This window comes from Lethenteron reissneri, chromosome 37, assembly GCF_015708825.2.
Source record: "Lethenteron reissneri isolate LAM-NWPU_2019-01 chromosome 37, ASM1570882v1, whole genome shotgun sequence".
NCBI classification, from domain to species: domain Eukaryota; kingdom Metazoa; phylum Chordata; class Hyperoartia; order Petromyzontiformes; family Petromyzontidae; genus Lethenteron; species Lethenteron reissneri.
Window position 1 is genome coordinate 237,302 of NC_083815.1, and position 72,089 is coordinate 309,390.

At 51.8% G+C, this 72,089-nt stretch overlaps 2 protein-coding genes across 2 annotated transcripts; both read left to right on the plus strand.

Annotated features, from left to right (window-relative positions):
• Positions 1-8,120: 8,120 nt before the first annotated feature.
• LOC133351304 (mucin-5AC-like) lies at positions 8,121-18,529 on the plus strand. Its single transcript, XM_061566404.1, has 14 exons — positions 8,121-8,229; positions 9,017-9,348; positions 9,473-9,573; positions 10,034-10,152; positions 10,264-10,341; positions 10,526-10,799; positions 11,317-11,431; positions 11,630-11,717; positions 12,642-12,754; positions 12,881-13,109; positions 16,611-16,736; positions 17,318-17,444; positions 17,742-17,880; positions 18,524-18,529. The coding sequence occupies exons 1-14, from the start codon at positions 8,121-8,123 to the stop codon at positions 18,527-18,529; spliced, it is 1,956 nt and encodes a 651-aa protein (XP_061422388.1).
• Positions 18,530-22,438: 3,909 nt separating this feature from the next.
• Positions 22,439-55,910, plus strand: LOC133351305 (mucin-5AC-like). The gene is made up of 20 exons (XM_061566405.1): positions 22,439-22,564; positions 22,955-23,119; positions 25,315-25,409; positions 25,809-25,941; positions 26,179-26,431; positions 26,933-26,979; positions 27,932-28,032; positions 28,518-28,669; positions 29,219-29,357; positions 29,504-29,614; positions 31,961-32,146; positions 32,314-32,556; positions 48,257-48,413; positions 49,074-49,205; positions 49,426-49,582; positions 51,780-52,039; positions 52,209-53,508; positions 53,710-53,920; positions 54,563-54,733; positions 55,125-55,910. The coding sequence occupies exons 1-20, from the start codon at positions 22,456-22,458 to the stop codon at positions 55,836-55,838; spliced, it is 4,836 nt and encodes a 1,611-aa protein (XP_061422389.1). The 5' UTR covers positions 22,439-22,455; the 3' UTR covers positions 55,839-55,910.
• The last annotated feature ends 16,179 nt before the right edge of the window (positions 55,911-72,089 follow it).

A 72,089-nucleotide genomic window follows, 5' to 3' on the forward strand; every position in this document is an offset into this window, starting at 1 on the left:
CCGCGGATTCCGCGCGGGAGTCGAGAGCAAAACACGGGGGGGGTGGTGATGACACCAACGCGTGTGTGCGTACGGGTGTCTCTGTGTGTGTAAGTGTGTATGTGTGTATGTGTGTGTGCGTGCGTGTGGGTGTCTCTGTGTAAGTGTGTGTGTGTAAGTGTGTGTGTACTTGCTGTCTGTATGTGTGTGTATGGTGTGTATGTGTGTGTGCGTGTGGGTGTCTCTGTGTAAGTGTGTAACTAACTGTGTGTGTGTGTACTTGCCTGTCTGTATGTGTATATGTGTATGTGTGTGTGCGTGTGGGTGTCTCTGTGTAAGTGCGTGTAACTGGTATGTGTGTACTTGCCTGTCTGTATGTGTGTGTATGTGTGTGTGCATGCTGCGCGTGTTTAGCTTGTAGGGATCGGCGACCCGAGTTCAGTGAGGATGTATCTGAACCGGTCCAGGGCCTCCCCTCGGTCGATTGAGCATCAAATGTGATCTTAGTGCGGTGTGTAAACCTGTCCACTGAGGAGACAAAGGCGGCCGGGCGTGGTGCTGGCCACCCACCACCTTCATATGAGCTCGCCTAGCAACTCTAGCCCCAGCAGTCTGTGACGTTGTGCATGTGTGTGTGCATGTGGTTACATATGAAAAACATGCTCTCTAAGAATAAGAACGGGATTTTACTATTGTACAACTGTAACAATACGTGTTTTGTATAATTACGCAACAATATATATTCACATTTCCCAGCATCACACTTACACCACGTGTGTAAGCTCACGTGTGCATGTGTGTGCACACGTGTATGTATAAGTACACGTGTGCATGTGTGCGCAAATCAACGGGATTATGTATGCGGCCATGCCTTTGTGTGTACTTGCTGTGTACACGCCGTGTACTTGTGCGTACGCGATGTGTATAGACATTGACTATACTCGTGTACTCTTGTACCCCTATACCCGTGGCTCAGTCGTGTCCTCGCGTGCCATGTACACATGTATCCAAGCACCCGTGTACCCGTGTATCCTGGTACCCGAGTACCCGTGTACCCATTTGACAGCTGCTCCCCCGTCGCGAACAAGAGGCGGCGAGGAATGTGCGGGGCGCGCTGCTTTATTGGCGAGGGGAGCCGCGCGCTCCCGGGCGCCATCCAGGGGGGCACGTGGCAGCTGGGGGGGGGGGGTCCCGGGGGTGTGGGGGGAGCAGGGGGGTGGGGGGGTGTAGAGTGGGGGGGTGTGGGGGGAGCAGGGGGGTGGGGGGGTGTAGAGTGGGGGGGTGGGGGGAGCAGGGGGGTGGGGGGTGTAGAATGGGGGGGGTGTGGGGGGAGCATGGGGGTGGGGGGTGTAGGAATGGGGAGGGTGTGTGGGGAGCATGGGGGTGGGGGGTGTGTAGAGTGGGGGGGGATTTAAGGAGGTGGTGGGGGTCGGGTTCCCATATCCTGCCCCCCCCCCTCTGCACCACGCGGCGCGTGTGTCCATTCACTTGGCGGCGCCGTGTGAATGGACAGCCGCTTGTCAGTACACTGCTGGATGAAGGCCTTCCCGTGCTGTTGTCGGTCATACTTCACCAAGCTGGTCAGCCACAGCTGACTGGTCTGGGGTTCCGGGTCCAAAACTGGGGCCACGCCAAGGCAGTGCCCCTTTGCACGAGTTTGGTCTGATACAAGTCTGTAGATCCTGTGTATTGGGTCCTTTCCGAGTCTCAAGATCCTATGCAGCGCCGCGGAGTCGCTCTAGGGGGCGCTGGAGTGCGCGATCCGCGGGGCCACACGAGGGGCCACACTCGACATTCTCGCGGCGGGGACCCAGGATGACGAAGACAAGTCGCTGACACGGGATGGTGGTGCACATCAAGACCCAAATTAAGAAAGACACGTTCCTTTATCTTAGCTTCACTTCAACTTGGAATTTCCACGGAGGTACTTGAAAGCTGCTTGTGTTTTGTCATGGCTTTGACAAAGTTCTCCATCAGACCCAGCTTTATGTGTAAGGGTGGTAACAAATCTTCCTTGATTCAACAAGTGGTGGCTGCTGAAACACTTTTCCTCCCAGGCTCCAATGACTGTCGGAGTGGCCAGTCGATCTTGATGTAGTGGGAGTCTCTCGCACGACAATCCCATTCGCAGAGAAAACATCAATAATTTCTGTATGCAGTCTGCAGACCAAGCAAGAAGTAACAACCTTCAAATCACCACAAAGCTGCCACTGATGTTGGTCATAGTTTATGCACCTCAAAAATTGTTTCATGTTATCATAGGTTTCCTTCATATGGACTGCATGACCAACTGTAATTGATGGTATAACATTGCCATTAAGCAGCAAAACAGCTTTAAGACTCATTTTCGATTAATCAATAAACAGTCTCCACTCATCTGGATCATTAACGATGTTGAGGGCTGCCATCACACCATCGATGTTGTTGCAAGCTACAAGATCACCATCCATGAAGAAGAATGGGACAAAATCCTTTTGACGGTCACGAAACATGGAAACCCTAACATCACCTGCCAGGAGATTCTACTACTGCAGTCTGGAGCCCAACAGCCTCTGCCTTACTCTTGGGTAGTTACAAATCCCTGACAAGGTCTTTCAATTTCACCTTGTGTTATGAGGAGTGGTTCAAAGGAAGAGGATGGTCGACAATCTTGGTCATGTGACCTTGATGGTTGAGGACTAGAAGTTTAATCCTCTTCCTTTTCCTCGTCTGACTCAAGTGAGATGATTCTGGTGCATCAGGAACCGGCAGTCCTTCTCCATGCGGTACTGGGCGTATAGCTGATGGAATGTTTGGATAATGCACAATCCACTTTTCCTTCTTTGACACACCTTTCCCAACTGGAGGCACAATGCAGAAGTCTCAATTGCCGATTTGATCTGTTGGCTCTCTCCAAATCATTGGCACTGCAAAATGCATAGATTTCCTTTTCCTGTTCAACCATTGCCGAAGATTTGTTGCACAAGTGTTGCAACATATGCCTACATCTTGTCCTGATCTCCAATTTTTCAGCCAAAATAAAGGTGATAGGTTTTCTTAACCATAGTGATTATACTGCGCTTTTGTGATGCAAAAGTCACTTCACCGCAAACATAGCAGAGGTTATCTGCTTTGTTCAGACAAATACGAGGCATCTCTGCTCACTATGGCTAAACAGAAATGTGTCCCTTTGCAAAATCAAAAACTGTCAAATAAGAGAGCACGACACTGTATGATTTCTAGAGCTGATATAGGGCAATTGTTCAGCAGAGGGATGTAAGCATAGTTATGATTGCATCATCCATGACTTCTCGGAATAGCATGATGCAATTCATATCATGTACGATGCAATACCAGGTTCAGATTGCATAATTCATTGTTTTGCTCAAGAAGCAAGTGCTGTCCAAACCCAGTCATAGATTTATTCATAGATCCAGTCAAAGATGTATTTTAGCCATTTCTGGTTTAAATTGAGATCCCTTCTCTTTATAACTCACTTATCCGCCATTCCCAAGTCAATGATCGTGTATACTGACCCAGTAGCATAGCTTGAAAACTAGAGCCAATCAACAATTTTAAGCATAATTTTCATTCTCAGTGACCCAGAATTAGTAAAGTTTGACTACATTTATTTCGTAATCATTGTGGCTGTAGCCCCGTGTGATGCTTCCCCTATCTGGCGTTCCCCGTGAGAAACACGACGCCAATCGTGACACATCCCGTCCGTCACACGGCGATCGGTGTCTCGGCAGCAGAGTCCGGCTTGCCCGATGCAATGCTGAGGTAATAGCCTCTGTTGGACACGTGTCCTAGTTGGACAATATCACGATATAGTTTACGGTGTTTATGGGTGTCTCATCATTAACAGAAGAAAGAGTTACAGCCGATTTATGGCCGCCCTTCGGCAGAGCCAAAGCGTCGCCACGTCGCGCAGCGAGGGCTCCTCCTGCCCCCGCCTCCACCCAGGCGCATGGTAGCAACGGCGGCGATGAGGGCACCGACGAGTCCCTTGCAAGGGTCACGCCGATGATTCACAGTCGTCTCCATGGCCATCGATGACACGGCCACAGTGGTGGCGATTGAGTTGGTGCAGCCAAGGCTGGTTTGTAATCTTGCATGCAGCGTTCCGTAAATTATTTTGTTTGTCATCATGTACGGAAAGTGTTGTCATTGGGAGAGTGATCCATTGTGGGAACACGGAGCGTGATGAACCAGAGCTCGCCTGGAGGGGGCTGTGGCGGGGTGGGGGGCAATTGGGGGGGTCGGGGGAGACAAAGACGGCCGTGTAAGGTCCTGGCCACACCACTCTTCGTGTGCCCTTCGGGTCTTTACGAGGTGCTGGCTAACAGCGCTCCCCTCTGTACATAAGAATCTATGTGGATATGTGTGTAAGTCTGCGTGTGTATGCGTGTGTGGGGAGCGGTGGCGCAGTGGCTAGGGCACTACAAACCCGGCGACCCGAATTCGATTCCCGCTCAAACCTAATTTCTGAGACCGGTCCTGAACCTCCCCTAGGTCGACTCAGCCTTAAATGAGTAGCTGACGGCCGGGCGTGGTGTTGGCCACCCACCTCCTCGTCGGAGCTCGCTGACGGCACTTGCCCCGCAGTCTGTCTCGAGGCTGTACGGGCGAGCTTTGTTTTTGGGTGTGAATGTACGCGTGCGAATGCGGTAATTGCTGACGTGCGCGCCTCTGTTTGCGCGACTTCATTCCTAATCGCGCCCTTATCGACCCGAGGTAAACACTACAATGTGTAAAGACAAACTCCGCCTCAGCGATAAGCGCGTCAAAGCCAACCTTGACATGGGAACCGGCGGTGGGAGGTGAGGGGAGGGGCCCACTCCCCCAACCTCCGCACACACACAAAGACAAAGCTCCCCCGTGTAGCCTTCACAGGTTTTCGTGGTTTAGCGCTGTTATGGATCACCTATTAAGGGCGGAACGGCACACGAGGGGGTGAGTCGCCAATATCACGTCCGGCCGCCATTGTCTCACGAGTGGCGCTGTTGACACATCCCACCATGAACTCATTTGAGGCTGAGTCGATCTAGGGGAGCCCCAGGACCGGTTCAGATAATCGTCACCGGTGTTGGCCGTGAGCGGGAATCGAACCCGGGTCGCCGGGTACAATACACACACGATACACATACAATGCACACACGATACAGACAATACACACACAATACATATACGATACGCACACACGTACCCACCACTTACATACACACAGCCACGCATTAACACACACGCGGTTAAAATGCGGGTTTGCTCATACATACGTACAGACGCACACTGCACACACGTTCACACACACATTGACAAGTACAAACACACATTAACAAAAACACACGTATCAGCACACACATATTGGCACGTACACAGCCCTCGCACCTAAGTAAGCGGTGTTGTGTGTGGCGATCACGGCGCGTCCATGTGAATATTTCCCACGTGGCGATGCCCCAACCCTCGCCTCGGCCCAAGCGGCGAGAGCCTCGCCCTGGTCACCGCGCGGCTGGCGACACGAGCAGTCCGTGAGGAGTCCTGGACAGATGTTTCCAGTGAATGATGCGAGACCCTTACTCCTTGGCTCTTTCGGCAAAGTCACGTAGGTAGAAAATGAAATAGATCACGACGTTTCGGGCGCAACACAAGCCACCTGACGACGGACGCTGGTGTTGCGCCCGAAAGGTCGTGATCTATTTTATTTGATTTTCTACCTACGTGACTTTACCGAAAGAACCAAAGAGTATGGATTACTGCAGTCATGAAAGCTTCAAATCAAGATGATGTGAGACCCGTCTAAAATGGGTGTCATGTCAAGCAATTCACCCTCCTTGCTCGTCTAAATACATGGCCACGGAGAGAGCTCTGCTCTGGTGGTGCCCTCAGAGGCCCGGGGTGGTCTGAGACGCCTCAACGGGAAACGCACCGTGGCCCTGTCAGTGTTAAATCACGCTGTGGTGTCAGTCACGCTGTGTGAGTCACGCTGTGTCAGTCACGCTGTGTGAGTCACGCTGTGTCAGTCACGCTGCGGTGTCAGTCACGCTGTGTCAGTCACGCTGTGTGAGTCACGCTGTGTGAGTCACGCTGTGTCAGTCACGCTGCGGTGTCAGTCACGCTGTGTCAGTCACGCTGTGTCAGTCACGCTGTGTGAGTCACGCTGTGTCAGTCACGCTGTGTCAGTCACGCTGTGTGAGTCACGCGTGCCAGTCTCCTCCATACCGCGGTGTCAGTCACGCCGTGACTCTCTCTCTCTCTCTCTATTGCGTATCACTGGAGCCTGGGGGAATAGCAGTGTATATGTGTACACATTACTTAGCCAAGACATGGCTTCAAGTTGATGTGGAGTGGTGGATTGTTTCAGTACCACCGTTGGATTATCGGAGTTCACGCAGAGATGCATAGACTTGCATAGAGACCAATATACGCAGATCGAAATTCACATACAGTACTCGCATGGAGGGCCGTGCAGACACTATTATATTCACATATAAACCCATATAATGTCATACATGCTCATATCCTCACACAGAGTTCACGGTGGTTGACTGCTATGTGGTCGATGGTGAGGAACATTGGTTCCGTCAAATCGCAAGGCTCTGAGCTTCCTTTGATGTCTCACCCATGGAGGCGTGGGGGGGGGGGGGTCCGTGAGACCGGCGCCATTCCACAGAAGGCGCGCGATCCACGGTTGGCGAGGAGGAGGAGGAGGTGGTGGATGATCAAGGCGCGGAGGTTCGTGCCGCGTGTTCAGCTGTTCCACTCACGCTCTGCCACTCACTCGCTGCCAGTCTCACCGCGTCAGCCGCCCGCAGAGTCGCGTCTTTCTCACGGCCATGGGCGCGGTCGCGAGATCCATCAAACCCGGACGGTGAACAGTGGGTGGAGGTGGGGGGGCGATCTGGACCACCGTCTTTTGCGTAAATATCAAATCGAGTCGGTGACCTGACGCTGCCTTGCGGAATAGTCCACAGCTGCACGGCACCCCGACCGACCAGCCCCCCCCCCCCTCGTTCCATCATCAGATCCCCACCCGACCCTCGCCTCTCCGACATTTGACCCCCTTGCTATGAAATCTCCGCGTCCCCATGTCCCCCTGTCCCGTATTCCTGTGTCTCCATATTTCAATGTCCCTATGTATCCGTGTCCCCGTGTCCCCTTATCACCGATTAGGGGTCACCGGCACGCAGTGCTGGAGATGCTGCAATGGGGCAGGCCAGGGGGGGGGGCGCGGGGGGGGGGGGGCAGGGCATTATTCACGGCGCAGAGTCGCCGAGCGCAAATGGAAGCACGCGGAGAAGGAGACCACTTCCTGAATCGAGGCCACGTCCACACAGTCCGACCCACCATCACCACCACCAACATCACCACCACCAACATCACCACCACCAACATCACCACCACCATCACCAACATCACCACCATCACCACCATCACCACCACCATCACCACTATCACCATCACCAGCATCACCACCACCAACATCACCATCACCACCATCATCACCATCACCACCATCACCTTCACCACCACCAATATCACCACCACCATCACCACCACCAATATCACCATCACCACCATCACCACCATCACCACCACCAACATCACCACCACCATCACCACCATCATCACCACTAACACCACCACCACCAACATCACCACCACCATCACCACCACCAACATCACCACCATCACCACTATCACCACCACCACCCCGCACTCTATCCCACAACCATCCTGATCACCCCTACACCATTATCATCTCCCCCTTCCATACCAGTTCCCCGATCATTATTATCACCACGCCCCCCCCCCCCCCCCATTATCGTCACCCGTCTCCCACCATATCCCCCCAACATCCTCATGACCCACTCCCTGTCACTTGATTCCCCATCATCATCACGACCATTATCAATCATCATCAATCAGCATGACCCCTTTTACCGCTTTCATCCACCCATCAATAATGCATGCCGACCCTCCTCCCCCTCCTCCTCCATCCTTCTCTTCAGCACCGCCACCTGTCAACCCCCCTCCCCCCTCCAACTCCTTCGTCCACCCTTCTCAAACCCCGCACCTCTCCTACCTTCATGACCACCGCTAGAACTGAATAAAAACCTCTGCCCCCAGGTCGTCCCTGTTTAGTTCTGTAGCCCCATCTCATGGCGCACAGGCACCGTGGCCCCACGCGGGCCTCGCTCCTTCAGATGCCTCTGACGATCACGCTGCTGATGATGCTGATGCCGGCCGTGCGGGGCTCAGGGAGTGCAGGTGAGAGGCGAACAGCGACTGCGAGTGCACCTGTTCGGTCACCTGGATGATCTAATTCATACCTGCGTAATCGATATCACACCTGTGTAATCATCTTCACATCTGTGTGATCATCGTCACACCTGTATGATCATCTTCACATCTGTGTGGTCAATATCACACCGGTGTGATCAATATCACACCGGCGTGACCATTGTCACATCTGCGCGGTCATCATCCCAGCTATGCGACCAACGCCGCCTGCCCCATTGGCCTCACACCCGGGAGGCATCGCGACCGCTGGGGCGCTCGGTGCCGACTCGAACACTGCCTCCAAAGAAACGCGTTGAGATTATTGTTGTTGTTGACCTGCTTGTGCACCACCGCGGGGCGAGATGAGGCGCATGCCGGCTGATCTGGGGCCAGGCCCTTGCCAATGTCCAGCCATTCAGATAGCGCAAGAGGAGAGGCGAAGTGCTTTGAGTGTCAACACCCACACCCCTCTCTCACTCGTTCATGGAATCAGCCAAATATCCCAATGTAGCAGTAGCAGGGCCCTCGTGGAAAAAGAGTCATGAAACTCAGTAAAAGCTTTTATTTGTACACAAAAGGACATTGCTGTAATTATTAATTATCGTGCCACCGGAACAGGGACCTAGCAGAGTGGATGGCGGTGGCGCTCTTCATTCCGCGCGCTCCTGTTGACACCCTGCGTCCGTGCACGCGCGCATGAACACCGCGCATTGTGCCGTCACTCCATGCCACGTGTTCATCACCGTCTCTGCGACCCCCCCCCCCCCCCCCCCAGCGTGCACGCGCGCCGCTCTCGACCTGAACCTGGTGCTGGAGGCGAACCGCGAGACGGGCACCGTGACCCTGGAGGCCATGAAGACGTTCGCGGGAGCCGCGCTCGAGTCGCTCGCCCCCGCGGGGAACTCGTCCCGCGTGGGGCTGTGGCGCTTCGACCGCGACGCGCAGCCGCTGCTGCGCCTGGGAGACGCCGCCTCCGCCGCCAGCGCGGGCTACGTGCTGGGCCTGCTGGAGGTGGCGCGGGGCGGCCGCAACACGGGCGGCGCCCTCGACTTCATCCTGCACGCCGGGTTTCCTCCCGGGCCGGACGACGGGGTCCATCGCACCAAGGTGAGTGCGGGGAGCGCCGGGGAGGGAGGGAGGGGGCGCGCATGGGAGTGCGGGGGAGCCACGGCACACAGGGACGCACGGCCGGGTCGTCTCGTGCGCCGCGTGACCGCCCGCGTGTCTCCAGGTGCTGATGCTGATGACGACCGGACCGGCGGACGAGAGCGTGAGCGGAATCTCCGAGCTGGCGAGCCAGGCCCAGGTGCTCATCGTCACCGTGGGCATCGGGTGAGCGGCCCTCTCGACTCCCATCTCTCCTGGGGTACTCGCTCCTCCTGGACATCTATTAAAATAGCGTCATAGCTCATCAGATTTCTCCAGTCTCGATAAATATAATGATCTGATTCTGATAAAGATTCTGATTTCCCCTGTCTCTCCCTGCTGGCGACCCTTGTCTATCCGTGGTCTACTTTCTCATCTGCCACTTCATTGTGTCTCGCTGTCTCCTATCCATCCTCTCTCCACTGCCTTTCCCTGTCTCTCCGATTTTCTATATTTTCTTGTCTCTCCATTGCCTCTCCTTTCTCATCACTCTCACCTGTGTCTCCGCTAACCTTTATCGCTCTCTCCTGTATCGCCCTTGTTTGGAAGTTGGACGACGCTTAATATCCCTTCTCGCCCTGATCCCCCTTTTCGCCCTGACCCCCTTCTCCCCCCATACTCCCCCCTACTCCCCTCTGCTCCCCAGGCCCCTTGTGGACGAGGAGGAGCTGCAGGCCCTTGCCTCGCTCCCCACGTTCGCGCACCTCTACCCGCTCCAGATCAGCGCGCAAGACGCCCACGCGGTCATGGGCGGCATCTGCAGCGGTGCGTGACCCCGACCCTGACCCCCACATTGACAACTGCTCCCACATCCCATCACTCAGGTGGCCCCGCGTGCTTGCGATGATGATGACGCTGAGGGTCGTGTGCGTGCAGGCACGGGCGTGATGGGCAACTTCCTCTTGAGCCAGGAAACGAGTCAGACCATCTTCGACAACGCGGACAACGGCACAGGTGCGTGATGATGATGAGGACGTGCGATGATGACGATCCGCACCTCCGATTAGCACGGTTGGCTACATGCGGTGCGTAAGAAGTTCAATATACATAGGAGCTATGATGATGACTACGAGCGATGATGATGATGATGGTGACGAATACCAGCGATGCTGCTGCTGATGATGAATCTCGCGTGCAGAGAAGACCCAGACACCGGCGCCGCCGCCGCCCGTGCACCTTGACGGCACGTGCAGCGCGTGGGGCCTGGGCCACGTGCGCACCTTCGACGGCTTCGCGCTGCGCGCGGCGGGCGCGTGCCCCTACGTGGCGGCGCGCGAGTGCGGGGACGGCGCCTCCAGCTTCAGCGTGGAGGTGCGGCGCAGCGCGGGGCGGATCAGCTCCGTGAGCGCGCAGCTCGACGGCCTCGCGCTCTCCGTCTCCCGCGACGGGAACGTGACCGCGCGCGGGGAGAGGTACGCGGACGCCGCACCCGAGCACGCGTGCACACGCCTCGCCTGCACGCACACGCGCCTCCATGCAGCGAGCCTAGCTGAGCGTACCCGGACCCGTGTGAGCGCACCTGAATGAACTTGAACTTCCCTGAACGCATCAAAGTGCTACCGAGCACGCTGTTTAAACACGCGTGAGACATGAGAACACACAAGAAGCACACGTGAGTGCAGCTGATCAATACCGGGGCGGACTTCAGCGCCCCTACGCACCTGTTGGTGCACACGTGGCCTCCCCGCGTGGTACAGGATCTGTGCGCTGATGACGCGACTGTGTTTGTCCGTGGGGTGCGCCTCCTCTGGCGTGGCCTCTTGTGTCGGAACGTTGAGTAGCACCGCGTTCATCGCGCTCCACGTGAACTCGTGCCGCCTCCTCCCCCCCGTGTGATCACGCGTGCCGCGTGCTGAGCTGTATGAACCCGTGGGTGCTGTCTGCGTGCTGAGCTCAATGCTGCCCGCTCCCTCCCGTGTGGGCGAGCAGGGTCCGCCTGCCGTTCAGCGACACCGGCGTGCAGGTGACGCGCGTGGGCGCCTACACGACCGTGCGCATGCGCAACGTGGTGGAGCTTCGTCTCAGCGTGGACCAGTCCCTCACGGTGCCTCCCCACGCCGCTTGGCCCGCTCAGCTCCCCCCCCGTCCACTCACGCGCACAGCACCCACGCAGCATTCACATCCATATCCACCACCACCACGCGCATAGTTCACGCATACTCAGCACACCGCTCCTGCTACTTTACCCGTCATAGCATGGCAGGCGCTGTCTCGGACCTCACTCCACGTGTTGCGCCCACAGATTTCCGTGGACAAGAAGTTCAAGGGGCGCATGTGTGGCCTGTGCGGGGACTACAACCAGGACCCCATGAACTCCGAGTTCAAGGACGGTGAGCGCCGTGTTCCAAAGCTAGGAGGCTGCACTGGCAACAGCCCGGCCAGCCCAGGGGCAGAGCCTTGACCTCAGAGTCCTTAGAAGAAGGGGATGCGAAGGTGCATCGCCAGGACGCGAGTGATGACGTTGATTGGGTGGCGCAGTGCGCGATGAACCCGGCGACCCCAACTGAGGCCACAGCGATCGTCCATGGTGGTTGACATCGGGACCGGTCCTCCCGCGCCCCCTTGACACAAAAAATCCCAATTCCGTGACCGATATGAAGGTGTGTGGAGAGGCATTAAACCAGCAGTGGAATGAGAACGAGCTGAGATGCATTGTACTGATTACACGTTGTCTGAACACAGCACCTCTCATATCTTTACGAGAACACAACTCTCATTCGGTGTGAACTTCGCTAAACCCACCGCGTCCGTTCACGTCTTTGGCCACGCGGCACAGAGCTCACTGCGACGCGGGGCAATGGCTCTGCACGACCGCGTGGAGTGCAGTTGCCGGCGCGCGCCACAAGATGCCGCGATTTAATCACGAACGGCGGCGTGGACAAGCGGGCCCCGAGTACCTCGTAGAGCGCCGGCGTTGAGCCCTGGCAATTTGCGATTCGCTTACGAGGCTCAGATCATGCGCGAGTTTGCTTCGCTCTGTTGATAAACGCGACGCGACTCGGACAATGGGCGCAGCGTCGCGACTTTGGTCGCGACGATTGACGTGTGCCACTTATACCGTGCCCCGTGTCCCATGTCCCGTGTCCCGTGCACAATGTCCCGTGTCCCATGTCCCGTGTCCCATGTCCCGTGTCCCGTGCACAATGTCTCATGTCCCGTGTCCCATGCCTCGTGTCCCCCATTCTCACATCTTCTGTTCCCTGTTCCGTGCTCCCATCCATTCCCCTGACTGACGCCTGCTCCCCGTGTCCCAGACATGCGCACGGTCGCCGACTTCGTAAAGGCGCAGAAGCTCGCGGACGGCAGTGCGGTTTGCACCGAGGAGACGGCGCCTCCGGGACCCCCCGCGCTCAACTGCTCCAGACACGTGAGGAGCCGCGCTCAGCTGGCGCACCTTGAGCACGTGACCTACGCACCCCCCCCCCCCCCGGAGCGGTGCCTAGACCCCCGTGCCCCCTCTCTTATCCGCACCCCCCCCCCCGTCCCTCTCTAGGTGGACACCTGCCGCGCGTTCACGCAGCTCCCCGCCTTCTCCGGGTGCGAGGACGTCGGGGTGGACGTGCACGCGCTCGTGGTCGCGTGCACGCGGGACGTGTGCGCGTGCGTGGAGACGTGGGGGCTGCCCCCCGCGGAGTGCGCCTGCGACTCCCTGGCGGAGCTCTCGCGGCAGTGCGCGCTCGCGGGGGGCCGCCCGGGGGCGTGGAGGAACTCCCAGCTGTGCCGTGAGTGCCGCTCACCCACCCACTCACCCACCCACTCACCCACCCACTCACTTACTCACCCACCCACTCACTTACTCACCCACTCACCCACCACCCACTCACCCATTCACTCACTCACCCACTCACCCACCCACTCACTTACTCACTCACCCGGCCACTCACTCGGCCATCACTCATTCTGCAATTCTTTCAGTCATACATTCATTCACCACTCACTCATATATCACTCATCAATATCACTCATCCACCATTCACTCACCCACACATAATTCATTAAATCATTCATCGCTGATCTATCACTCACTCGCCTATCATTTACTCACTTGTGAATCACTCACTCATCGGGAAAGGGGTGATAAGGAAAGGGGTGGCGAGGGGGGGGGCTGTGAATGTCAGGAAATGAATGAAATTCGCACTCACTCATTGAGGGACGGGGTTGTAGAGATAGGGCAGTGGGGGTGCGGAGGGAAGGGGAAATAAGGGGTGGACAAGGGGCTGAGGGGGACATCTCACAGGGAAGCATCGACTGAGATGATTCCCAACCTCACGGGACACACAGCACATGCCCCGTGCGTGGTAAGGATGACTCGATGCGTATGCGTTGCGTACAATTCCTTCACTGGGTCCCCGAATCCAGCCGCTGGAAGGAGGGCGACTCAGAGGCGCCAGGAGGAGGGGTCACGATTACGAGTGGGACGACAGGAGCAGCCACGCGATGAACCGGCGCCACATTACGCCCCCGCCACCCTCTGCGATCCTCTATATATGAAGGTGTAATCGGCCAAGCAATGAGTGTTCACCCGAAGAAAACCCATGTGTGCGAGGGGGCAACACTCGATATCATACAGATGGGACAGACGGAGTCCACACTTCGCTGTACCGTCTTCTCTTCGACGCCCGCGGGAAGGGGCTTTCACAGCACGTGTGCGAGACACCACGCCCTCGCTGCTGCCTCCGCAGCGCAGCGTAGCCACCACCGAATCACCGCATCCCCGGTTGAGGAGGGGGAGGGTGGTGGGTAGACGGCTGCGCTTGGAGTGAGTTCCGATGCTCGGTGGTGGCGTGTGCGCAGTGATTTTCGTTGCCCTCCGGCCCCGCGTGGAGCTGCGCGGACTTCAGCCCCGCAGCGCTTCACGCAATGCGCCAGCAGCACCCCGCCGCCTGCCACTGTTTGCTCGGAGTCTGACCCCCGGCGGTAGCGGCGGCTCAACTCTGTTTGGGTTTTGGTGTTGAACAGTCGCGTGGCTCATTGAGATTTAGACCCACGGGGTTGGACACTCGCACGGGGTCAGCGAGAGTTAGGACCATGGCTAGATACGTCTCATGGGTCTTTTAGGATTTAGAGGCAGCGTTATGTGCACACTTTGCGCGTGGTGTCAAACGACATCATAAACGTAGCTACCGGGGTCATTTTACTGGGCGCGTTTATGCAAACACAGCACAGCCATAAACCCCACGGAACGCAGAGAACATTGCCTCTCGAACCCCCCCCCCCCCCGTCACCCTCCGTGCACTCTGTCTCCTTCGCTCCGAGACCTTGACGCTGACCTCGACCCTTGCCTCGACGTCAGCTCCGGCTCAACGTCGTAATGATCGCCGCTGGGGGTAGGGGGGGCACGCTGGACAGCCCGTGTGCTTACGTAACCCCGTGACCTCCTCGTGCCGAGTGTCCTTGTGAGGAGTTGTCGTAGCCGGTCTTTGCACTTCACCCGACTTCCTCTCACTCACTTCGTTTCTTCACACACTCAAGTGAGTCAGAGCAGCCGACTGCGTACACCATTGCAGCAATACAGGATCATAAACAACACACACACACATACACATATAGGGGAAAGGTGGTAAGGGATGCAACACATTGCCAAAGGGCGAGAGAGGTAAAGGGGAGGGAGGAGGTCACAGAGTGCTGCTCTATACAAGCAAATGCAATCATCAATGGGTGTAGCCGTAATCAAGAAATGGAGATGAATAACAATCAAAATAAAGCATCATGACTACAAAGTGTTGGTCCCCTCGTAGAGAAGACGCCTTACGTGGTAATGCACGTGATGACGCTGCCGCGAGCGCGCGTGATAAGAAGTTCTTTCATTTGTTTTTGGAGGAGGGAAGGGGGTCAATGTGTGTAGAACGTGACGATGGTGAGATAAGATTCGGCCGAGGAGGGGTGAGTCGGCGGCTCTGCAGGGCTCCTCCCAGAGTGGCCGTGCTGCGGCGCAGACCTGACTCGCGCCGATCGCGCGCAGCCGCCTTGGTGAGTCGCCACCATCCCGCAGAGCCGCAGCTCTTCTTGGCCATAGCGGCGGAGGCGACAACAGCATACATGCAGCTTTGCGGCATTCCATGCGCTCGTAATATGCGTAAGGCATACAAAGTACGAGCACACGACGCAACTATAGAGGCAATGTGGGAGGGGCATTGAAGAGTTACTGGTGATGACCACTCACAACATGTTCATCATCGCCTCTCGCTGGATACATTGAAGGGGAGGTGGATCAGGGATCGTGGTTGATGCTGCGGCTGCCGTGTCTACTCTTTGGCCTGAAGCTCAGTTCTGTGGACTTTTCTTGATTGAGCGCAAGGTTATGTGGTCGATCTCAAAAGTCTCAGTCGCAAACTTGGTGCAATGAGAACGGTTATTGAGAAATTAGACTGTCTAATTATAGATTAAAGTTTCCCAAGTAAACTAACGGACAGTCTCAAAGGCTTCGCTGAAGTCCAGGGAGATGACAAGAACGTACTTGTTTGTGGTGAGCATGCCAGCAACGAGCTTTCTTTTATCTGCAAATATCGCTCTCAATAAAGTAGGCAGCAGTGCACATTGCAAAGGATGGGGATGGTACAGGGGGCATAGAACAACTAGAATGAAAAAATCCCGCCACGATCTCAGCAGCGAACACCGATTGAACAAAATAAACTGGCAATGGCCATTTTCCGAGCTCTGAGCTCGACATCACTCAGATGCTGAGGTTCCTAAACGGGTTTCACGCCCAGTGAGTCGACGGTCTCAGTGCGGTCCACACCGAGCGAGTCACGGAGCCAACCGATTAGCACGGTTGGCTAAGTGCGGTGCAAAAGAAGTTTAACATACAAAGAGGAGATACAGAGATACGTGCCACGTCCCGAAACGACACGTGGCGCCAGCAGGATCTGGAGCTAACGACAGTGGAAGAGAAGAACTACTCTCCACTCAAAAAACACTCCACACAAGAAACACTCTCCACTCAAAAAACACTCCACACAAGAAACACTCTCCACTAAAAAACAATCCAAACAAGAAACGCTCTCCACTCAAAAAAACACTCCACCCAATAAACACTCTCTACTCAAAAAAACACCGCACACAAGAAACACTCTCCACGAGGCAATTATTTCCAGGGGTCCATGGCCCGACTTTGATGATGACCGTGTATCTCCCTGTCTCCCGTTGTGTCCCCAATGTGTCCCCCATCTCCCCGTGTTTCCTCGTCTCCCTGCGTCGTCTCCCCGCGTCGTGTCCCCACGCAGCCGCCTCGTGTCCCGACGCGATGCAGCACTCGGAGTGCGGCACCAGCTGCCTGGACACGTGCTCCAACCCCACGGCCAGCGCCCTGTGCGAGGATGCCTGCCTCGACGGCTGCTTCTGCCCCCCTGGTACCCGAACTCACCTGCCCCGCTCACCTACCACACTCACCTGCCCTACCCACCTGCCACACTCACCTGCCTCACCTACCTGTCCCACTTATCTGCCACATTCACTTGCCCGACCCACCTAAACACACAGATGCTCATTATCACTCAGCATCACACACTTCAAACTCAACATCTCACACGCTCGACAAGACACCCCATCTTAATCATCATCGACATGCCAATTATTTATCCAGGAAAACCTGAGTATCAAGACATTTTCAGGAGGATCCTGCAGTGAGATGTTTGTCCAATTTCACTTAAGGGGTAACACTGAGCCTAACGTTCAAGCTATGTTTCGAACGATGCCTCCATCTCCAGGCCACGGCGTAGCCCTAGCCTATAACACCTCGTACTGCATTCCTAGTCTCTCAGAAGCCAAGCACCATGCTCTCAGGATTAATTGTTCATAGCCAATCTCCGATTGATAGAATGAGGTTTATTTCGGCACGATACACGTGAAACAGGAAGCATATCGCCCATTCTCCTGCCCCCCACCCACCTTGCAACCCCCCCACCGTCTCTTCCCCTGCCCCCTCCCCCAGGCACGGTGATGGATGATGTGGACGAGGCGCAGGGCGGGCGCTGCGTGCCGGTGGAGCAGTGCTCCTGCGTGTTCGACGGCAGGCAGTACCCCCCCGGCGGGGTGCTGGGGACCCCCTGCAGTAAATGGTACCAGCCCCTTGCCCTTGTCGTAACCACCTTGCAGTCGGGATAGGACCCCCCCCCCCCTCCTCCTCCATGTGCCTATCCCCTCTCTCTCTGCTGCGGGTTGGGGACCCGCGCGGCGCGGGCTCAGCCTGTGCCCTGGAGCACCGCGGAGCTCCGACTCCACCTCGCTTGGCCGCACCGCCTCCTCCCTGAGGCGTGGTGGGGGGGGTGGCCAGGGTGAGGAGCTACTCCGAGTGTGCCGCTCTCACCGTGGGTGTGCTGCTCTAACCCGTGCCCCCCCCCCCCCGTGTGACACAGCGAGTGCATAGGGGGCCAGTGGAACTGCTCGAGTCTGCCGTGCCCGGGGATGTGCAAGCTGGAGGGCGGCTCCCACTTCACCACCTTCGACCACCGCACCTACACCTTCCACGGGAACTGCCTCTACACCCTCTCGCAGGTGAGCGCGCTGCCCAGGGGACCAGCTGTGGGTGGTGACGAGGTGTGGGTGGAGACGAGGTGTGGGTGGAGACGAGGTGTGGGTGGTGACGAGGTGTGGGTGATGACGAGGTGTGGGTGGAGACGAGGTGTGGGTGGTGACGAGGTGGGGGTGGTGACGAGGTGGGGGTGGTGACGAGGTGTGGGTGATGACGAGGTGTGGGTGGAGACGAGGTGTGGGTGGTGACGAGGTGGGGGTGGTGACGAGGTGGGGGTGGTGACGAGGTGTGGGTGATGACGAGGTGTGGGTGGAGACGAGGTGTGGGTGGTGACGAGGTGGGGGTGGTGACGAGGTGGGGGTGGTGACGAGGTGTGGGTGATGACGAGGTGTGGGTGGAGACGAGGTGTGGGTGGTGACGAGGTGGGGGTGGTGACGAGGTGTGGGTGGTGACGAGGTGTGGGTGGTGACGAGGTGGGGGGTGGTGACGAGGTGTGGGTGGTGATGAGGTGTGGGTGGTGATGAGGTGTGGGTGGTAAGGTGGTAACTCTGTGCCGGGTTCCACATCTCCGAGTCACATTCAAGCTTTTGTTCGTTTGTGGAATCGCGTGCACTGCAGGTCAGATCTCTGTGCAGACTGTCACGATCAACACCATGCATGACTCAGAATTAGTCTATTTTTGGTGAGATCATTGTGTAGGTAAGATGCAAACGCTACTTATCCCAAATTTCGGTTGCTTTTTAACATTCCCCAACTTTATTTATTGCCGAGCAATAAATAAAGTTGGCACCGTGGCCCATAATAGAGGGTTTGTTTGGGTTAGTTCGGGTAAATATAGATGTGTCGTTAACCCACCACCACCCGACACAGCCAATGAGTAAGGTTTGTCACGTAAACAAAAGTGCCAATTAATTACTACTTCAGCACACCGGTGTATTGGAGGCATTTCTATTTACGCGATCTAACCCAAGCAATACATGTAATATGAATGATAGGGGTCACGGCAGCCTTCGTGTTAAACCGGCATTCTCCCATGACGCAACAACTTGATTTGATCACCATGATGGAGACGAAGGCGGCCGGGCGTGGTACTGGCCACCCACCCACCTCGTGTGCCGTGTCAGTGTTAATAGGTGCTCGCCAACAGCGCTGGCCTCAAGAGTATGTCGAAGGCCACACGGGGGATCTTTGTCTTTGCATCAGGACTGCGCAGGACGTGTGTGTACCGTGTGTGTACCGTGCGTGTACCGTGCGTGTACTGTGTGTGTATACCGTGCATGTACCGTGCGTGTACCGTGCGTGTACCGTGCGTGTACCGTGCGTGTACCGTGTGTGTACTGTGTGTGTACCACTGTGCTTGTGTGTATCATGTGTGCGTGTATCATGTATCGTGAATGTGTGTATCATGTGTGCGTGTATCATGTATCGTGCATGTGTGTATCATGTGTGTGTGTATGTATCATGTATCCTGCCTGTGTATCATGTGCGTGTGTATCGTGTGTGTGTCCTGTGCGTGTGTGTATCCTGCGTGTGTGTGTGTACCGTGCGTGTACCGTGTGTGTGTATGCCACCGTGCTTGTGCATCAGGACTGCGCAAGACGCGAGTTCACGATCCTCGCCGAGCTGCGGCCGTGCTCCTCCACGAGCCGCGCCACGTGCCTCACCTCCGTGTCGCTGCTGCTGGCGCACGGCGGCGAGGTGAGCATCCTCACCACTCACCAACATCACCCACCACTCACCTCGCCCTACTCACCAACATCACCCACCACTCACCTCGCCCTACTCACCAACATCACCCACCACTCACCTCGCCCTACTCACCAACATCACCCACCACTCACCTCGCCCTACTCACCAACATCACCCACTACTCACCTCGCCCTACTCACCAACATCACCCACCACTCACCTCGCTCTGCTCACCAACATCACCCACCACTCACCTCGCCCAACTCACCAACATCACCCACCACTCACCTCGCCCTACTCACCAACATCACCCACCACTCACCAACATCACCCACTACTCACCTCGCCCTGCTCACCAACATCACCCACCACTCACCTCGCCCTACTCACCAACATCACCCACCACTCACCTCGCCCTACTCACCAACATCACCCACCACTCACCTCGCCCTACTCACCAACATCACCCACCACTCACCTCGCCCTACTCACCAACATCACCCACCACTCACCTCGCCCTACTCACCAACATCACCCACCACTCACCTCGCTCTGCTCACCAACATCACCCACCACTCACCTCGCCCTACTCACCAACATCACCCACCACTCACCTCGCCCTACTCACCAACATCACCCACCACTCACCAACATCACCCACTACTCACCTCGCCCTGCTCATCAACATCACCCACCACTCACCTCGCTCTACTCACCAACATCACCCACCACTCACCTCGCCCTGCTCACCAACATCACCCACCACTCACCTCGCTCTACTCACCAACATCACCCACCACTCACCTCGCCCTACTCACCAACATCACCCACTACTCACCTCGCCCTGCTCCCCAACATCACCCACCACTCACCTCGCTCTACTCACCAACATCACCCATCACTCACCTCGCCCTACTCACCAACATCACCCACCACTCACCTCGCCCTGCTCACCAACATCACCCACCACTCACCTCGCTCTACTCACCAACATCACCCACCACTCACCTCACCCTACTCACCAACATCACCCACCACTCACCTCGCCCTACTCACCAACATCACTCACCACTCACCTCACTCTACTCACCAACATCACCCACCACTCACCTCGCTCTACTCACCAACATCACCCACCACTCACCTCGCCCTACTCACCAACATCACTCACCACTCACCTCGCTCTACTCACCAACATCACCCACCACTCACCTCGCTCTACTCACCAACATCACCCACCACTCACCTCGCCCTGCTCACCAACATCACCCACCACTCACCTCGCCCTACTCACCAACATCACTCACCACTCACCTCGCCCTATTCACCAACATCACCCACCACTCACCTCGCTCTACTCACCAACATCACCCACCACTCACCTCGCCCTATTCACCAACATCACCCATCACTCACCTCGCCCTGCTCACCAACATCACCCACCACTCACCTCGCTCTCCTCACCAACTTCACCCACCACTCACCTCGCCCTACTCACCAACATCACCCACCACTCACCTCGCTCTCCTCACCAACTTCACCCACCACTCACCTCGCCCTACTCACCAACATCACCCACCACTCACCTCGCCCTACTCACCAACATCACCCACCACTCACCTCGCTCTACTCACCAACATCACCCACCACTCACCTCGCCCTACTCACCAACATCACCCACCACTCACCTCGATCTACTCACCAACATCACCCACCACTCACCTCCTCACCTCCGTGTCCCTGAAGCTGGCGCACGGCGGTGAGGTGAGCATCCTCACCACTCACTTCGCTCGTAGATGACCCGTTGCTATCTTCTCCTCGTCCGTGTTGATCTCCGTCTATGCTCGTGGCCGTAATCCGCGCTCGTGAAATCGCGCGCGTTCAACTCCGCAGGCAGTGCGAGACGCGGAGCTGTCCCAGGTGCTGAAAATGTCCCCGCTCTGTCCATCGCGACCGAGCGGGGACGACAACGCGGCTCCTTTGAACTCAAACAACTTCCAGGCGGCGCCGTTCTCGCGCTCGACTAAATCCGACTCTGCTCTGCTAGTTACGCGATAGTTACACGCTAGTTACGCGATAGTTACGCGATAGTTAACAGCGCTGCCGTGGCTCGGGAGGAAGACTACAAAGCTGCGTGTCGCGTTCCATCCAGGTCATCAAATTCGAGGCAGACGGACGCGTCATCATGAACGAGATGCTCGCAAAGCTGCCCTACAGCAACAGCGGTTCGGCCCGCAACAACACACACACACCCCGTACAACACACACACACACCCTGTACAACACACACACACCCTGTACAACACACACACACCCTGTACAACACACACACACACACACCCTGTACAACACACACACACCCTGTACAACACACACCCTGTACAACACACACACACCCTGTAAAACACACACACCACAAACACACACACACCCCGTACAACACACACACACCCCAGCACACTACACACCCCGTACAACACACACACACCACAAACACACACACACCACAAACACACACACATACACCCCGTACAACACACACACCCAGCACACTACACACCCCGTACAACACACACACCCCGTACAACACGCACACACCACAAACACACACACACCGCACACCACACACACACCACAAACACCCCGCACACCACACACACACTCCATACAACACACACACCACAAACACACACACACACCACACACCACAAACACCCCGCACACCACACACACCCCACACATCACATGCTACATACCACGATTTTCGTGAGAGTGCTGCTATTAACACCGCCACGCAAATAAAACAAGCCGCCGCGCGTCTGTGACGCCAATAATTAACGCGCGTCCTCCCCCCCCCCCCCCCCCCCCCCGTGTGCGCAGCCGGCCTGCAGGTGTTCCGCCAGTCGTCCATGTTCGTGCAGGTGGCCACCCGCTCCGGCCTGCACCTCCAAGTGCAGCTGCAGCCCCAGATGCAGCTCTACGTGAGCGTGTCCGTCGCCTACAAGAACCGCACCTGTGGTGAGGGCCGCGGGGGTGGGTGCAGAGTGAGGGGGTAGGCTAACGAGGGATACAGGGTGGATGGAAGGAGTGGGATTGACTGGATGTGAAGGTGTGGCGCTTTGCGGGGTCCCAGGGCCTGGCGTGCATTAAACTGGAGTTTGGGGGTTATGGCCAACCTACTGCAGCCCAGGGTTCCGGAGTTGTCAATGGTGTCGAGGGTCTGTGATCTGGGGTACAGAGTTCTAGGGTCTAGGATTTTGGGTAACTCGGGTATATAGAGTTTGAAGGTTTATCTGGGGTCCAGAATCCCAGTGTCCGGGATCTGGGATCGGGGCTCCTGGGGGGTGCCACGGTCTCTGCGCTGGGCTCGCGGTACCGTCGTGACGCGCTGCCACCGCGCCGCGCCAGGACTCTGCGGGAACTACAACGACGTGCTGGCGGACGAGCTGAAGACGTCGTGCGGCCTCGTGGAGGCCACCTCCACCCCCTTCGCCAACTCGTGGAAGGCGCAGACGGGCTGCCCCGACACGGCCGAGGAGCTGCAGGACCCGTGCTCCATCAACGCGCACACCGGTGGGTCCCTCGCACCCCCCCCCCACTCCGCCCTCCAACGCCGAGTCGGCCATCGGGGTTGGTTGTGAGACCATACTGCGCTACCACGCCGGATAGTGGCGGGTCGCTACAGCGGGTGGCCCAGGACAAGGTTCAGCTGTCGCTCGCCACTAATCCGATAGCCGTGACCGGGAATTGAACTCCAGCCATTAGGTTCAGAGCGCGCTAACCACTGCGCTACTCATTATATCCCAGAATGCCGTGTGTTCGGGGACAATTATCATCGTTGTGATCAGTGTCCACGGAATCACGCTCTTGGTAAGATAAGTTACGAGCAACGATGCGCTTGACGATGATGTTCTCAGCATCTAAAAACAACGCTGTAGCCAGCAGTTGCGTGCCCAAGACATCACTGGGCTGTGCCTTTATTACAAATACAACCGCATCTCAAGGCGATATCGCACCGTGACATGCACTAAGATAGGCGGTTCTATGTGTGCATGAATATAGCATATATAGTGTGTGTATGCGCTATACACACAGTATATATAATAAAACATATTATAGAGAGGAGATGGACGTTGATGATGATATGTTATGTAAACATTATAGAGCACGTCGGCCTTGGCGACTAATATTATACATCCTAATAAAGGTTTTTTGGACAGCTTTTTTGGTTGTTTACGAGACAAACCTTACTAATCAGCCGTGTTAGGTGGTGGCGGGTTTGACGACATTACATGGGGCACGAAATATCGATGTAATGACCCAGAATGGAGGGGGGTAGGGAAAGAGACGAGCCAGGAGAGCCATGGAGATCGTTCCGGTGAGGGGGGGGGGGGTCCAGGCGGGATGTGTGTGGGGGGGGGGGGTCCAGGCGGGATGTGTGTGGGGGGGGGGGTCCAGGCGGGATGTGTGTGGGGGGGGGGGGTCTAGGCGGGATGTGTGTGGGGGGGGGGGTCCAGGCGGGATGTGTGTGGGGGGGGGGGGGGTCCAGGCGGGATGTGTGTGGGGGGGGTGATGAGACTCGTGGGTGAGGAGGACAAGGAGGGTGACAAGGCTCGGGACGAAAGAGGACCGCGAGCAAGAGAGGTATCTGTATTTTCGTTATGTTATTGATCAAAGTTAGTTGGGGTTGTTACAGGCGGCCGTGTCTGTCATTGAGTATTGAATCGAGTGAGAAGTTGGACGACCGTCTGTGATCGGTGAAAATGTTCCCGCGATATTCCCGACGAGCAAGACGGCTGATTACAGCTTAAAGGTCGTGGGAATTAGACTCCCTCCATTTCAAGATTGTGACCCCAATTCGGCAGTGACGCCCACAGCGAGCTAGTGCCACGCTACCTCGTGTGACGTCATCGGCGCTGGGCGTGGCCATGCGCTGCCACGCCCCGCGTGTGACGTCATCGGCGCTGGGCGTGGCCATGCGCTGCCACGCCCCTCGTGTGACGTCATCGGCGCTAGGCGTGGCCATGCGCTGCCACGCCCCGCGTGCGATGGGAGGGCGCGAGGCGACGCGGTATTTGGACTTCATTGCGCTCGTGTCTGGGTAGAAAGATACAATTTGGTACATGGGTAGTTTTAGGACACAAACCCACATAAAACATCAGAAAAATCAGAGATTTTTCATTACAAGGCCCCCAAATCTCAATTTTTAATGCCGTTCCAAATATTAGATTGCGTTAGATTGTTTGATAGAGCGTTAACCCGCAAATAAAATTAAAGCGAGAATCAGTGTTTTATCTTTTATTGTTTTTGACATTTTCGTATTAAAGCAGTTTTAAACAAAAAAAATACGCATTTTATGTTCAGATCTGAATAATTCGAAAACGGTCAAATATTGGAGGTTCCCTCATAGCCTATTAAGTTAATACATTTTTGTTCTTTCTAATACAAAAAAGGGAATCTTTACATTCAGCAGTTTCCGATGGTTACATCTTTAAATGTAAGAAGTCGAATCAAATCGTTAACAATTTTTGTTTGCAGAAATATACACGTGTTTGGAGCAGTTGTTAGTGTATGATCGTAGATAAAAAAATAGTAAAAATGATATCCGGTTAATTATTATATTTATTTAAAACGTTTGCCTCGCTTTATGAACCAGACTGGACCCTTTCTCATTAATCTGGAAGTGCAACATATAAACGCTGTCGAGGTGTGCATGTTTACAGTGTCCAGATCTGTAATCACCACCTCCCCCCCGTGCCCCCCCCCAGCCCAGTACGCCGAGGAGACCTGCTCCAAGCTCATGGACCCCCAGGGCCCCTTTGCCAAGTGCCATGGGGTGGTCAACCCCAACCATTTCTACAAGGTGAGTACCCCCCATCACTACCCATCACCCCTCCCATACCCCGTCCACGCGGGGCTCAAGGAACGCGGAGCGGTGACACGGCACCACTAACGCTCCGTGCATGTGTGCGTGTGTGTGCGTGTGTACACATGGCCTGGCACAAGCGTCGTGGTGACGTCACCGCTACTTAGTGGCGAATGGCGGTTGTTGTTGCGTGTGTACATGTGTGTGCGTGTGTACATGTGTGTGCCTGTGTACATGTGTGTGCCTGTGTACATGTGTGTGCCTGTGTACATGTGTGTGCCTGTGTACATGTGTGTGCCTGTGTACATGTGTGTGCCTGTGTACATGTGTGTGCGTGTGTACATGTGCGTGCGTGTGTACATGTGCGTGCGTGCGTGCGTGTACCACCTCCCACAGACGTGCCGGCACGACACGTGCGAGTGCGAGAGCCCGGAGCGCTGCGTGTGCGCCGCGCTGGGCGCGTACGCACACGAGTGCGCGGCGCGCGGACACGTGCTCATCGGGTGGAGGGGGAAGGCGGGCGTGTGCAGTGAGTGTGCACCACGCTCACACCTGTACACACACGCACCGAGACAAAGATCCCCCGCATTGCCTTAACAGACTGCTGGGAGCAACACCTGTTAGCGAGCAGCTACGTAGGCCGGCACGGCACACGACGAGGGGCGGGTGGCCAGCACCACGGCCGGGCCGCCTTCGTCTCCCCGGCACAGGCCTCCCCACCTTCGCCGTGCGTTCACACGTGCCCCCACGCCCCCCTCCGCCTCAGCCGAGGCGACGCAGCAGTGCGGCGAGGGAGAGGAGTTCCAGTACGGCGCCTACGCCTGCAACGGCACGTGCACGTCGCTGTCGCAGTTCGACGCCTCGTGCCTGGTGACGGACACGCCCGTGGAGGGTTGCGCGTGCGACGGCTACCGCACGCAGGAGGGCACCTGCGTGGACGGGCCCTCGCTCTGCCCCTGCTACATCAACGGCCAGGCCATCGCTCCGGGCATGACCATCACGCGCAACGGCGCGCAGTGGTGAGTGTGAGGGAGTGCGGCAGTCTGAGTCGATGGGGGTTCGCCTCTGAGTGCTGGAAAAATCACCTCCCTCTGGCAAGGATGAGGCTATCCATATGATACATTAATGGACCCTGAAGGGATGATGGGCGACAATGTGATACTATTTTTATCGACCCCAAAACAATGATGGACTCGGTTAATCCCCAACAAGAATTAAAATAGGGTCGTCATGCGTTAAGGTGGTGATGCTACCATATCTCGTACAATACGAGGTGCGCGTTAAAGTACACAAACCCACTTGTATTGCAATCTCCTCTTTGCGGGGCTAGTCCAGCAACGTCCCCTGGGTGCTGAGGGGCTGTTATTCCACACGCACGTCCCGGCTCCACATTTATGCTCACAACCTTCACAACATGCTCGGGACCCCCCCCCCCCACCTCCGACCTGCTGAGCCCCCACAGTGGACATCGCCGCGCGCCGAGTCGGCCCCCGTAAACACGTGCGTGTGTGCGCCCACAGCCTGTGTCGCCGTGGGGTCATCCAGTGCAAGGCCAACCTCGTGGCAGGTGGGTGAGGGACAGGCACGGGATGGTGGTGGTAATGGTGGTGGTCTTTGATGATGGTCATGATGATGATGGTGGTGGTGTTCATGATCAATTCAATGTACAACTGCACAAGACTTTTACAGAGATAGGTTTCGCATTTGTTCATATGGGTGTGTGTGTCCCTGTGAGTGTTTGTCTCTGTGTATATATGCATGCTAGTGTAATGACAGGGTGACACCTGCCGGCCTGTAAGGGCAATTACGGTTTTGGCTGCATTACATAATGCCTTATTATAAGGGGGCCGTATCTGGGGTAAAGATGAAGGGCGGAGTCAGTCGAGAAGTTCCGGGATCCAGCCCGAAGGTTCTGGAAAGGGGACGTGGCCAGAGGTGGAGCTTGGCAGCGCCGGGACAGATATAAGGGGGACCGAGCCAAAGGTTCGGGGCTGTTCTGCGGGTCCTGGCTGCGTCGCTGCTCGTCGTCATCTCTCCGTCTTCGACCACGTGGCTGTTCTGCTGCGAGACCGTCGTCCCCGTCGCCGCCGCTACGCGAGTCGAACAGCTCGCGTGATGCACGACGGAGATGGGCTGCGTGTTAGAATCGCCCATGTGTGGCTGCGTTACGAAGTGGATCGCCCCGTGCGCTCTTAATAAATACGAAGCCTTTGACTCGACGTGTCTCGGAAGTCACTCGCTACACATGTTGTAGGGAGCGTTCATGCAGCAGTTAGCGTGGTACATTACGAACCCAGTGATCCGAGTTCGATTCCCGCTCACGGCCAACATTGGTGACGAGTATCTAAACCGGTCCTGGAACTCCCCTAGGTCGACTTGGCGTTAAATAATTACCTCGTGTGGTGTGCAAAAGATGTAAGCATTGGGCCGGGCGTAGTGCTGGCTACCCACTCCTTCGTGTGCCATGCTATCCTCAGTAGGTGCTTACTAACAGAACTTCTTTGTCTGTGTGTGTGCAGAGTGCCTCCCCCCACGGGTGTTCGTCGACTGCCAGGCTGCCCTGCCTGGGGTGCAGGGGCTGGCGTGCGAGCGGACGTGCCAAAACCCCGACATGGAATGTGTGAGAGGAACACGGCCAGCCACTCACCATCCACACCACGACTACAATGTCACAACCACACTCTGGCAACAATAGCACAACCACAATATCGGCACCACGTCTTCTTGACAGAGGTGTTGAAGCCATGGCTGTACGTGCATGTACACTTGTGTGTATGTGTATACGTGTATGTCTATGCACGCACATACACGTGTGTGCGTGTTTGTGCAAGTGGGGAGGGATGCTCTAGTAGTTAGCACACTGCAACTCGAGTTAAATTCCCACTCAAGACCAATAACAGTGACGAATATTTGAACTGATCCTGGGCCTCACCTAGGCCAACTCAGCCTTAAATGAGCACTTGGTGGAGCGTATAAACATCAGCCAAGGTAGCCGGGCATAGTGCTGGCCAGACCACCCCGTTGTGGGCCGTACGCCTTCGTAGATGATCGCTAACACCACTTGCCCCAACGGTCTGTTAATGGAATCTTTGTGTTTGTGTGCAGTACACGCCCGGCTGCGTGTCGGGCTGCATGTGCCCCGAGGGCACTGTGCTGGACAGCGCCGATGGATGCGTGCGCCCTGACCAGTGCCCGTGCCAGCACAACGGCCAGAGCTACAGCCCGGGCGACAGAGTGGCTGTCGACTGCAACACGTGGTGAGCGGCCGGTCCACACCGCAGCAACAACCAGAGGCGCCCAAGAGACTGGAGATGGCTTTCTCGGGGAGTCACGGTCACATTAATAGGCCGGTATTCATCGGTTGTATGAGAGGGGGCCAATAGTGTTTGTCCCTTTTGTTTTGGTGCCTTTTCTTTATTTGTTTATTTATTAAAATTTTAGTTATGTTCATTCTCTTGGCAATTGCTATAAAAATAGATTTTGCCCTCATATATATTATAATGTACAGCTTTGTGAGATGCATTAGCATGAATGATCCTATATGAAATAAAAACCAGGGAGAGAAGCTTGGTAAGAATGGTGCGCTAAGCTGGTGACTCCGGAAGTACATTTATAAGGGGATCACACAATGCCTGGTCAACGAGAGAAAGGTAATCTGCACAGCCGCCCTCACGGCGACGTTGCTACCCACTTGTAAAGCCGACGGGCGCCCTGTGGCTCGCTGCTTGAGCCACAGGGCGCCTGTGCACAGTCGTCCTCGTGGCTCAGCAGCGCATGGCTGAAGCCGTCCGTCCGCTCGCGTGCAGCACGTGCGAGGGCGCTCGCTGGAGCTGCACGGACGACGACTGCATGGGGCTGTGCTCCTTCTACGGGGACGGACACTACACCACATACGATGGGCGGCGCTTCCTGTTCGACGGGAAGTGCGAGTACATCCTCTCGCAGGTGAGGCCCCCCCCCCGCTCCCCCTGGCCGCCCCCTCCCCCTGGCCGCCCCCTCCCCTGGCCGCTCGCCCCCCTCTTGCTCTGTGCTCGTGACGCTGTGCGGCGAGCTACGCGCCACGGGGTCGTGCCGGTTTCTGCCTCCCGCAGGACTTCTGTCCGTCCAACCCTGCGGGCGGAAGCTTCCGCGTCATCACAGAGAACATGGCGTGCGGAACCTCGGGCGTCGCCTGCTCCAAGAGCATCAAACTCCTGCTCGGGGTGGAGCACCTCACCACCACCACTCACCACCACCACTCACCACCACCACTCACCACCACCACTCACCACCACCACCACTCACCACCACCACTCACCACCACCACCACTCACCACCACTCACCACCACCACACACCACCACCACTCACCACCACCACTCACCACCACCACCACTCACCACCACCACACACCACCACCACTCACCACCACCACTCACCACCACTCACCACCACCACTCACCACCACCACTCACCACCACCACTCACCACTACCACCACTCACCACCACTCACCACCACCACACACCGCCACCACTCACCACCACCACTCACCACTCACCATCACCACTCACCACCACCACCACACTCACCACCACCACTCACCACCACCACTCCACCACCACCACCACACTCACCACCACCACTCACACCACCACCACCACTCACCACCACCACCACTCACCACCACCACCACCTCCTCACCACCACCACTCACCACCACTCACCACCACCACTCACCACCACCACTCACCACCACCACTCACCACCACCACTCACCACCACTCACCACTCACCACACTCACCACCACCACTCACTCACCACCACCACTCACCACCACCATCCACCACTCACCAACCACCACCACTCACCCACCACACCCACCACCACTCACCACCACCACTCACCACTCACCACCACCACTCACCACTCACCACCACCACTCACCACTCACCACCACCACTCACCACCACCACCACTCACCACACCACCACTCACCACCACCACTCACCACCACCACTCACCACCACCACCACCACTCACCACCACCACTCACCACTCCCACCACTACTCACCACCACTCACCACCACCACTCACCACCACCACCACCACTCACCACCACTCACCACCACCACACACCACTCACCACCACTCACCACCACTCACCACCACCACTCACCACCACTCACCACCACCACTCACCACTCACCACCACTCACCACCACTCGCCTGCGCCCACCACCACTCTCCACTACTCCTCTGTGCCCACCACCACTTACCACCACTCACTTGAGCTCCTATATTCATCTGCATTCACCTCACCTCGACTCGTCTCCTACACTCACATCCACTCGCCTGAAATCATCTACAGTAGTCACCTGCACTTCCCTAGGCTCACCTCAGAATCGGAATCTCGATTTATACTGCAGAAATCCGATGCGCCATAAAAGTATTGTTCACAGATGTCCAGTAGGGAGAGGTCAAAAGGTTACAACAAACAATGTAAAACATGATAGGGGTGCAAAGTAAAGGAAAGCAAATCACAAAAAAAATTTGAAAAATAAAAACCATTTAATTTACCAGGTAAAGCCCACTCAGCTCATGGCTTCTTGTTCAGAAGGGACCTGGCCATAAAGGATAGCTCAACGAAGTGGCTTCGGGGCCGTCCATAAATGACGTCACGCGATTTTGGACGATTTTTGACCCCCCCCCCCCTCGTCACACCGCGTAACAAAAAGTCAGACCCCCCTCAAATATGACGTCACAAAGCTCTGCCCCCCCCCAAACCATATTTCCATTTTGAAAATAAAACACGCTTCAAATCGCTTTAAACTATTGTCATTGTAGTGCGTATTTAATGTGGCGCTGCACTCTGATGTTGTAGGAGAAAACATTTATTAAAAAGGAGGCGTTGGAAAACTTGCATTTAGCATAAAATTCACTTGAAAATATTCAACGTTTAACTAAAACTGCAGATGTTCAGAATATTATATTAAAATTCTCTTATAATTATCATATATTAAAAGTAATTTTAACTATTTAAAAAATACTTGAAACTTTGTAGTAGAATGAAGCAAAATGGAGAGTACAATTATAACAATCATATATTCATTCCACAGAATGAAAAGCCCTGGTAGAATCATTAAAATCAAATGTTTAATAACAATCATTAAAAAAATGTTCAAAATGTATGCTTCTCCATTCTCCCATGGAGAAGCAAAATGCTCCTTTATGGAATAAATAAATAATAATCAAATCGTTAATAATGAAAATAAAAAAAATTACTTATTTAAAGTTGCGCATTTTGATGTGATGTAACATTTCTCAACCCCCCCTCTCCCCTCGTCACACATCGTCACAAATGTCTAACCCCCCCCCCCTCCCAGGTGCGTCACGTCATTTATGGACGGCCCCTTATCATGTGGAAATTTATAGCAGCCAAATAATCTAATCACCACCACTCACCAACACTCCCCTGCACTCTCCTATATTCACCTGCACTCGCCTGCACTCGCCTGCGTCGCAGCTGGGGTTTACGTGGTGGTGGTGTTCGCTGCCGCGTGTCCCAGGACGTGGAGATCCGCTTTGCCGATGGCGATCACAGCATCAGCTCCGTGACGAGCGGGGCGGGCCCCCACATCCCGTACAGGATGCGGAAGCTGGGGGGCACCCACATCGTGGAAGCCGCCAACGGGCTGCTGCTGCAGTGGGACGGGGGCAACAGCGTGCGCCTCATGGTCTCCTCCGACAGCCGGGTACGACGTCGCCTCTCTCGCCCATATATTGGACCATGACGCCGGTGCACGACGGCCTGCTCTGCTACGATACGTCACGGGTCCAGTAACATCCACGATGAAGCAGATGGTGCGTATTTTACGGATATCCCCGCGGCGCTCGTACGAACTCCCGCTTCTCGGCGCAGGGCCGGCTGTGCGGGCTGTGCGGAGACATGGACGGAGACTCCCTCAACGACTTCACGGTGCGAGGCCAGGTGGTGGTGGCGAGCCCCGTGGAGTTCGGGAACTCCTGGCAGGTCTCGTCCCTCGCGTGCGCGAGCACCACCGCCAACGCCGACCCGTGCTACATGAACCCGTACCGCAAGGCGTGGGCCGAGCGGGAGTGTTCGCGCATCATGGGCGACACGTTCAAGGGCTGCCACGCCAAGGTGCGACGTCTCGCCGCGGTCGCGCCCCACGGACTCTCGTGGCACTGCCCTGAACCCCCTGTCCCCAACGCCGCGACGACACCACGAGGTTTACCGCCTTGAATAGGGTAGCGGCTCAGCGGTACCCAGTAAGCACGCAACGTCGGCCCAACGTTGGCATGTGATTGTAAACGTTGATATAATGTTGGCCCAACATTGTGTGTTTACTGGGTAGAGTGAGTGGCTCGAACTATAAGTTAAAATCCTGGTTGGGGGGTTGACCCTGCCCATCATCCCTTCAGAGTCGAAAACATGAGTACCACTTTGTAGGGAAGTCAGCAGTTGTTGCCATATGGATAGACTCGCCTCTACCATCGGAATGAGCAATTTCCACCACTGGGAGATGAGCACCCTTGCCTCAATGCTCATTTGAGAAGGAAATCCCTTGATTGTTTCTTTCACAATGGCTTTTCCAGAAGGATTCTTTATTTTATTGTGAGGAGTTTGTTTCATTGTTTTGTTCTGGTCACATCAACACAGGGTAATGGAGCATTGTTGTATATGTTGGGTTAAGAAAATTTGTTATGTTGTATGCGTGCGTGGGTGAAATTATTATGTTGTACCTGTGTGTTATGAATATTCAGTGAAAATAATAATTATTAAATGAAATCTGGCCAAATGTGTAATTATCCGGAAATATGTTAATTTATGTAATTACGCACATTTTAATTATGCCAATTCGAGAGGTAATCGGATTAATTATGCGAGTGGGTGTAATTATGATAATACAAGTCGTTATGATAACCAGACCCCGCCTCGGTGACGAGGGTGGGTTATCGATCGGAATAAGGCAATTAATCGTATGCAGTTATGCAGGTGTGGTGTAAGTATGCAAGATTAACTTAGATTAACTCGGCATCGTTGTCTAGGTTCGTCTCATTCTCGCTTTAACATTCCCAGAGTTTTTATTCGTGGTTATATTTTTAGGTCCCCGGTTCACCCCGTTATCGCTTTAACATTTACTGAGTATGTATTAGTGTGTTTATTAAGGTCACCAAGTTCAAATCTCAACGCAGAAGCAGATCTTATGCATAGATTTCAGGAAAGAATCACACAACCACTTCTGTATTAATCAATTTATTACTAATTCAACCTTAACTATGATATAATATGCGAACTCTCAATCCCGGAACGTCAACACGGCATCAATACAGTATCATCAACGATTGTCTGATTTCACTTTGACAACTGCACATGGATCCCGCATAACGCGATGGTTGTTAGTGAGAGAGAGAGTCGTTAAAACATGCAAATACTATGCTAAGAAAACCTTAATGTTAATGAATGATTATACTCAATATTGTTCATAACGCGATGGTTGTTAGTGAGAGAGAGAGTCGTTGAAATATGCAAATACTATGCTAAGAAAACCTTAATGTTAATGAATGATTATACTCAATATTGTTCATAACGCGATGGTTGTTAGTGAGAGAGAGAGTCGTTGAAATATGCAAATACTATGCTAAGAAAACCTTAACGCTAATGAATGATTATACTCAATATTGTTCACGCAGTACCACACTCCTTATTGACCATACGCAACCCTTATCACGTTGTTAACACCTTGGGTCACGGGACAGTTGAATATTCTGTAGAGGATGCGAGTACGTGCGGCGATTATGACTGAAAGATACTTGAAAGATTATACGGCGATAAAAACACAATCAAAACAGTTATTATTCTTAAAGGCACCAATCTCAACGGATACATCGGCAGGTTATCTGACAACAGAACGGCTCGGAGTAAGGGCCTGCGACGGTGCTCCTTTTCCGAAGCTCGTTATCTTATACCAAGTTTACTAATTGGGGACCAGATCACCTGATAAGGATCCGGTGGGCCACCACTCCCCACGTGAGCGTGGCTCGGCGGAAGGAGGTGCCAAGAATCAGTTCGTATTGATGGATCTGTTGGGAATTTATGCGATTAAGAGTACAGCCCACTAAATATTGAAGATAAAAATTAAGAATACTCTTATAAACGACGGAGGGCCATCACTCGGTCTCGTTGTGATGCTTTCCAGCCACGGATGGCTTATGGGTTCGAGTGTTTTTGAGTGGTAAGAGTTGTCTTGAATAGTCAGTGTTCGGAGTCGATTCTTTAGGTCAAACAGACGCCTGGTGGTCGTGTGGTGAGGGGGCGGTGCGCGTCATACGTATCAGTCGATCCCCTGTCACCGTGGCGAACTGGTTCGGATGGCTGTTGATACGCTGTCGCAGTTCGGAACCCGGTCGGTAGGTGGCGCCCACAACTCGCTCGTAGCGTGCAGCTCTGGGTTGTCGTCGAACCGCGATGCTCACCACTCCGGTGGCAGCAGAGACCCCCGATTCGGCAGAGGTTGACGAGCTGAAGATGAGTCGAGCCGACCCGCTGGTCGCAGCTCGCTCCTGAGTCGACCCTCCCGGTCGAGCTCGCTCCTGGGTCGACCCGCTGGTCGCCCTCGCTCCTGAGTCGACCCTCTGGTCGCACTCCTGAGTGGACCCGCTGGTCGCACTCCTGAGTGGACCCACTCTGGTCGCACTCGTTCCTGAGTCGACCCTCCCGTCGCACTGGTTTCCAATGCTCAGGATCCTTTACTTTATGCCGAAAATTCCCCCTGGATCCCGCCCACAAGGCGGGACTTCTTTCGATTTTTGCTGTGTCAGGATCTGTCCGTAGGCAGGTGTGTCCATGTGTGTGTCCGTACGTCCGTATGTCCTTGTGTGCATTACTCACGGTATTCCGTTGTCCCACTCCCTCCATGAACCCACGAGCAAACAATCAGATGTTACAAATTGCCTCGAGGTCGTCTCTCTGTCTGGGTGCAATATTATCTCTTGTCTGGCCTTCTTCATGAACCCAAAACACAGACGTTACAAATGTCATAGGCGTCTTTGTTCGCACCACCTGGAGGGAGGGGCAACGCTCTCTCCGACCCGGCGCACAAAGAAATGGTTAAAAGTTTTAAGTTAACATTTGTCCCTTACTATTTCACAGTTATGATTCTGTATGTAACCTAAGGTCTGTCGTTTCCCATCGTGGTGCTTGACTCAAGTGGGGGTGTTTCCCCGAGCGTATACACACTCCTATCCCGCGCTGCGGGGATACAAAGACGGCCGGGATCTCCCTTTCTCTCCGACCCTGGGTTTAACATCGTTTTTTTTTTTATTATGTATTCATATTCGACCTGGTGGTGATTCATCCCGTTATCCTGGCTTTTCCATAAGTTTTACTTTGTCTTTTCATGCATATACTTATTACTATTAATTTATTTCCGATATCTTAGGTTAAGGGGTAAGTTTCTTGATCCTAGGAATTCGTATTCCTTGGTGCCTGCATGGTTATATAAGCGGAATATAGTTTACGGTGAATAGCGTTAACATTGATGTTATATGCGATATTATGTATTGTGATGTCTTTAACTTAACTTGTTTGTCAGAGCTTACTGACACGAAGTTGCATTCCATAGCCCCGCAGTCTTTGCCCCACCCTCTCTCTGCTCGCCGTTGTTGTTGCCGTCCAGCTGGCCGTTGTTCAAGGCCTCATTAATTTCCGTTACTCCTGAGGTGAGGGCGGTTGAACCTTGGAGTCAGTTCTGGTTTTTGTCTGCCGCCGTGCTCTTAATTTCCTTCCCTCTTCAACCTTATATATGATATATTCGCTCCTGTCTGGGTGCGATTCAATTTTGACTTAGGAAGGTTCTGATTGTCATATGCTTCGGGTCGAGTTGCATAGAAAGTATTAAAGTATGGAAATAACATTTCATTTGACTTAATGATGGTGATGGTTCAGTAGGCGTAACTTGTGGCCTGGTTTAATTGGAGTGGGTGTGAATATCAATAACTTTAGCCTACCCTGTTGTTAAATTCCGACTTTAACGTTACTTTAATAGCAATACAGAATAATTGAGCTTTTTGTCTTAACTAGGCGAATGCGAACTTCTGGTGACCCCCGCAGCCTTGTTATACAGCTGGGTCTTGCCCGCCTTGAGAGATATACAACACTCTTTTAAATCAGCTCCCTGTGGCCCTCCAACCTTCTGCTCTGGGAATGTTATTCTTAATTTCAGGTCCAAGGCCTTCTTGGGTTTATCTATGTTTCCTCAGCTGCAGGAGAACAAGGCGTGCTTCTACCTCCCTTTCTGTGTGCACGTGTTCTAATTAGCTCGGAATCCCTAACACACAATCAGTGATGATTCCTGGCTTTCTGTGGTTATGACTTAGACAAGGGCGCCTCTGCTTCCTTTCACTGCCTTTGCCTTGAAGCAAGGTTGCAATTCTGTCATCCTAGCCCTCCTCTCGTTCATTACTTAACAACACCTGGTGTTTTGCAGTTTGGTGCGCTTTGGTGTGTTTCACTCATTAAACAAAAACAAGTAAAAAGATAATATATAAAAATCATCAAATATTATTAATCTCAATTATGGAAGAAGGGTTAGGATACAACATTCCGCCCTTTTAAAAATGACCAGTGGTCAAATGGCCACGGGTTATTTTTAAAAAAAATGTATACCCTTCTTCCATCATGAACCATCGATTGTCCTCAAGTTTTGCTGCTATTCCTTACAACGCGCGCGTACGTGTCACAACTTAACAGGTTATATGTGACAAGAGAGAGAAAAAATATTCTAAAGGAAGGTAAGACGATAAGGGAGGGAAAAATTATTCTATTGACTACGTGTTATAGGAGATATCGTTAAAAGATAGTTTCTACGGTTACTCTTGGGTGGCATCATCAGGCCTTGGCTCTATCCCTGTTCCTGGGCTCGAATGGTAGGTGGCTTGTGCCTGCGATTAGTCTTTTAAGTTCGGCATTCATTTTGGCCACACGGTATGTTAAGGTTAGAATAGCCAGGACTAGTATGATCATCCCTGTTGCCCCGGTGATTCCCATCCCCATCTGTTGATTTCGCTGATATCCAGCCACTTCGGTCGCCCAAGTAAGATCTGTTATGTTAATCTCTGATTCGCTGAGGGATAATTTCACCATATGGAATTCTTTACTGTTCAACAAGTTGGACAGAGTGCTGCTTATCTCAAACTTGTGGCCTCGGAATGTGTCTACTATTTCTACCTCCGCTTGGTGTAGGCTTTTGTCTAGGTTATATAATACCTTGTCCCCTATGCGTACGAATGTTCCTCTTGGTATTGTGACCAGTGCGACGTGGCTTGGAATCGGAACTTCCATAGTTATGGAGTGTTGATCGGTGGAAACAATTGCCGTGTCTAGAGGGGTGCTAATCAACCACTGGGCATTAGCTATCATGGCCACTGTTCCGGTTCTTCCTTTGGGTTTACTTAGCTTAAACTTGCAAGTTTCCTTGGAGCTTAGGTTTGACGGACCACACATTATTTCTGCTGGATCTTGGATATGATCGGCGAGTGTCTTTAGTGTTTCGTCCTCTTGTTGCATTCTGATCAGGTCTTCGGATGGCTGGGCACTGTTCAATTGGGCTCTGGTTCCAGCTTCTGCCGGGTTCTTCCCACTTCTTGTGACCAGTCTTATCACGGCGATGTCTTGGTTCGTCGACTCTTGTTGTCCGTCTCTGTCGGTTTGGTCTTCTAGCTTCCACGGGGTGCCTTCCAGGCTTCCCACTTTTGCTATGGCATCTGCTTGGTCGTTCCCAGTTCTCTCTTGACCAGGTATCTTGGAGTGCCCTTTGACTTTCTTCCAAAATATCTTCATATCCTTGTTCTGAACCATCTTATCTATGGCCTCGAATAGTTCTCGATGGTGAATTGGTTTATTCCCATGGTTCTTCATCTCGTTTTTTTTCCATATGGGTAGGTGGTGCAGGAAGCTGTGCTGTACGTAGTTGGAATCAGTGCACACCACCATGGTCCGTATTTGGTTATCGGATGCCATCTGGACAGCGATGTGTACCCCGACCAACTCTGCATACTGGTTTGACTTTGGTCCCAGCTGAAATCCCTCTTGAATCCCTGTGAGTGGGCCAGTTTCCCAAATGACTCCTGACCCAGCGTGAAGCTTGTTCTCCTTCATCTTGGAGCATCCATCGATGTATACCACTGGTAGGTCGGCGCATGTCTCCTTCCTGAAGGGCAGGTACCTGTTGTCCTCCGGAGGTATCTTTTCGTCCTCTGCTTCTATGCTGTCAAAGGTACAATCATGTAAATCGGCAAGACCTTGGGCCATTGGACTTTTCTTGTTTTTTGCGTATTTCACTGTGATTGGTAGGCCTTGGAGTGTCAGTGCCCAGCTGGCTATTCGGCTGCTGGTTACGCGGCCCTCTCGAATCTTCTTACTGTTGAGGTATGCCAAGGATTCATGATTCGTTTCCAGGATGATCCTCTCTCCGTTCAACAAGTTCCGAAAATGTTGTATGGCCCAGATGTTTCCAAATATCGCCTTCTCACACTCGGAGAACTTCATCTCCACTCCCCGGAGGGCTTTGCTGGCATAGGCAATAACTCGTTTCTCTGCTTCCTGTCTCTGGTACAGTACCGAGCTGATACTATGATCTGAGTATGCGGTCGCCAGGTAGTATTCTTTCCCTTTCTCTGGGTATGCTAGGCAGGATGCCTCTGTGATCTGTCGTTTTAATTCTTTTTCTGCGGCTTCCTGTTCCTGTCCCCACTCCCATGGTTCGTCTTTTTGCAGTAGTTTAACTAAGGGTCGAACGATTCCTGCGTAGTCGTCCACGAACTGTCGAAGGTAGTTGCAAATCCCTAAGAAGCTCCGAAGGGTCGTGACTGTGGTGGGCGATTTGAGTGCGAGGAGGGCTTCAAGTCTTTTGGTTTGGGGTAACATTCCCTCAGTGCCGACCTGGAGCCCGAGGTAGTCCACCCTTTTGCGTGCCCACTGTCCTTTTTGTATTGAAATCTTTGCGCCTGCTTCCTTTAACTGCTCGAGGGTATGCTGGAGGCTCTCGAGGTGTTCTTCCCATGAGGAGTCCTTGACCAGTATATCGTCGACATAGACGATGGTACCTCGCTCTTTTGCGTCGTCCATTGCCTTGTGTAGGAATATGTTAAAGTCCGCAGGTGAATTTGAGTATCCAAATGGACATCGGTTCCAAGTATACTGTATTCCATTGAATGTAAATGCCAACTTGTATTGATCCGCTTCTTTCACGGGCATGGTCCAGAAGCCATTTGATAGATCCATGGTGGTGAGAATTTTTGCGCCTTTTATTTGGTTGAGATTCTGGTCGATTTCTGCCATTGGCCATCGAGATAGGGGAACCGTTTTGTTGAGTTGCCTATAGTCGATGGTGAGTCGCCACTTGCCTGTGGGTTTCAATACAGGCCAAATCGGTGAGTTGTAGGTTGAGTTGCATTCTCGAATTATATTCTTCTTGAGTAGGTTCTCCAAGGTTTCTCGGATTGATTCGTAGGCAGCCAGTGGAACCTTGTATTGTTTCACATATACCGCTGGCGCTCCCTCCAGTGTGGGAATGGATACCACATGTAGGTCGGTTTTGCCACAATCATAGGAGTCTTTGGAGAACAGGGAGTTGTATTTTTGGAGCAGTTGTCGTAGCTCGTCTCGTTGAGTGTCGCTCTCTAGGGCGTCTGCTGCTTCAATTTGTTGTTCTATTTGTTCTTCTATTGTAAGGACTCTTTTCTCTTGGTTTGGATCTAGGGCCTTCGTGGTTTCGGGCGGCTCAATTGAAAGTTCCTTTTGTGTTACTATCGGTTGAGTTGCCTTGGCTTCATCCGAGGGTAATACGCTCTTGCCCTTGTGTTCTCCTTCATCAGTTTGCAGTTCGTCGGTTTGGCCTCCAGGGGGCAGTATATACTCCATGAGGGGACGGTCATTTGGTGATACTGACTCTAAGTCGGCTTCCTTTCGGTCTTCTCTCAGTCTGTTAGTCATTAGCTGAGTGATTCGAATTCCTGCTGGGAGCTCGTCTTCGTTCCTGATTGTCGTTGATAGGTCGTCGAGCTCTTGTGTTATCACTTGGATTCCCGTGGAGTCTCTCATAACGTCTTCATCTTCTGAGTCCCTTTGTTGCTCCGGCATTGACTGTGCCCAAATTTGTCGGGATTCAAGGTTCATAATGGGTTTCAGGCGATTCAGTAGTTCGATCCCAATAATCAGTTCTTTTCCTGGGTATTGTACGACATATAGGGGATGGTTCATGTTGATTTTGTTGAACGTCAACTTCGTCATAACTTTGCCCAATGGTCGCATGTGGGTCCCTTCACATCCTGAGTAGGTAAGTTTACTTGGCATCATTTGTAGTGTTTCATTCTTCCTCTGGAGGGCAGTCTGGAGTTCGTCAAATAATTCTCTGGATATCATGGATATTTCTGCTCCAGTATCACAAAGGCTCTGGCTGGTCAGGGTGTCTTGCAGTATTACTTCCACGTGGACTCGTCCGACTGGTCCTACGGGAATCAATTCCCCCAGATGGTACCCTTTTCCCTCTGGTACCACTTCGGTGATTGCTTCGAGGCTTCTTGTCTTCCCTACGTTCACTTGGGCTACCTTTGCGCTGGGTGTGTCCTCCTCCTGTGTGGGTATAGTTGGTATTCTTCCCTTCGCTACTTGCATGGGAGTCTTCATACTCCCTAGGAGCTCTTTTTCCATCCTAATGTGGTGAGCATATCGATTCCTGTTAGCTAACGGTGGTCTATGCTCTATTGTTAGTGGAGGCGGCAGTGGGGGACGATATGGTAACTGGTTTGGTGGGCGTCGGCCTCCGCGGGGTAGGTATGGCCCGTCACTCGCTCTTCCTCCTCCATAATTCCAGCCTCCGCCCTCTTCTGCATTCCATGGTGGTGGCGGTTGTGGGTGCCAGGTTCCTCTGGCCTCGTTCCTCCCCCCACGTGGAACGTTATTCAGCGTGTTGTGGACGGGTGTTGATTCTATTGGGTTAGGCGCCCTCTCCTGGGGGAATTCATGTCCACCCCGTGTGGCGCTAATATTATTCCTTGGAGATTCGCTTCCCTCCAGATCGAGGCATTCTTTATCTCTGGTGACGATGTGGGTTTTGGCTATGCCAGTGGTTTTCCGTCCGTTCACCCAGGCCGTGTGGGCCTTGCTTTCAATCTGGCGTAGGGAGGCAGTCTCGGGGTCCAACATCATTCCTACTATTCTCACTATTTCAGGTCTCAATGATTGGAAGAACATCACTTTTAAGACTGTCTTATCTCCCTGGGCATTGTCCACGTCCCCTGCGTAATATGCTTTCTTAAGGCGTAGGAGATAATCTCGTGGGTCTTCGTCTACACGCTGGGTCATCAACTTTGCCGCGTTCAATCCTTCGGATAGTGTGGAGTATGCCCCAAATCTCTTAACTACTGCTCGGCTCAATTGTTTAAAATCATTTCTAACCTTGTGTGGTAGTGACTTTACCCATGGAATAGATTCTTTATGTAAGGTCCGTTTCAACAAACTCGCTTTTTCATCCCGTCTCCTCAGCCCTCTAATCATTGCCTCCTCTTCCACTGTCGCGATATGTGTGTGGATATCCATAGTCTTATTGTGGGGGTCAAAATCGGGAATTCTGACTAGAGCCTTGTCCATTAGTTTTAGTGTCTTACTGTTAAAAGTGTGTTGTTCGTCATCAGTGGTGTCGGTTCCTGAGGAGTGCTCCCTTGAGCTACCCCTGTATCCACTATCACTGTTGTCATGTGTCCCGTGTCCGTGTCGTGATCTCCCTCTGTCCGAGGATTCGTATCTGTCCCGTTGCTTGTGTCTCTTGTTTTCCTTATGTGGGTCTTGTGATTCGTGCTTGTGGGTTGGTGTGCGTGATCTCCTTGAGCGGTGTCTATGTGGTGAGTGTTTTTGTCCTCGACCTTCATGCTGCCTACTACGTGTGTGGTGCCTGCTAGGTGAGGTGTTGAATTTATGTTTGTCTCGTGCTTCATGGTTATCGGGATTCCTGTCTCTGTGATTTTTGGTGCGGGTGGTTTTGCGTGGGTGATTTTTACATGTCATGCGTCCCTCTGGTGAGCTCTCTCTGGTACCCATGTCGTGTTGGTCATTGTCAGAGGAGTCAGTGTCAGATGAGCCGTCACCATCACGGTGGCTCTGCTTAACATAACTTTTGTAGTGCCTTTTGCACCTGTTACGTGGGTCAACTTGGCTCGGTGATTTCTGCTTATCCCATGGCTCATGCTTGTGTGATGTGCGTCTCTCTGGTGAGCTCCTGTTACCCGTGTCGTGTTGGTCGTGTTTGTGCGAGGTGCGTTTCTCTGGTGAGCTGTCTCTGTCATCTGCATCATGTCGGTCATACTTGCGTAGCGTGCGTCTGCCTGGTGTGCTGTTTATGTCATGTTTCCCGTCTTGCACCAGCTCCGCCCTTTTCCGCTCTATCATTACAGTGTATCCTGATGACTTAGGGTTAATTATTTGTCTCTCTATAACGTTGGGGTGGTCGGCCTCATGTTTTCCCGTTTGTATTATTATTTCCTCTTCTCTCTCCTCGATTTGCGAGGGTGTTACTTTATCAAAATTGCTTTGCATAGTAGCCATACTCATTGTGAGATCTGGCCCTGGGCTACGTCCACGTGGCTCGGAGTGTGGTAAATTGTTACTCCCGTATGTGTTCTGTGTATCAACGTCTGGGTGTTTCACTGGTGCATTTAGTGCGGATTCTTTCTCTCTCACGAGGGCGTGCAGACGCTCTACCTGCACCATTAAGGACAGTTTCTCTTGTCTCTCCCTTTCAAATTTTTCCTCATTCCATAATCTTTCTCTGTCTGTCTGTGCGAGGAGATACGAGTCTACCCTCGCTATTTCTGCAATTTTTACGTCACGTTTGGCTTTGCCACATTTCATCACGTCCTTAAGTAGTTTCCTTCTATGGGCCTTAACATCTTCTGTATGGCTCCCCTCCCATATATCTCTCTGCTCCGTCTGCTGGCTAGCAGTCCGTCCAGTACGTTTTAACACAAATTCCCGATATTGTTTTTCCATAGATTCCATCTCCTCCTCAGAGGTCCACTCTGTATCAGTGTTATGCGTTGGTGTGTCAAACTCAGAATGTTGTGGATCCTGTGCCATCTCTATTATGTAGTGTGGTTAATAGACTTAAGAGTGTATCTTAATTCTAACATCTCATGTGCGTCGTGAGTTACTCTAGAATTCCCCTTCAGAGCACATATAAACAATTGTATCACAGGATGCGTCAGTTCAACTCGAGCAAATAATCTCAGCCCAGCTGTCTTTGTTATACTCTGCTACTCTGGTATTTCCCTTCAGAGCGCGTTTTGTTTGTATACCCCCGTTTACAATCACAAGGCAACGTTAGTTCACAACACTTTGATTAACACAACAGTGATTCGTTCCTGAATTCATGCATAAACTGTCTGCGAGAAATCCCGGACGACGCCCACATTATGTTGTATATGTTGGGTTAAGAAAATTTGTTATGTTGTATGCGTGCGTGGGTGAAATTATTATGTTGTACCTGTGTGTTATGAATATTCAGTGAAAATAATAATTATTAAATGAAATCTGGCCAAATGTGTAATTATCCGGAAATATGTTAATTTATGTAATTACGCACATTGTAATTATGCCAATTCGAGAGGTAATCGGATTAATTATGCGAGTGGGTGTAATTATGATAATACAAGTCGTTATGATAACCAGACCCCGCCTCGGTGACGAGGGTGGGTTATCGATCGGAATAAGGCAATTAATCGTATGCAGTTATGCAGGTGTGGTGTAAGTATGCAAGATTAACTTAGATTAACTCGGCATCGTTGTCTAGGTTCGTCTCATTCTCGCTTTAACATTCCCAGAGTTTTTATTCGTGGTTATATTTTTAGGTCCCCGGTTCACCCCGTTATCGCTTTAACATTTACTGAGTATGTATTAGTGTGTTTATTAAGGTCACCAAGTTCAAATCTCAACGCAGAAGCAGATCTTATGCATAGATTTCAGGAAAGAATCACACAACCACTTCTGTATTAATCAATTTATTACTAATTCAACCTTAACTATGATATAATATGCGAACTCTCAATCCCGGAACGTCAACACGGCATCAATACAGTATCATCAACGATTGTCTGATTTCACTTTGACAACTGCACATGGATCCCGCATAACGCGATGGTTGTTAGTGAGAGAGAGAGTCGTTAAAACATGCAAATACTATGTTAAGAAAACCTTAATGTTAATGAATGATTATACTCAATATTGTTCATAACGCGATGGTTGTTAGTGAGAGAGAGAGTCGTTGAAATATGCAAATACTATGCTAAGAAAACCTTAATGTTAATGAATGATTATACTCAATATTGTTCATAACGCGATGGTTGTTAGTGAGAGAGAGAGTCGTTGAAATATGCAAATACTATGCTAAGAAAACCTTAACGCTAATGAATGATTATACTCAATATTGTTCACGCAGTACCACACTCCTTATTGACCATACGCAACCCTTATCACGTTGTTAACACCTTGGGTCACGGGACAGTTGAATATTCTGTAGAGGATGCGAGTACGTGCGGCGATTATGACTGAAAGATACTTGAAAGATTATACGGCGATAAAAACACAATCAAAAACAGTTATTATTCTTAAAGGCACCAATCTCAACGGATACATCAGCAGGTTATCTGACAACAGAACGGCTCGGAGTAAGGGCCTGCGACGGTGCTCCTTTTCCGAAGCTCGTTATCTTATACCAAGTTTACTAATTGGGGACCAGATCACCTGATAAGGATCCGGTGGGCCACCACTCCCCACGTGAGCGTGGCTCGGCGGAAGGAGGTGCCAAGAATCAGTTCGTATTGATGGATCTGTTGGGAATTTATGCGATTAAGAGTACAGCCCACTAAATATTGAAGATAAAAATTAAGAATACTCTTATAAACGACGGAGGGCCATCACTCGGTCTCGTTGTGATGCTTTCCAGCCACGGATGGCTTATGGGTTCGAGTGTTTTTGAGTGGTAAGAGTTGTCTTGAATAGTCAGTGTTCGGAGTCGATTCTTTAGGTCAAACAGACGCCTGGTGGTCGTGTGGTGAGGGGGCGGTGCGCGTCATACGTATCAGTCGATCCCCTGTCACCGTGGCGAACTGGTTCGGATGGCTGTTGATACGCTGTCGCAGTTCGGAACCCGGTCGGTAGGTGGCGCCCACAACTCGCTCGTAGCGTGCAGCTCTGGGTTGTCGTCGAACCGCGATGCTCACCACTCCGGTGGCAGCAGAGACCCCCGATTCGGCAGAGGTTGACGAGCTGAAGATGAGTCGAGCCGACCCGCTGGTCGCAGCTCGCTCCTGAGTCGACCCTCCCGGTCGAGCTCGCTCCTGGGTCGACCCGCTGGTCGCCCTCGCTCCTGAGTCGACCCTCTGGTCGCACTCCTGAGTGGACCCGCTGGTCGCACTCCTGAGTGGACCCACTCTGGTCGCACTCGTTCCTGAGTCGACCCTCCCGTCGCACTGGTTTCCAATGCTCAGGATCCTTTACTTTATGCCGAAAATTCCCCCTGGATCCCGCCCACAAGGCGGGACTTCTTTCGATTTTTGCTGTGTCAGGATCTGTCCGTAGGCAGGTGTGTCCATGTGTGTGTCCGTACGTCCGTATGTCCTTGTGTGCATTACTCACGGTATTCCGTTGTCCCACTCCCTCCATGAACCCACGAGCAAACAATCAGATGTTACAAATTGCCTCGAGGTCGTCTCTCTGTCTGGGTGCAATATTATCTCTTGTCTGGCCTTCTTCATGAACCCAAAACACAGACGTTACAAATGTCATAGGCGTCTTTGTTCGCACCACCTGGAGGGAGGGGCAACGCTCTCTCCGACCCGGCGCACAAAGAAATGGTTAAAAGTTTTAAGTTAACATTTGTCCCTTACTATTTCACAGTTATGATTCTGTATGTAACCTAAGGTCTGTCGTTTCCCATCGTGGTGCTTGACTCAAGTGGGGGTGTTTCCCCGAGCGTATACACACTCCTATCCCGCGCTGCGGGGATACAAAGACGGCCGGGATCTCCCTTTCTCTCCGACCCTGGGTTTAACATCGTTTTTTTTTTTTATTATGTATTCATATTCGACCTGGTGGTGATTCATCCCGTTATCCTGGCTTTTCCATAAGTTTTACTTTGTCTTTTCATGCATATACTTATTACTATTAATTTATTTCCGATATCTTAGGTTAAGGGGTAAGTTTCTTGATCCTAGGAATTCGTATTCCTTGGTGCCTGCATGGTTATATAAGCGGAATATAGTTTACGGTGAATAGCGTTAACATTGATGTTATATGCGATATTATGTATTGTGATGTCTTTAACTTAACTTGTTTGTCAGAGCTTACTGACACGAAGTTGCATTCCATAGCCCCGCAGTCTTTGCCCCACCCTCTCTCTGCTCGCCGTTGTTGTTGCCGTCCAGCTGGCCGTTGTTCAAGGCCTCATTAATTTCCGTTACTCCTGAGGTGAGGGCGGTTGAACCTTGGAGTCAGTTCTGGTTTTTGTCTGCCGCCGTGCTCTTAATTTCCTTCCCTCTTCAACCTTATATATGATATATTCGCTCCTGTCTGGGTGCGATTCAATTTTGACTTAGGAAGGTTCTGATTGTCATATGCTTCGGGTCGAGTTGCATAGAAAGTATTAAAGTATGGAAATAACATTTCATTTGACTTAATGATGGTGATGGTTCAGTAGGCGTAACTTGTGGCCTGGTTTAATTGGAGTGGGTGTGAATATCAATAACTTTAGCCTACCCTGTTGTTAAATTCCGACTTTAACGTTACTTTAATAGCAATACAGAATAATTGAGCTTTTTGTCTTAACTAGGCGAATGCGAACTTCTGGTGACCCCCGCAGCCTTGTTATACAGCTGGGTCTTGCCCGCCTTGAGAGATATACAACACTCTTTTAAATCAGCTCCCTGTGGCCCTCCAACCTTCTGCTCTGGGAATGTTATTCTTAATTTCAGGTCCAAGGCCTTCTTGGGTTTATCTATGTTTCCTCAGCTGCAGGAGAACAAGGCGTGCTTCTACCTCCCTTTCTGTGTGCACGTGTTCTAATTAGCTCGGAATCCCTAACACACAATCAGTGATGATTCCTGGCTTTCTGTGGTTATGACTTAGACAAGGGCGCCTCTGCTTCCTTTCACTGCCTTTGCCTTGAAGCAAGGTTGCAATTCTGTCATCCTAGCCCTCCTCTCGTTCATTACTTAACAACACCTGGTGTTTTGCAGTTTGGTGCGCTTTGGTGTGTTTCACTCATTAAAAAAACAAGTAAAAAGATAATATATAAAAATCATCAAATATTATTAATCTCAATTATGGAAGAAGGGTTAGGATACAACAGCATGATAGATAAAACCATCACTAAGTTTGGTATTCGTGCCATTCTCATGGAGCAAGGCTTTCACCATGGTACAGCCTGCAGTAGCTTCACAGTACGGGGCGGTGCTGCTGTGTGTTCTCCAAACTGAGTAATTTGCGGTGTCATTTTTTTATTTTTCAAAGTGACCAAAAACTTGGACCTTGACGCTAGCACATAATAGCCCATTTTTCAAATTACATTGCGGGATCTTTAACATTCACTGTGAAGCACAGAGCACAAACCACAAATATCTTCAACAAGTGGCATGTGCTACCGCTTGCCCGTGTTGTTATCATCAATCCTGCTGCGGCTGAACCTGCTGCAATCACAGGATATCAAGCTGTGAAAGATAGCAGATCACAAGAAGAGTTAAATGTCCCAAGAGCACCGAGCAGCAGACTGACGCGGGACTGTGTGCTGCAGGTCGACCCCCTGCCGTACTACGAGGCGTGCGTGCGTGACTCGTGCGGCTGCGACATGGGCGGCGACTGCGCCTGCTTCTGCACGGCCATGTCGGCCTACGCGCAGGCCTGCCGCGACGCCGGGGAGTGCATCGCCTGGAGGTCCCCGGTCATCTGCCGTGAGTCCCGCGAACCGCGGTCCCTGCACGACGAGCGAAGCGGGAGGATGGATCGATGGTTGTTACTTGTCCTTAAATGGGACCGAAAGTAGGAGAAATAGCGTTCTGGTGGTTAGCACGTAGCACCAGGAGCCTGATGGGCCAAGGTCGTTTCCTGACCATGGCTAAGGTTAGTAGTAAGTGAGAGCATGACCTAGTCCTGCCCACCTTCCCCCACCACACCAACCCGCAGTGACCAGTACCGTAAGTGTTGTCAAACGACCGCCATGATGAACATGGCATGTGGAGGCCACTTATTTATGATTCCTGGTGGTTGCACATTCTGCTAGATGACATATGTGCATGTGCACAAAGAATAAAATAACAATGTAATCTAGTGAGACGTTATCTATATCCGCACAGCCAGCAGGAATCAAAACTCATAAAGAGCAAGATAGAGAGCTGGGTCTTGAGTGTAGATTTAAAGCTCTCTACCTACAGACACACTCGCTTATCCCACTAGGTTGAGAGTTCCAGAGGTTATGAACTACACTACAGGGCATTGAGACCGATATTGCGAATGGTGCATTACACAGTGGATGATGATGATGTGCTAGTAGCGAGCATGAACACAGGTCCCCGTACGTATGCGTGTGTGACCGCGTGCGTGTTCCCCCACAGCGGCATTCTGCGACTACTACAACGAGCCGGGCCACGAGTGCGAGTGGCACTTCGAGCCGTGCAAGAAGCCGTGCATCCAGAGCTGCCGCTACCCAGAGCAGAACTGCTCCACCCACCTCCCCTCCATTGAGGGTAAGGGTTACACATGCTGGGGGGATCCAGGGCCCCGTGGCGGGGACGAGGAGGAGTTGTTTGCAGTCCCTCTCAAACAATGAGACAGAGTTTCTTCTCCACACGCCGTGGCAACTCCAACACGCCGTCGTTAACAAATCGACAATGTGAAAGTGTCCGAGGCCACACGGTGCTGACTTCTACCCCCTGTGCCTCCTGTGTCCCCCCCCCCCGCGCCCAGGCTGCTTTCCCACGTGCCCCCCTGAGTTCCCTTTCCTAGAGGAGAACAGCATGAAGTGCGTGGCGCTAGAAGACTGTGGCTGCTATGACTCTGACGACCCGAGCATCCACTACAACACGAGCGAGACCGTGCCGTCGTCCAATCGCTGCGAACACTGGTGAGCACCGTCCCGATTCCCACACCACCAGTGCGTGACCCTAACCAGATGACAGTGCCCTCGCTAAACATTCGTTGAGCATCTCAGGCAGTGGCTGCCAATACATCGAGCGCTCTGATCTATTTTGGTGGTTCTCAATGGACGATGCACGAGAAAATATTACCGACAATAATCTGAATTTTACCCTGTAGTGCCTAAGTATGTATTTTTAATGAGGGCAGCTGCTTTTATTATATAACTGTAGTGCTCAACTTTACGCGGACAACTTCTTCTTCTTCCGTCGTCACTTTATTTTACAAAACTCAGCACATTCCACAGCCAAGACTTCAGCGCGTTCTCTGCTCGCTCGCCACGCTCCGCTGGCCTCGCCCGCTCCGTTCCCTCCCTCTCTCTCTCCGTCTCTCTCCCCCCGACTCTCCTCTCTGCTTCGCCTGTCTCGGCTTCGACTGTCTCGATCTCGCTCGGCTTCTCCGTCTCACTCCGACTGTCTCTCTCTCTCGTTTCCGTCTCACTCCGACTGTCGCTCTTTCTCGGCTTCTCCGTCTCACTCCGACTGTCTCTCTCTCTCTCGTGTCTTCTCTGTTCCCGTTCCACTGCTAGCCTATCCTATCTCTCACCTCTTCTTCTTCTTCTCCTGCTCCACTGCTAACCTATTGTATTTCTTCTTCTGCTCCGACTCTCTTCGTCCAGCTCCCAGCACAACTCCCCATCTCACTCTCATGCTCCCATATTTATCCCCGTCCTCATTAATTTCCAATTAATTAACCGGCATCCCCGCCGACGCCCCGCACCCGCGGCCCCCGCCGCCACCTGCTCCCATCCCCAGACTTGCTGGCGCCACCTTGTCCCTGACAACAACACCCGGCCAATCACTGCCCTGCATCCCATAATTACCTAACAAGCCGTCTCTCTCCGGCCGTTATTCCCCAGCAACACCTGCTTGTCCTGATGCGACCCCACTGTCCATAACCCGCGCGTGTTTACAATTTTCCCCCTTGGCGCTCGTTAATCCACTACATAACTACTAATCACGGATTATTAGTACGCATTATAACGCTATACATTACTCATGCATGGCTATAATTAATTAACTGCTTCATTTGCGGGACACTTACATTAATCACAAACTTTTTGCAGCATTACCATCACCTATATTAACTTTGCATGATTGACTCCGATATTAACTAAGCATTAAAACAATATAATACTACTGTGCATCATTCAGCCCAATTCAGGCTGTGCTATGTTGCGCGGACAACTAGGCCCAACTCAGACTCCATCTTGTGTGATTAATTAGGCCCAACTCAAGCTCCATCTTGTGATTAATTAGGCCCAACTCAGGCTCGATCTTGTGTGTGATTAATTAGGCCCAACTCAGGCTCCATCTTGTGTGATTAATTAGGCCCATCTCAGGCTCGATCATGTGTGTGATTAATTAGGCCCAACTCAGGCTCGATCTTGTGTGTGATTAATTAGGCCCAACTCAGGCTCCATCATGTGTGTGATTAATTAGGCCCAACTCAGGCTCCATCATGTGATTAATTAGGCCCAACTCAGGCTCCATCATGTGTGTGATTAATTTGGCCCAACTCAGGCTCGATCTTGTGTGTGATTAATTAGGCCCAACTCAGGCTCCATTATGTGTGTGATTAATTAGGCCCAACTCAGGCTCGATCTTGTGTGTGATTAATTAGGCCAAACTCAGGCTCCATCATGTGTGTGATTAATTAGGCCCAACTCAGTCTCGATCTTGTGTGTGATTAATTAGGCCTAACTAAGGCTCCATCATGTGTGTGATTAATTAGGCCCAACTCAGTCTCGATCATGTGTGTGATTAATTAGGCCCAACTCAGGCTCCATCATATGTGCAACCAACTAGGCCCGATGCGAAGGCTCGACCTCACTTGTCACCAACAAGGCCTAAAGTACCGCCGGGGGCCTAAAATACCACCCATTTACCCCAAGCCAATTGTGATTAACCGCTCTGCATGCCACTATTATATGCTCATGTTGCCGTTTGTTCGAATTTGTGCTGAGATTCACAAAAATTATCTTGTGATCCACGTATTGGCCACACTCACCAGCAGGTGAAAAGACGGCAATACTGTGTGACAGAGAACCTTCTCAACACGTTTCTCTAGAGGTTTACCGCAGTCCCTTCTCCTTGGAGGTGTTAATCGTGTTCCGCCGCATGCAGCCTGTGCACGGCGGAGTCGCGCATCGAGTGCACGCCCGTTCCGGAGTGCGCGTGCATTTGGAACGGGACCGAGTACCAGTACAATGAGACCATCTACGTGGTGGGCGACGGCATGGGCGTGTGCTACAAGGCTTACTGCGGTGAAAATGGCAACGTCTTCTACCGCGTGGTGACACCGTGTGGCAGTGACACCATCCCCAATATCGGCACCACTGGCCCTACCGCCAGCACCACTGGCCCCACCGCAAGCACCGTATTCAGTGAGTGCATTTCTGCACCCGACACAGCTGTTTTTCCCTCACACTAACCCAAGTCCTGTGAAATGTTAATTAGTTTAAAACTTTATATTTGATCTAGGGAACTGTTTTTTCTTTCAAAATTTTTCTGATTTTTTTCTCCAATTTTTCTCTTTGCCACCAAAAACCACAGCCACGGTTGTGTCAGTGACAGCTGGACAGATGTACACAACACCAACCAGCAGAGCTACACCAACACCAACCATGCCGAACAGGACTCCATCAACACCAGGCACTCAATCACCACCAGCCACCCCATTTCAAACACCAAACACACCATCAACAGCAAGCCCAAAAACAGCAGGCACAATTTCCACCACTCCCAGCTCCCCACCCTGCACGCCCCACTGCGAGTGGTCACGCTGGATCTCATCTGATTACCCCAGCTACGATGGGGTGGGAGACAATGAGACGTTTGCTCACATCCTGGAAGTAGAAGGAGAAGACAGCATCTGCTTGGAGCCGAGTGACATCGAGTGTCGAATCTATGGCTCCTTGAATAACAAACTTCAGCCGGGAGTGACCTGTGACAAGGACGAAGGGCTGCTCTGTCTCAACAAAGCCCCCCTCTTCTTCTGCGATGACTACGAGATCAAGGTCCTGTGCTGTTCGGGCTGTGAGTCGGGCGGCCCAACTACGACCCAAGAAACACCTACATCAAGCACACCACCAACAATCGCAAGCACAACAACACCAGGCACACCATCAACAGCAATCTCAATGATTTCCACCACTCCCAGCTCCCCACCCTGCACGCCCCACTGCGAGTGGTCACGCTGGATCTCATCTGATTACCCCAGCTACGATGGGATGGGAGACAATGAGACGTTTGCTCACATCCTGGAAGTGGAAGGGGAAGGCAGCATCTGCTTGGAGCCGAGTGACATCGAGTGTCGAGTCTATGGCACCACGACGAACGAACTTCAGCCGGGAGTGACCTGTGACAAGGACGAAGGGCTGCTCTGTCGCAACAAAGACCCCTTCTTCTTCTGCGATGACTACGAGATCAAGGTCCTGTGCTGTTTGGCCTGTGAGTCGGGCGGCCCAACTACCACTTCAGGAACAACTCCATCAAGCAAACCACCACCAACAACCGCAAGCACAACAACACCAGGCACACCATCAATGGCAACCCCAACGATTTCCATCACTCCCAGCACCCCACCCTGCACGCCCCACTGCGAGTGGTCACGCTGGATCTCATCTGATTACCCCAGCTACGATGGGGTGGGAGACAATGAGACGTTTGCTCACATCCTGGAAGTAGAAGGGGAAGGCAGCATCTGCTTGGAGCCGAGTGACATCGAGTGTCGAATCTATGGCTCCTTGAATAACGAACTTCAGCCGGGAGTGACCTGTGACAAGGACGAAGGGCTGCTCTGTCTCAACAAAGCCCCCCTCTTCTTCTGCGATGACTACGAGATCAAGGTCCTGTGCTGTTTGGCCTGTGAGTCGGGCGGCCCAACTACGACCCAAGAAACAACTACATCAAGCACACCACCACCAACAATCGCAAGCACAACAATACCAGGCACACCATCAACAGCAATCTCAACGATTTCCACCACTCCCAGCTCCCCACTCTGCACGCCCAACTGCGAGTGGTCACGCTGGATTTCATCTGATTACCCCAGCTATGGTGGGGTGGGAGACAATGAGACGTTTGCTCACATCCGAGAAGTAGAAGGAGAAGACAGCATCTGCTTGGAGCCGAGTGACATCGAGTGTCGAGTCTATGGCACCACGACGAACGAACTTCAGCCGGGAGTGACCTGTGACACGGACGAAGGGCTGCTCTGTCGCAACGAAGAACCCTTCTTCTTCTGCGATGACTACGAGATCAAGGTCCTGTGCTGTTCGGGCTGTGAGTCGGGCGGCCCAACTACGACCCCAGGAACAACTCCATCAAGGACACCGCCACCAACTACTACTGCTACCTCTCCACAAAGCCTATCAACAAACACAACACCAGGCACACCATCAACACTAAGCACAACAACACTTGGCACACCACCAACAGCAAGCACAACAACACCAGGCACAACAACAACAGCAAGCACAACAACGGGAAGCACAACAACACCAAGCACACCATCAACAGCAAGAACAACAACACCAGGCACAACAACAGCAAGCATAACGACAGGAAGCACAACAACACCAAGCACACCATCAACTCTAAGCACAACAACACCAGACACACCATCAACAGCAAGCACAACAACAGCAAGCACAACAACATCAGGCACACCATCAACAGCAAGCACAACAACATCAGGCACACCATCAACAGGAAGCACAACAACACTCGTCACACCATCAGGAACGCCAGGCACACCACACTCAACCACCACAGTCCTGTCAACTACAGCTTCGCCCTCCTCCACCTTCTGCACGCCGTGGTGTGAGTGGACCGAGTGGCTGGATTCGAGTTATCCTGACAAGGTTGGGAATGAAAACGAGACGTATGCCCACCTCCGAGCGAAGGGCGTAATCTTCTGCACGAAGCCGGTCGCTATTGAGTGCGAGGCTGTGGGATTTCCCGGATTGCCGCCCGACGAGATTAACGACAACGTCACCTGTGACGTGACCAGCGGCTTCCAGTGCTTCAACTCGGATGGCTCATTTGAAGCCAGTTGCTTCAACTTCCGCATCAGAGTCCTGTGCTGCTACACCACATGCGAACAAGTGAATAACACAACATCAACAACAACACCAGGCACACCATCAACAGCAAGCACAACAACATCAACAACACCAGGCACATCATCAACAGCAAGCACAACAACACCAGAAACACCATCAACTACAAGCACAACAACACCAAGCACAACAACAACAGTAAGCACAACAACAATTGGCACAACAACAGCAAGCACAACAACACCAGCAAGCACATCAACACCAAGCACAACAACAGCAAGCACACCAACAACAGCAAGCACAACAACAGCAGGCACACCAACAACAGCAGGCACACCAACAACAGCAGGCACACCAACAACAGCAAGCACATCAACACCAAGCACAACAACAGCAAGCACACCAACAACAGCAAGCACACCAACAACAGCAGGCACACCAACAACAGCAGGCAGCACAACAACAGCAAGCACAACAACAGCAAGCACAACAACAGCAAGCACAACAACAGCAAGCACAACAACACCAAGCACACCAACAACAGCAAGCACAACAACACCAGGCACACCAACACCAGCAAGCACAACAACACCAAGCACACCAACAACAGCAAGCACATCAACACCAAGCACAACAACAGCAACCACAACAACACCAAGCACAACAACAGCAAGCACAACAACAGCAAGCACAACAACAGCAAGCACAACAACCCCAAGCACAACAACACCAGGCACACCAACAACAACAAGCACAACAACACCATCAGTCACACCATCAACAGCAAGCACAACAACAGCAAGCACAACAACACCATCAGTCACACCTTCAACAGCAAGCACAACAACAGCAAGCACAACAACAGCAAGCACAACAACCCCAAGCACAACAACACCAGGCACACCAACAACAGCAAGCACAACAACAGCAAGCACAACAACACCATCAGTCACACCATCAACAGCAAGCACAACAACACCAAGCACATCAACAGCAAGCACACCAACAACAGCAAGCACAACAACAGCAAGCACAACAACACCAGGAACACCAACAACAGCAAGTACAACAACAGCAAGCACAACAACACCAAACACACCATCAACAGCAAGCACAGTAACAGCAAGCACAACAACAGCACGCACAACAACACTAGGCCCAACAACAACAAGCACAACAATTTCCACCACCCCCTGCACCTGCACGCCCCACTGCGAGTGGTCACGCTGGATCTCATCTGATTACCCCAGCTACGATGGGCAGGGAGACAATGAGACGTTTGCTCACATCCGAGAAGTAGAAGGAGAGGACAGCATCTGCTTGGAGCCGAGTGACATCGAGTGTCGAGTCTATGGCACCACGACGAACGAGCTTCAGCCGGGAGTGACCTGTGACAAGGACGAAGGGCTGCTCTGTCGCAACAAAGACCCCTTCTTCTTCTGCGATGACTACGAGATCAAGGTCCTGTGCTGTTCGGGCTGTGAGTCGGGCTGCTCAAACACCCCAGGAACAACTCCATCAAACACACCATCAACAGCAAGCACAACAACACCAGGCACACCACCAACAGCAAGCACAACAACACCAAGCACACCATCAACAACAAGCACAACAACAGCAAGCACAACAACACTAGGAACACCAACAACAGCAAGCACAACAACACTAGGAACACCACCAACAACAACACCAAGCACACCATCAACAACAAGCACAACAACAGCAAGCACAACAACACCAGGCACACCACCAACAGCAAGCACAACAACAGCAAGCACAACAACAGCAAGCACAACAACACTAGGCACAACAACAACAGCAAGCACACCATCAACAGCAAGCACACCAACAGCAAGCACAACAACACCAGGCACAACAGCAAGCACAACAACAGCAAGCACAACAACACCAAGCACACCAACAACAGCGAGCACAACAACACCAGGCACACCATCAACAGCAAGCACAACAACACCAGGCACACCACCAACAGCAAGCACAACAATAGCAAACACAACAATAGCAAGCACAACAACACCAAGCACACCAACAACAACAGCAAGCACAACAACACCAAGCACAACAACACCAAGCACAACAACAGCAAGCACAACAACACCAAGCACAACAACACCAGGCACAACAACACCAAGCACAACAACACCAGGCACACCAACAACAGCAAGCACAACAAGAACAGCAGGCACAACAACACCAAGCACACCAACAACAGCAAGCACAACAACGGCAAGCACAACAACGGCAAGCACAACAATACCAGGCACACCAACAACAGCAAGCACAGCAACAGCAAGCACAAAAACACCAAGCACACCATCAACAGCAAGCACAACAATACCAGACACACCAACAATAGCAAGCACAACAACAGCAAGCACAACAACACCAGGCACACCAACAACAGCAAGCACATTAACACCAGGCACAACATCACCAAGCACAACAACACCAGGCACAACAACAACACCAAGCACAACACCAGGCACACCACCAACAGCAGGCACAACAATAGCAAGCACAACAACACAAAGCACACCAACAATACCAAGCACACCAACAACAGCAAGCACAACAACAACAGCAAACACAACAACACCAAGCACAACAACACCAAGCACAACAACAGCAGGCACAACAACAGCAAGCACAACAACAGGACGCACAACAACACCAGGCACACCAACAACAGCAACAGCAAGCACAACAACAGCAAGCACAACAACACCAAGCACACCAACAACAGCAAGCACAACAACACCAGGCACACCAACAACAGCAAGCACAACAACACCAGGCACAACAACACTAAGCACAACAACAGCAAGCACAACAACAACAGCAAGCACAACAACACCATCAGTCACACCATCAACAGCAAGCACAACAACAGCAAGCACAACAACACCATCAGTCACACCATCAACAGCAAGCACAACAACAGCAAGCACAACATCACCAAGCACATCAACAGCAAGTACAACAACAACACCAAGCACAACAACACCAGGCACACCACCAACAGCAAGCACAACAATAGCAAGCACAACAACAGCAAGCACACCAAGCACAACAACAACACCAAGCACAACAACACCGAGCACAACAACACCAAGCACAACAACACCAGGCACACCAACAACAGCAAGCACAACAACAGCAAGCACAACAACACGAGGCACACCATCAACAGCAAGCACAACAACACTAGGAACACCATCAACAGCAAGCACAACAACAGCAAGCACAACAACACCAAGCACAACAACAGCAAGCACAACAACACTAGGCACACCAACAACAGCAAGCACAACAACAGCAAGCACAACAACACCAAGCACACCAACAACAGCAAGCACAACAACACCAAGCACACCAACAGCAAGCACAACAACACCAGGCACAACAACACCAGACACACCACCAACAGCAAGCACAATAACAACAAGCACAACAACACCAGGCACAACAACACCAAATACAACACCAGGCACACCACCAACAGAAAGCACAACAACAGCAAGCACAACAACAGCAAGCACAACAACACTAGGCACAACAACAACAGCAAGCACACCATCAACAGCAAGCACACCAACAGCAAGCACAACAACACCAGGCACAACAGCAAGCACAACAACACCAGGCACAACAACAGCAAGCACAACAACACCAAGCACACCAACAACAGCGAGCACAACAACACCAGGCACACCATCAACAGCAAGCACAACAACACCAGGCACACCACCAACAGCAAGCACAACAATAGCAAGCACAACAATAGCAAGCACAACAACACCAAGCACACCAACAACAACAGCAAGCACAACAACACCAAGCACAACAACACCAAGCACAACAACAGCAAGCACAACAACACCAAGCACAACAACACCAGGCACAACAACACCAAGCACAACAACACCAGGCACACCAACAACAGCAAGCACAACAAGAACAGCAGGCACAACAACACCAAGCACACCAACAACAGCAAGCACAACAACGGCAAGCACAACAACGGCAAGCACAACAATACCAGGCACACCAACAACAGCAAGCACAGCAACAGCAAGCACAAAAACACCAAGCACACCATCAACAGCAAGCACAACAATACCAGACACACCAACAATAGCAAGCACAACAACAGCAAGCACAACAACACCAGGCACACCAACAACAGCAAGCACATTAACACCAGGCACAACATCACCAAGCACAACAACACCAGGCACAACAACAACACCAAGCACAACACCAGGCACACCACCAACAGCAGGCACAACAATAGCAAGCACAACAACACAAAGCACACCAACAATACCAAGCACACCAACAACAGCAAGCACAACAACAACAGCAAACACAACAACACCAAGCACAACAACACCAAGCACAACAACAGCAGGCACAACAACAGCAAGCACAACAACAGGACGCACAACAACACCAGGCACACCAACAACAGCAACAGCAAGCACAACAACAGCAAGCACAACAACACCAAGCACACCAACAACAGCAAGCACAACAACACCAGGCACACCAACAACAGCAAGCACAACAACACCAGGCACAACAACACTAAGCACAACAACAGCAAGCACAACAACAACAGCAAGCACAACAACACCATCAGTCACACCATCAACAGCAAGCACAACAACAGCAAGCACAACAACACCATCAGTCACACCATCAACAGCAAGCACAACAACAGCAAGCACAACATCACCAAGCACATCAACAGCAAGTACAACAACAACACCAAGCACAACAACACCAGGCACACCACCAACAGCAAGCACAACAATAGCAAGCACAACAACAGCAAGCACACCAAGCACAACAACAACACCAAGCACAACAACACCGAGCACAACAACACCAAGCACAACAACACCAGGCACACCAACAACAGCAAGCACAACAACAGCAAGCACAACAACACGAGGCACACCATCAACAGCAAGCACAACAACACTAGGAACACCATCAACAGCAAGCACAACAACAGCAAGCACAACAACACCAAGCACAACAACAGCAAGCACAACAACACTAGGCACACCAACAACAGCAAGCACAACAACAGCAAGCACAACAACACCAAGCACACCAACAACAGCAAGCACAACAACACCAAGCACACCAACAGCAAGCACAACAACACCAGGCACAACAACACCAGACACACCACCAACAGCAAGCACAATAACAACAAGCACAACAACACCAGGCACAACAACACCAAATACAACACCAGGCACACCACCAACAGAAAGCACAACAACACCAAGCACAACAACACCAGGCACACCAACAGTAAGCACAACAACAGCAAGCACAACAACACCAGGCACACCACCAACAGCAGGCACAACAATAGCAAGCACAACAACACAAAGCACACCAACAATACCAAGCACACCAACAACAGCAAGCACAACAACAACAGCAAACACAACAACACCAAGCACAACAACACCAAGCACAACAACAGCAGGCACAACAACAGCAAGCACAACAACAGGACGCACAACAACACCAGGCACACCAACAACAGCAACAGCAAGCACAACAACAGCAAGCACAACAACACCAAGCACACCAACAACAGCAAGCACAACAACACCAGGCACACCAACAACAGCAAGCACAACAACACCAGGCACAACAACACTAAGCACAACAACAGCAAGCACAACAACAACAGCAAGCACAACAACACCATCAGTCACACCATCAACAGCAAGCACAACAACAGCAAGCACAACAACACCATCAGTCACACCATCAACAGCAAGCACAACAACAGCAAGCACAACATCACCAAGCACATCAACAGCAAGTACAACAACAACACCAAGCACAACAACACCAGGCACACCACCAACAGCAAGCACAACAACAGCAAGCACAACAATAGCAAGCACAACAACAGCAAGCACACCAAGCACAACAACAACACCAAGCACAACAACACCGAGCACAACAACACCAAGCACAACAACACCAGGCACACCAACAACAGCAAGCACAACAACAGCAAGCACAACAACACGAGGCACACCATCAACAGCAAGCACAACAACACTAGGAACACCATCAACAGCAAGCACAACAACAGCAAGCACAACAACACCAAGCACAACAACAGCAAGCACAACAACACTAGGCACACCAACAACAGCAAGCACAACAACAGCAAGCACAACAACACCAAGCACACCAACAACAGCAAGCACAACAACACCAAGCACACCAACAGCAAGCACAACAACACCAGGCACAACAACACCAGACACACCACCAACAGCAAGCACAATAACAACAAGCACAACAACACCAGGCACAACAACACCAAATACAACACCAGGCACACCACCAACAGAAAGCACAACAACACCAAGCACAACAACACCAGGCACACCAACAGCAAGCACAACAACACCAGGCACAACAACACCAGACACACCACCAACAGCAAGCACAATAACAACAAGCACAACAACACCAGGCACAACAACACCAAATACAACACCAGGCACACCACCAACAGAAAGCACAACAACACCAAGCACAACAACACCAGGCACACCACCAACAGCAAGCACAACAACAGCAAGCACAACAACACCAGGCACACCAACAACAGCAAGCACAACAACACCAGGCACAACAACACCAAGCACACCAACAACAGCAAGCACAATAACACCATCAGTCACACCATCAATCGCAAGCACAACAACAGCAAGCAAAACAACACCAACCACACCAACAACAGCAAGCACAACAACACCAGGCACACCACCAATAGCAAGCACAACAACACCAGGCACATCAACAGCAAGCACATCAACAGCAAGCACAACAACACCAGCCACACCAACAACAGCAAGCACAACAACACCAGGCACAACAACACCAAGCACAACAACAGCAAGCACAACAACACTAGGCACATCAACAACATCAAGCACAACAACACCAGGCACACCACCAACAGCAAGCACAACAACACCAGGCACACCAACAGCAAGCACACCAACAACAGCAAGCACGACAACAGTAAGCACAACAACAGCAAGCACAACAACACCAGGCACAACAACACCAAGCACACCAACAACAGCAAGCACAACAACACCATCAGTCACACCATCAACCGCAAGCACAACAACAGCAAGCACAACAACACCATCAGTCACACCATCAACAGCAAGCACAACAACAGCAAGCACAACAACACCAAGCACATCAACAGCAAGCACACCAACAACAGCAAGCACAACAACACCAACCACATCAACAGCAAGCATAACAACATCAAGCACACCAACAACAGCAAGCACAACAACACCAGGTACACCAACAACAGCAAGCACAACAACACCAAGCACACCATCAACAGCAAGTACAACAACAACAAGCACAACAACACCAGGCACACAATCAACAGCAAGCACAACAACACTAGGCACAACAACACTAGGCACAACAACACCAGGCACACCAACAACAGCAAGCACAACAACAGCAAGCACAACAACACTAGGCACAACAACAGCAAGCACAACAGCAGCAAGCACACCATCAACAGCAATCACAACAACAATTGGCACACCACCAACAGCAAGCACAACAACAGCAAGCACACCATCAACAGCAAGCACAACAATACCAGGCACACCACCAACAGCAAGCACAACAGCAGCAAGCACACCATCAACAGCAATCACAACAACAATTGGCACACCACCAACAGCAAGCACAACAACAGCAAGCACAACAACAGGCAGACCATCAACAACAAGCACAACAGCAAGCACAACAACACTAGGCACACCAACAACAGCAAGCACAACAACACCAGGCACAACAACACTAGGCACACCAACAACAGCAAGCACAACAACACCAGGCACAACAACACCAGGCACACCATCAACAGCAAGCACAACAACACCAGGCACACCACCAACAGCAAGCACAACAACAGCAAGCATAACAGCAAGCACAACAACACCAAGCACACCAACAACACCAAGCACAACAACAACAGCAAGCAGAACAACACCAAGCACAACAACACCAAGCACAACAACAGCAAGCAGAACAACACCAAGCACAACACCATCAGACACACCATCAACAGCAAGCACAACAACAGCAAGCACAACAACACCAACCACATCAACAGCAAGCACAACAACACGAGGCACACCACCAACAGCAAGCACAACAGCACTAGGAACACCATCAACAGCAAGCACAACAACAGTAAGCACAACAACACCAGGCACACCAACAACAGCAAGCACAACAACAGCAGGCACAACAACACCAAGCACAACAACAGCAAGCACAACAACCCTAGGCACGTCAACAACAGCAAGCACAACAACACCAAGCACAACAACACCAAGCACATCAACAGCAAGCACAACAACACCATCAGACACACCATCAACAGCAAGCACAACAACACCAACCACATCAACAGCAAGCACAACAACAGCAAGCATAACAACACCAAGCACACCATCAACAGCACGTACAACAACAGCAAGCACAACAACACCAGGCACACCATCAACAGCAAACACAACAACACTAGGCACATCAACAACACCAAGCACAACAACACCAAGCACACCAACAACAGCAAGCCCAAAAACACTAGTCACACCAACAGAAAGCACAACAACACCAGTAACAACAACAAGCAAAACAACAGCAAGCACAACAAGAGCAAGCACAACAACACCAGGCACAACAACAACACCAAGCACAACAACAACAGCAAGCACAACAACACCAGGCACAACAACAGCAAGCACAACAACAGCAATCACAACAACACCAAGCACAACAACACCAAGCACACCAACAACAGCAAGCACAACAACACCAGGTACACCAACGACAGCAAGCACAACAACACCAGGCACACCATCAATAGCAAGCACAACAACACCAGGCACAACACCAGGCACACCAACAACAGCAAGCACAACAACAGCAAGCACAACAACAGCAAGCACAACAACACCAACCACATCAACAGCAAGCACAACAACACCAAGCACACCAACAACAGCAAGCACAACAACAGCAAGCAGAACAACACCAGGTACACCAACAACACCAAGCATAACAACACCAAGCACACCATCAACAGCAAGCACAACAACACCAGGCACACCATCAACAGCAAGTACAACAACACTAGGCACATCAACAACAGCAAGCACAACAACACCAGGCACACCAACAACACCAGGCACACCAACACCAAGCACAACAACACCAAGCACACCAACAACAGCAAGCACAACAACAGCAAGCACAACAACAGCAAGCACAACAACACCAGGCACAACAGCGAGCACAACAACAGCAAGCACAACAACACCAGGCACAACAACACTAGGCACACCAACAACAGCAAGCACAACAACACCAGGCACAACAACACCAGGCACACCATCAACAGCAAGCACAACAACACCAGGCACACCACCAACAGCAAGCACAACAACAGCAAGCATAACAGCAAGCACAACAACACCAAGCACACCAACAACACCAAGCACAACAACAACAGCAAGCAGAACAACACCAAGCACAACAACACCAAGCACAACAACAGCAAGCAGAACAACACCAAGCACAACACCATCAGACACACCATCAACAGCAAGCACAACAACAGCAAGCACAACAACACCAACCACATCAACAGCAAGCACAACAACACGAGGCACACCACCAACAGCAAGCACAACAGCACTAGGAACACCATCAACAGCAAGCACAACAACAGTAAGCACAACAACACCAGGCACACCAACAACAGCAAGCACAACAACAGCAGGCACAACAACACCAAGCACAACAACAGCAAGCACAACAACCCTAGGCACGTCAACAACAGCAAGCACAACAACACCAAGCACAACAACACCAAGCACATCAACAGCAAGCACAACAACACCATCAGACACACCATCAACAGCAAGCACAACAACACCAACCACATCAACAGCAAGCACAACAACAGCAAGCATAACAACACCAAGCACACCATCAACAGCACGTACAACAACAGCAAGCACAACAACACCAGGCACACCATCAACAGCAAACACAACAACACTAGGCACATCAACAACACCAAGCACAACAACACCAAGCACACCAACAACAGCAAGCCCAAAAACACTAGTCACACCAACAGAAAGCACAACAACACCAGTAACAACAACAAGCAAAACAACAGCAAGCACAACAAGAGCAAGCACAACAACACCAGGCACAACAACAACACCAAGCACAACAACAACAGCAAGCACAACAACACCAGGCACAACAACAGCAAGCACAACAACAGCAATCACAACAACACCAAGCACAACAACACCAAGCACACCAACAACAGCAAGCACAACAACACCAGGTACACCAACGACAGCAAGCACAACAACACCAGGCACACCATCAATAGCAAGCACAACAACACCAGGCACAACACCAGGCACACCAACAACAGCAAGCACAACAACAGCAAGCACAACAACAGCAAGCACAACAACACCAACCACATCAACAGCAAGCACAACAACACCAAGCACACCAACAACAGCAAGCACAACAACAGCAAGCAGAACAACACCAGGTACACCAACAACACCAAGCATAACAACACCAAGCACACCATCAACAGCAAGCACAACAACACCAGGCACACCATCAACAGCAAGTACAACAACACTAGGCACATCAACAACAGCAAGCACAACAACACCAGGCACACCAACAACACCAGGCACACCAACACCAAGCACAACAACACCAAGCACACCAACAACAGCAAGCACAACAACAGCAAGCACAACAACAGCAAGCACAACAACACCAGGCACAACAGCGAGCACAACAACAGCAAGCACAACAACACCAGGCACACCAACAACAGCAAGCACAACAACAGCAAGCACAACAACACCAGGCACAACAACAGCAAGCACAACAATAGCAAGCACAACAACAGCAAGCACAACAACACCAACCACACCAACAACAGCAAGCACAACAACACCATCAGTCACACCATCAACAGCAAGCACAACAACAGCAAGCACAACAACATCAACCACATCAACAGCAAGCACAACAACGCCAAGCACACCAACAACAGCAAGCACAACAACGGCAAGCACAACAACACCAGGTACCCCAACAGCAGTAAGCACAACAACACCAAGCACACCAACAACAGCAAGTACAACAACAGCAAGCACAACAACACCAGGCACAACAACAGCAAGCACAACAACAGCAAGCACAACAACAGCAAGCACAACAACAGCAAGCACAACAACAACAGCAAGCACAACAACACCAGGCACAACAACAGCAAGCACAACAACAGCAAGCACAACAACAGCAAGCACAACAACACCAACCACATCAACAGCAAGCACAACAACACCAAGCACACCAACAACAGCAAGCACAACAACAGCAAGCACAACAACACCAGGTACACCAACAACAGCAAGCATAACAACACCACGCACACCATCAACATCACGTATAACAACAGCAAGCACAACAACACCAGGCACACCATCAACAGCAAGTACAACAACACTAGGCACATCAACAGCAAGCACAACAACACCAGGCATACCAACAACAGCAAGCACAACAACAGCAAGTACAACAACACCAGGTACACCAACAACAGCAAGCACAACAACACCAGGCACACCATCAATAGCAAGCACAACAACACCAGGCACAACACCAGGCACACCAACAACAGCAAGCACAACAACAGCAAGCACAACAACAGCAAGCACAACAACACCAACCACATCAACAGCAAGCACAACAACACCAAGCACACCAACAACAGCAAGCACAACAACAGCAAGCACAACAACACCAGGTACACCAACAACAGCAAGCATAACAACACCAAGCACACCATCAACAGCACGTACAACAGCAAGCACAACAACACCAGGCACACCATCAACAGCAAGTACAACAACACTAGGCACATCAACAGCAAGCACAACAACACCAGGCATACCAACAACAGCAGGCACAACAACACCAAGCACAACAACACCAATTACACCAACAACAGCAAGCACAACAACACCAGGCACAACAACAGCAAGCACAACAATAGCAAGCACAACAACACCAGGCACAACAACAGCAAGCACAACAATAGCAAGCACAACAACAACACCAAGCACAACAACAACAGCAAGCACAACAACACCAGGCACAACAACAGCAAGCACAACAACAGCAAGCACAACAACACCAAGCACAACAATACCAAGCACACCAACAACAGCAAGCACAACAACACCATTTACACCAACAACAGCAAGCACAACAACACCAGGCACACCATCAATAGCAAGCACAACAACACCAGGCACAACACCAGGCACACCAACAACAGCAAGCACAACAACAGCAAGCACAACAACAGCAAGCACAACAACACCAACCACATCAACAGCAAGCACAACAACACCAAGCACACCAACAACAGCAAGCACAACAAAAGCAAGCACAACAACACCAGGTACACCAACAACAGCAAGCATAACAACACCAAGCACACCATCAACAGCACATACAACAACAGCAAGCACAACAACACCAGGCACACCATCAACAGCAAGTACAACAACACTAGGCACATCAACAACAGCAAGCACAACAACACCAGGCACACCAACAACAGCAGGCACAACAACACCAAGCACAACAACACCAAGCACACCAACAACAGCAAGCACAACAACAGCAAGCACAACAACAACAGCAAGCACAACAACAGCAAGCACAACAACAGCAAGCACAACAACACCAGGCACAACAACAGCAAGCACAACAACAGCAAGCACAACAACACCAGGCACAACAACAGCAAGCACAACAACAGCAAGCACAACAACAGCAAGCACAACAACAGCAAGCACAACAACAGCAAGCACAACAACAACAAGCACATCAACAGCAAGCACAACAACACCAAGAACACAAACAACAGCAAGCACAACAACACCAGGTACACCAACAACAGCAAGCACAACAACACCAGGCACACCATCTATAGCAAGCACAAGAACACCAGGCACAACACCAGGCACACCAACAACAGCAAGCACAACAACAGCAAGCACAACAACACCAACCACATCAACAGCAAGTACAACAACACCAGGCACACCATCAACAGTAAGCACAACAACAGGAAGCACACCAACAACAGCAAGCACACCAACAACAGCAAGCACAACAACACCAGGCACACCAACAACAGCAAGCACACCAACAACAGCAAGCACAACAACACCAGGCACACCAACAACAGCAAGCACAACAACACCAGGCACAACAACATCACCGGGCACAACAACAAAAGCAAGCACAACTCCAGGCACACCAACAACACCAAGCACAACAATAGCAAGCACAACAACACCAGGCACACCACCAACAGCAAGCACAACAACACCAGGCACACCATCAACAGCAAGCACAACAACACCAGGCACAACAACACCAAGCACAACAACACCAGGAACACCAACAACAGCAAGCACAATAACAGCAATCACAACAACAGGCTCACCAACAACACCAGGCACAACAACACTAGGCACACCATCAACAGCAAGCACAACAACAGCAAGCACAACAACAGCAAGCACACCAACAACAGCAAGCACAACAACACCAGGCACACCACCAACAGCAAGCACAACAACACCAAGCACAACAACACCAGGCACAACAACACTAGGCACACCAACAACAGCAAGCACAACAACACCAGGCACACCATCAACAGCAAGCACAACAACATCAGGCACAACAACACTAGGCACACCATCAACAGCAAGCACAACAACATCAGGCACAACAACACTAGGCACACCAACAACAGCAAGCACAACAACATCAGGCACAACAACACTAGGCACACCAACAACACCAGGCACAACAACACCAGGAACACCAACATCACCAGGCACAACAACAAAAGCAAGCACAACAACACCAGGCACACCACCAACAGCAAGCACAACAACACCAAGCACAACAACACCAGGCACAACAACACTAGGCACACCAACAACAGCAAGCACAACAACATCAGGCACAACAACACCAGGAACATCAACAACAGCAAGCACAACAACAGCAAGCACAACAACAGCAATCACAACAACAGGCTCACCAACAACATCAAGCACAACAACACCAGGTACACCATCAACAGCAAGCACAACAACACCAGGCACACCAACAACAGCAAGCACAACAACAGCAAGCACAACAACACTAAGCACAACAACACCAGGCACACCAACAACAGCAAGCACAACAACAGCAAGCAAAACAACACCAGGCACACCATCAACAGCAAGCACAACAACACTAGGCACAACAACACCAGGCACGCCAACAGCAAGCACAACAACAGCAAGCACAACAACACTAGGCACAACAACAACAACAAGCACAATGATTTCCACCACACCCTGCACCTGCACGCCCCACTGCGAGTGGTCAAGCTGGATCTCATCTGATTACCCCAGCTACGATGGGGTGGGAGACAATGAGACGTTTGCTCACATCCGAGAAGTAGAAGGAGAAGACAGCATCTGCTTGGAGCCGAGTGACATCGAGTGTCGAGTCTATGGCACCACGACGAACGAACTTCAGCCGGGAGTGACCTGTGACACGGACGAAGGGCTGCTCTGTCGCAACAAAGACCCCTTCTTCTTCTGCGATGACTACGAGATCAAGGTCCTGTGCTGTTCGGGCTGTGAGTCGGGCTGCTCAACCACCCCAGGAACAACTCCATCAAGCACACCACCAACAGCAAGCACAACAACACTAGGAACACCATCAACAGCAAGTACAACAACAGCAAGTACAACAACAGCAAGCACAACAACACCAGGCACACCACCAACAGCAAGCACAACAACACCAGGCACAACAACACCAGGCACACCACCAACAGCAAGCACAACAACACCAAGCACACCATCAACAACAAGCACAACAACACCAGGCACAACAACACCAGGCACACCACCAACAGCAATCACAACAACACCAAGCACACCACCAACAGCAAGCACAACAACACCAAGCACATCAACAGCAAGCACAACAACACCAGGCACAACAACAGCAAGCACAACAACACCAGGCACAACAACAACAGCAAGCACAACAAAACAAAGCCCTCCATCAACAGCAAGCACAACAACACCAGGCACACCAACAACAGCAAGCACAACAACACCAAGCACAACAACACCAGGCACACCAACAACAGCAAGCACAACAACAACAGCAAGCACAACAACACCAAGCACAACAACACCAAGCACACCATCAACAGCAAGCACAACAACAGCAAGCACACCAATAACAGCAAGCACAACAACACCAGGCACACCAACAACAGCAAGCACAACAACAACAGCAAGCACAACAACAGCAAGCACACCAACACCAGGCACACCAACAACACCAGGCACAACAACACCAGGCACACCAACACCAGGCACACCAACATCACCAGGCACAACAACAACAGCAAGCACAACAACAGCAAGCACACCAACACCAGGCACACCAACATCACCAGGCACAACAACACCAGGCACACCAACAGCAAGCACACCAACACCAGGCACACCAACATCACCAGGCACAACAACACCAGGCCCACCAACAACAGCAAGCACAACAACAGCAAGGACAACAACACCAGGCACACCACCAACACCATGCACAACAACACCAGGCACACCACCAACACCAAGCACAACAACACCAGGCACAACAACACCAGGCACACCATCAACAGCAAGCACAACAACAGCAAGCACAACAACACTAAGCACACCATCAACAGCAAGCACAACAACAGCAAGCACAACAACACCAGGCACACCACCAACAGCAAGCACAACAACACCAGGCACAACAGCACTAGGCACACCATCAACAGCAAGCACAACAACACCAGGCACGCGAACAACAGCAAGCACAACAACAGCAAGCACAACAACACCAGGCACAACAACACTAGGCACACCATCAACAGCAAGCACAACAACACTAGGCACAACAACACCAGGCACACCAACAACAGCAAGCACAACAACACTAGGCACAACAATACCAGGCACAACAATACCAGGCACACCAACAATAGCAAGCACAACAACACTAGGCACAACAACAACAGGCACATCGATTCCCACCACCCCCTGCACCTGCACGCCCCACTGCGAGTGGTCACGCTGGATCTCATCTGATTACCCCAGCTACGATGGGGTGGGAGACAATGAGACGTTTGCTCACATCCGAGAAGTAGAAGGAGAGGACAGCATCTGCTTGGAGCCGAGTGACATCGAGTGTCGAGTCTATGGCACCACGACGAACGAGCTTCAGCCGGGAGTGACCTGTGACAAGGACGAAGGGCTGCTCTGTCGCAACAAAGACCCCTTCTTCTTCTGCGATGACTACGAGATCAAGGTCCTGTGCTGTTCGGGCTGTGAGTCCGGCTGCTCGACCACCCCAGGAACAACTTTATCAAGCACACCGCCACCAACAACTGCTGCTACCTCTCCACCAAGCCTATCAACAACACTAAGCACAACAACACCAGGCACACCATCAACGGCAGGCACAACAGCACCAGACACATCACTACCGACTGCACCACCAACAACTATATCTCAATATTCACCGCATGCGGTCACCTCGTCTGGCACCGTCATCACCACGCCGATCAGCAGCAGCTCATCAGAGGCGACCATGGATTGCTTCTGCTCCACCCCGTATGGCACCGTCGTGAAACCAGGTGAGACATGCCTTCCCCCACGTCACAGCGTTTCTTCAGCCTGTGGTAATGCCCATTGACTTGGGGCTTTTGCCAGGAGATTAACAAATATGTTCCTTCGCGGACTACCAGCAGGGTCACTCTTCACGTTTTATTTTTGGAGATTTATTTCCCCATATTATGGAACCAAGTGTCCTTTTGGAACTCTTCCAGTGTCCTGAGGGAAATGTCTCGGATCTACAGTTCCCATCAAGTTAACTTATTGACTCTCAGGGCGTTGCATCGTCCTGCACCTGCTGTAGAGATGATTGCAGCATGCTAATATATTTAATTCTCACAGCTGGAATTCTGAAAAACGAAGTGAACAAAAAGGTTGATTATGACTGGGTCGATCTTACCTCGTCTCTTATTAAGCTATTCTAATTCCTT

Bases quoted from the DNA above. Each gene is read 5' to 3' on its own strand.
- LOC133351304 (XM_061566404.1), top strand. From the start codon at position 8,121: ATGGCGCACAGGCACCGTGGCCCCACGCGGGCCTCGCTCCTTCAGATG. The intron at 10,153-10,263 runs GTGCGTGACCCC...GTGTGCGTGCAG, and splicing joins CATGGGCGGCATCTGCAGCG to GCACGGGCGTGATGGGCAAC. The intron at 13,110-16,610 runs GTGAGTGCCGCT...GTCCCCACGCAG, and splicing joins GAGGAACTCCCAGCTGTGCC to CCGCCTCGTGTCCCGACGCG.
- LOC133351305 (XM_061566405.1), top strand. From the start codon at position 22,456: ATGTTCGTGCAGGTGGCCACCCGCTCCGGCCTGCACCTCCAAGTGCAG. The intron at 26,980-27,931 runs GTGGGTGAGGGA...GTGTGTGTGCAG, and splicing joins CAAGGCCAACCTCGTGGCAG to AGTGCCTCCCCCCACGGGTG. The intron at 53,921-54,562 runs GTCCTGTGCTGT...CTCCGAGCGAAG, and splicing joins GCGATGACTACGAGATCAAG to GGCGTAATCTTCTGCACGAA.